Source organism: Halichoerus grypus, chromosome 11 (assembly GCF_964656455.1).
Source record: "Halichoerus grypus chromosome 11, mHalGry1.hap1.1, whole genome shotgun sequence".
Lineage (NCBI taxonomy): Eukaryota > Metazoa > Chordata > Mammalia > Carnivora > Phocidae > Halichoerus > Halichoerus grypus.
In genome coordinates this window covers 86,345,982-86,418,070 of record NC_135722.1, presented here as the reverse complement: position 1 = coordinate 86,418,070, position 72,089 = coordinate 86,345,982, and the positions used below count along the sequence as shown (strand labels likewise).

The following is a 72,089-nucleotide window of genomic DNA, read 5'->3' as shown; positions in this document are numbered from 1 at the left end:
GTGAAGGAAATAATCAACAAAACTAAAAGGCAACCTATAGAATGGGGGAAGATATTTGCAAATGACATATCTGATAAAGAGTTCGTATCAAAATATATAAAGAACTGATAAAACTCTACACCCCCAAAATGAATAACCCAATTGAAAATGGTCAGATGACATGAACAGACATTTTTCCAAAGAAGATCTACAGATGGGCAATAGACACATGAAAAGATGCTCAACATCACTCATCATCAAGGAAATATAAATCAAAACTACAATGAGGTATCACCTCACACCTGTCAGAATGGCTAAAATCAGCAACACAAGAAACAACAGGTGTTGATGAGGATGTGGAGAAAAGCCAACACTTTTGTGCTGTTGGTGGGAATGCAAACTGGTGTAGCCACTCTGGAAGACAGTATGAAGTCTCCTCAAAAAATAAAAAAATAGAACCGCCCTATGATCCAGCAATTGCACTCCTAGGTATTTACCTAAAGAATACAAAAATACTAATTCAAAAGGACACATGCACCCTGATGTTTATAGCAGCATTATCTGCCAAATTATGGAAGCAGCCCAAGTATTCATTGACTGATGAATGGATAAGAAAGATGTGATATATATAGTGGAATATTACTCAGCCATCAAAAGAATGAAATCTTGCCATTTTCAATGACATGGATGGAGCTGGAGAGTATTATGCTCAGTGAAATAAGTTGGTCAGAGAAAGACAAATACCATGTGATTTCACTCATATGTGGAATTTAAGAAACAAAACAAATGAGCAAAGGGAAAAGAAGAGAGAGAGGCAAACCAAAAAACAGACTTTTAACTATAGAGAACAAACTGATGGTTCCCAGAAGAGAGGTAGGTGGAGGGATGGGTTAAATAGGTGATGGGGATTAAGTGTGATGAACACTGGGCGATGTGTGGAATTGTTGAATCACTATGTTGTACACCTGAAATTAATATTACACTAACTGGAATTTAAATAAAAAAAAAAGAAAAAAATATTTGATTTCAGTGGTTTACCCACAGGTGTTCAAACAGAATGATGATGATCAGTCAGGATTTAACCAGACCAACAATAACAATACAGTAACCAATAATAAAAATTGCTAGCATTTATTGGGCACAAAATAGAAAGTATATTTTCTGGATTATTCTATTTTGATCTCCCCCAACAGCCCATGAGGTAGGGACTCTTGTTATCCCCTTATCAGTGAGGAGCTGAGACCAAAGATGCTAAATGATTTGTTCTGTGTCTTCCAACCATTAAAGGTTAAACCCAGGATTGAAACTCAGGCAGTCTGTCTACAGAATTGGCTCTTTTACCAATTAAATTTTTAAATTTACAGCAGGGGAGGTTCTGGTTAGGGAGCCAAGAGAGGGCACTCATCTTTGCAAGGCCCGCCACTGAGGACACTGAAGGACAGTTTCCATTTTCCTTGGAGATCTTAATTAGACCAAAGGTTACTGGCTGTCTTGGAGGGATGCTTCAATCCTACAATACTGATGATCTAGAAACAGAGCCCTGGGTAGTGGTGGAGACACTCAGAGTTTCACTGCTCGGCTTTCAGTTTCCTGACTCCTGTGGAACATCCCCCCCCCCCCCCCCCGCTCTGTTATGACAACACAACATTACCTCAGATTCATTGCAATTCATCTGAGTAGGTTACCATAAACCACATTCTAACTTGTTTTCCTGGGGAGGCACCTTGGGGTCACTCTGATTGGACTTGGGGGAGACTCTGGTGTCCTTAATTAAATTTGTGAAGCATCCTGTTCTCCTTGACGGAAAATGGGGAGAAGCCCTACTCCCATCAACAGCACATTTACAACCATCTCCTGAGTGGTTTATTTCTGCAGATGGAGAATCTCAGTCATTTTATGTTCTTATTGTTTTCAATTTACTGACCAAATTCTGGGACTGGACCCAATTTGAGGTTTGTAACCTCTTGTGTGTTATTATAGAGAAAAGTAGGGCACAATTAATGAATTTCTCATTTTTGTCTCTGATTCAGACTCTGGTTTTAAGTAGGACAGTTAGGAGTTATATACTGATGCATGTAGGTGTATGTAGATATATGTATATGTGCACATAACACACTTATTCAGGAATATGCATATTTGGTCTCTAATATACTTTATCTCTAGAGGGAATCTCATTCTGATGTCCTCTTTTATATAGCTTATGTGCTGTGCTGTGATAGACTCATTTCCTACCCTTTCCCTTTTATTTTATTAAATTTTTTGCTTTTGACAGTTCTCCCACATCAAGTATTTTCATAACAGGAATTAGATATAATATAACTTATCTATCTAGTAATTAATGTAATTTAACACCACTTATACAGCATACGCTGTATGCTGGACACTCCTCCAAGCATGTTACAAATATTAACCAATACAACCCTATTTATAACTCTTTAAAGTGGATCCTATTAAATATCCTCATTTTACAGACCGGGAAACTGAGGCAAGTTTTCGTTTCTGCTGGGGAACCGGGTTTGTATGTGGGGAGGTGATGTGCTTTGTTTGAGCGGTTTGTGTTTTGTTTTCCATTCAAAAGAATGATAAAAAGCTATGATATGATCGAAAAAAGAACAGCTATTCTTCTTGAGCAGAAAAGCCAGAATCATCAAAGACTGGATTTACATAATGATGTACTGGTTTTATAGCTAAACACTTAAAGCTATTAAAAACACTTTTATTATTAAAATTCCTGCAGGAAACATAACTTTGTTATTGTGATACTTAAACTCTCTGGCTTCTCACTTCCCCTCCCTTTGAAACAATTATGTGCATAATGTGATTTTTAATAATCTGTGGTTTCTTTGGAATGCTAATATCATGTTCAAGCATCGAAGGATGTCCTTCTTAAGGCTCTTGGCCTCCTTGACTATGCATACAATGTGCTGGTTGCCCAGAAGACTTGGTCTCACTCCTGCAGCAGGCAGGGCTCCGAGGAAGGATGGCTAACCACAGCTGAACCTTCCTCTGGCTCATCAGGCTTCTGCTTGGGCGATGGAGTCAGTCAAACCTGAGTTCATGAGCCCTGGCTGGCTTCGACCAGGATGGTAGTGGAGAGGGGCTGAAACGAGTGGATTCAGGATATGTTCTGGAGCTAAAAAGGGTAGGAGTTGGTGACTGACTGGTCATGGGGGTGAGGAAGAGGAATCTGTTGAATTGGAATTATCTGGTTGTTTGCCTCTAACCTCCTTGAGTTCAGGGACATTTGTATTCTTGGTGCTTACTGTTGTATTGGTACCTGGTAAGCAACCAAAAAATATTTATTGAATATATGAATGAATGAGTGATGAGTGAAGACAATGTGATCCAGTGGAAGTTCTGCGATTTACCCAAGGTCACATAACTATTTAATGGCAGATCTAACCATGGAATCTAGGTAACCAGGTTGTGTATGACAGAACACTTTGACTTTATGTCCTATATGTGGTCTCTCTCTTTTCCCCTTCTGATTTTTAACTCTTTGAAGGCAGACCTTGTGTAAAAATCAATATAACTAACGTTTTTATTTGGCAGTGGAAAGCTGAATCAAGCATGGATGTCTCTGTGCGTGTATTTGTTAGCTAGGATGTGCTTTCCTTTTGAGGATAAGGGAGGAGGTAGTTGGGGGAAAGGCTGGAAGTTAACAGATACTGTAAGATTCTCAGGTTTTTCCACTGTCAAAAATGTCGACTTTAGTTTTTCATTATTTCCTTTCTTCTCCATTCCATTCTAGCAATGGCCCACCCCTTGCCTGGATTAATGCAATCGCCTCTTAACCTTCCACCTTTTCTCTTGTTATTTATGTGCTATTGACCTCATGAAATAGAGTCATTTTAGCTTTGCCACTTATTAGCAGGGTGATCTGGGCCAAGGCATTTATTTTTTCAGAGCCTAAGTTCACTCATTTGTTCAAAATAGATAAAGACAAAAAATGCCCTACTAATACTGTGAAAATTTGTTGAAAATAACTGTGAGAACCAGGCCAGACCACAAAGGTTGGGCCAGGCTAGAGGACTGGAGAGACTAACCAGCTAGTCTTGGCTAAAGGCAACTTCCTCTTTGGTTCACCATTGCCTCAACTAGCAAAGAGTGCAAGGGGTGGAGGGTGTATAGTGGTGCAAGTGGTAGCACTTCCCCAGGGCATGCTCAGAGTTCAGTGATTTGGGCAGCTTCTGGAGGTTTCAGTGAAGCAGTTGAGGACAAGGCCTCTTTCTGGGTAATGCTGCTGTATAGATTTTAAGGTGTTCTCTTACTATTAATGCTACTAAATTTCTAGTGCCAGAATGTGCACTATGCTAGATATTTTTGTGTACTTCATTGTATTTGATCAACATGACAAAGATGGAAAGTAGATATAATTATCTCTATTTTACAGGTGTGGTACCAATAGAAATGTTAAGTAACTTGCCCAAGACCACAAAATCAGGTTTATTTCATTCCCAAGCCTTTTAATTTGAAGTTACAGTTATTATCAAATTATACACTCCTTAAGGTAGGATCTGTGTCATATAACTATTTATCCCCAAGCTGCTTTGAGCATAAAAATTTCTTTGTACATATTTTTTGATGCATGAATGGGTAGATAACAACTTGTTTTATAGGTTATGGTTTAAAATTAAGGGACTCTGTAAGACTCTTAGAAAGTCATTAAGATGTCTGAGAAGACCTCTCTCTTGGAGGTCCAGGCCTAAATTAAACTTCAAAGTTGGGGTGCAGAAGTAAGGAGGATATTTGGGAACACTTAGTGATTTACACTTACATAAGAAGATTTGTAAGGAGAATGAGTACAGAATGATCTTTGTCTAAGGGCAGGAAAATGCAGTATGAATCAAAAATCAAAAAGAAATCAGGATAATACTGAACCAGTGTTTCCCAAAGTATGTTCCAGGGAACTGTATACCCAAGAAATACTATCTTGTACGATGTTTCTCCAAAAATAGGTCATGATTAAATACAGTCAACTCTTGAACAATGCAGGGTTAGGGATGCTGACCTGTGTGGTCTAAAATCCACCTATAACTTTTGATTCCCTAAAGACTTAACTTCTAATAGCCTACTGTTGACTGGAAGCCTTACTGATAACATAAAGAGTCGATTAACACACATCTTATATGTTATGTATATTATATACTGTATTCTTACAATGAAGTCAGCTAGAGAAAAGAAAATGTTATCAAGAAAATCACAGGGAAGAGAAAATACATTTGCAGTACTGTACTGTATTTATTGAAAAAATCTGCATATAAGTGGACCCATGCAGTTTAAACCATGTTGTTCAAAGGGTCAACCGTACATACAGAAACAGAACATAGTATATACTCTTGTAGCATATGTTAGTGTTTTAAAAGCTGAGAATTCCTATACTTAAAAAATCCTAACAACAATAAAGCCCTTTTTACTCTATTTAACTAGTATTCCCAAACACATTTACCATATATTCTCCCTCCACACTCCATCATTAATTGCATACCAAAGAACTAATGGTTATCAGAGCCCACTGAGAAATGCTAGAAAGGGAATTGAGTAGTAGTTGAAAAAAACTCCTTTTCTCTCTCTCTCTCTTTTTTTATGCTTTCTTACTTAATATTCAGATCGTTTTGTATTTGTTGATAGAGGTTGGTCAGTTTCATCCATTCACTCAATAAATACTTACAAAATACCTATAAAGCTTGACATGGTAGAACATACTTTGAGTTGGTAGATCCTTGATTTCTCTTGTCCTCATGAGGAAGGGAAAAGAAAGGGGTGCAGGAGTCCTGGGGATAATGGGTAATCAAGAGATTTCTGTCCTTCCACATTTAGAAGGTATTAATGCCCAAATAACAAGGGTCTAGGTCTCTATTCTGCCATCAAGAAGTTCAGAATTTTATTAGGGTTTCATCCTCAAGTAATTTTTTGGAACCTTAAGGAAGCTTCTTCCCAAACCCTTCCATTCTAGCCAGGCAATCTGATAGTCTCTGACTCTGGGACAGCACTCCACTTCTGCTGGTGCATCTTGTTGCTTTTCCAGGCTGTTGTCTTTTTGTTTCTTCCCAAGGGCAAATAAAAAAGTTTAGTTATAAGACAGCTTAAATCTAGATTTAGGAAAAAAAATCTCATGCTGCAGGTCAATAATTTTGCTAGTTATACTCAAGTTATATGCTCAAATAACAATATTTTACATCTCAGTCTGAAGCATTTGCGTATGTGTGTGTATATATATTCATCAAATGTTCATCAAAATGTTGCTTCCAGAATTAAGGGATAGTCTGCACCCTAAAATACAGAAGTTCATTGCAACCTTCCAGATGAGTTTTCCAACTTGAAAAAACTTAAGATCTTGTCTTCTATAGAGGAGGCAATGTAAACATTTTGGACGAAAGAGAATTTCTATAACAAGTGATGTGATTCTGGGGTTTTGCATACATATACAAAACAGTAATGGAGACTTTCTAACTTGAAAAAGCTATGAAGAAGAGAAGAGATCATGGAAATTTCATATATACACTATATATCTAATATGTATAATATTAAGAGGTAGAATCTGAAAGGAAAGACCACTGCATGGATAGCATGCCTGTTTTAGTAGCCTGAGTTCTTCCTGATATGAAGGCTATGTAATTATTTTGGGAAGTGATTCCAACGAACAGGAGTTGGGTTGGGACTACGACACTGAATAGGGAAAGAAGGAAAGACAGGATGTATGACTGAGCTGGTCGCTGTTGTGGGTGACTGAGACTCCGACCTTTGGGGGAAGCTTCTGAGAAACTGTAGAATGATCCTCAGACCCTTCTGCCTTAAAACCAGAGGTAGAGTAGCTTATCTATTGGCTCCCGTGTCCATTGATCCAAGTTGCCCCGTGGGGTACTACCTCCCTCACTTCCAGGTTTGCCCATATGTCAGATGACTAGTGAGTTCCAGTGGGTGAAGAAAAGCCCCAGAGAGGAAAGTGAGACATACCAGCTACTGTCAAGTTCAGCCTGCATTCCTCTCTAAACCATGCCATTTATTTATCATGTCATGTAAAGACCAGCTAAGGTCTTTATCTGGAGCAGCTTCTCAGTTCAAGGGTCAATTGCTCATAAAGCTATGGGCTGCCTGGAGGAAGCACAAATAATATGGAGAGTAAGCTAAAATTAGCGCAAATGAGATGGCCTTTGTCAAAGGTGACTCCCGCTCCCTCCCATTTTTTCTGGCTGTCCTTTATTTAGTATGCTTTGTGTACCAGACACTGCATCAAGCACTTCACAAGGATTACCTACTTCGTTCAATCCTTACAAAGTGGACATTGTTACCCTTCCCTATGAGGGTTGGTTGGCAGAAACAGATGTTGTGGATCACTATCTCAGTGCATCCGTGCCTGCTGCCAAAGGAGTGAGAGGCTTAGGCATTTGATAAATAATAGGACAGTGATTATTTTCACTAAGGCTTGGAAAAGGCCTAGCCAACCCCCATCATTCTGTCTCTTGACTCTGCTTTATTTTTCTTTTGACCATATTATTTATTGGTTTATCTATTTGCTTATTGTTGGTCTCCTGCTACTAGAATGTAAGCTCCTTTGGATTTGGGACTTTATCTGTTTTGTTAGAATAATGTCCGGAACAGGGGAGGTAGTCAGTAATTATTTACCACTGAATGTAAAAAGGAAAATGGACTTTCACTGGTATGGGTGCAGTGAAGTTTGTTATGTTAAGAACATTTTGATAATGGAATGCTTGGGTGGCTCAGTCTTCTGTCTTTGGCTCAGGTCGTGATCCCAGGGTCCTGGGATTGAGTCCCACATGGGGCTCTCTGCTCAGCAGGGAGCCTGCTTCTCCCTCTGCCTGCTGCTTCTCCTGCTTGTGCATAAATAAAATCTTTTTTTAAAAAGAAATTTTTGATAAAATTGGTGATAGACACTGGTATAGGTAAGGGTTGAGTTGCTCAGTTTCAGTGAGCAGGTATAGAGCTCAGTTGGAAGCCCATTGAATATGGAGTCAGTGATAAAGATATACAAAGAAAAGGAATGAAAAAGGAAAAGATGGGTAGAGATTCATTCAAATTACTCCATCTATCAGTATTTATTGGGCACTATCTGTCCCAGTACATACTAGAGGACACACTGGTTTGATCAATGTGATAAAATGTAGAGGAAAGAGCAAAGCGGGATCAGAAACTGAAAAAATTTAGAAGAAACAGGACTGAAGAAGGCTCTCTGTAGGATATGTGTAAGGGCCTGGCCTTCTCTCTGAAGCATCTGTGTGAGTGATTTGTGGTATGTGTTAGGGAAAAGGATTACAGGAAGTTTCACACTAGAGAGACCTGGAGAGAATTTGACTCTGTTGCCAAGTTTTCAGAGTCAAAAAGGGCAAAGCTAATGTTTTCTACTGATGCAGGTCATCAAATGTCATCCAGAAATGGAGAGCAGCTTTTATTTAAAAAGAAAGAAAAAGAGAAAGAAAGAAAGAAAGAAAGAAGAAAGAAAGAAAGAAAAAGAACAAACGAACAATTATGTAAAAATTAGCTCCCTGAGGGTGAATTTCTGGAACGTGGTAAGGTTTAGAAAAACTGATAGAAAATATAAACAAAACAAATTATCTTGGGCTTGGGGGATGTGGATGGTGGAGATGGGTGCTGTGTATTCAGCTAGTAGTTGAACCAGAACTCTTTGTCCAGTGAATTACTGTTTTCTCCATCAAGGATGAACTGTCAGCCAGACCTGCAAAGGGTTCAAGGAGCCCAACGGTCCCAAGAAGAAATTTGCCTACTATACCGTCTTTGTCTCAAAGTCTCTCTTCTACTGTTGTCTACAGGGTTGCATTTCTTTGTCTGTGGGGCAGGGTGTGGCTGGGGCCTGGACGCTGGAATCAGAAGAGACATTCCTGACTCCCACACAGCCATGTTCCTTCCCTTTCTTTTGGTGGCAGAACTCTAGGGGACCAAATCCCAGGCTGGCATTTCTGGCCTTGCCTAAAACTCTCTGTGCTGTTCTAAAAAATAATATCACTGTTATGTAAGTGATATAAGTCAAGCCAGGAACATGCAGCCCAGGGAAGAAGTACATTTTATGTTTTGATTTCTTCTTTTCTCTTGGCAAAAACTTGTTGTTCCCATCCATGCTAGGGCAGAACTGAAGTCCACTTGGTGTGGAATGGGGAGGGGACCATCCTGCTTGACCGCATTTTAGCCTGGTGCCTGTTCCAGATACCCTGCTGGTTACAGAGAAGCCACTGTGGGAAAACACAGTGTGGGTAAGCCTGGGCTTGCACAAAGGAGGTGCTCCAGCCCCCACACCAGCTCCCATGGATTTTTAGCCAGGGTCAGATCTCCTTAGTGACCTGGATTATAGATTTGATGAGACCTCACTGGATCACACGGTGCATAAAGGCCTGAGTTAGGGGTGAATCTAAATTGAGGGAATAGTTTTTGCCTAATAGAGGTTACATATATTATTGAACAGGTTATGAAACAGGTTATGGGACAAACCGTCTTCCAACCACCCAGGCTGGAAAAATTAGAGTCATTTAAAAATTTCTCCCCATCCTTTATGCCCTAGATAGAAGCAGTCTCCAAATCCCAGTCAAGGATCCCAGTGGTCCCAAGAAGAAATGTGCCCACTGTTCCTTCTTCGTCTCAAAGTCTCTCTTCTACTGTTGTCTACAGGGTTGCATTTCCTTGTCTGTGGGGCAGGGTGTGCTTGGGGTCTGGAGGCTGGAATCAGGTTACATGTATTTCTTTAAGACTAATCCCTCCCAGTGATTCCTACTTTTCCTTTCCATGCCCTGCCATCTCCATGGCATAGCTCATGGGCTGGGAGGCAGCTGGAGGAAGCTGAGTATGGACTCTGGAGAAAGACATTCGGGATGTGCATTTTGGTTCTGGAATGTGACTTGGACAAACTAAACTCTCTGTCCCACAAGTTATTCTTAGAAAATGGGATTGATAACACTCCTTACTTTGCAGGAATGTGAGGATTAAATGAAATGCATTTATAAAAATGCAGGTGACTAAACAGTATAGTCCCAATTGTTCTTTTAGATGCGGCGATTCGTAGACAAATGTTTATAAGGATATGCACCAAAATGTTAATGGTGTTTTTATATTGGGGTGGTGGGATTTATGGTTTTTTTTTTTAACTTGCATGTTTGTGATTTCCTATATTTTTAAAATCTCCACAACGAAAACGTATTACTTTTGTACTAAAAATCATACATATGAATTAAAATTCCACCAAACCTTTAAGAACCAGCTGAGATGATACTGGTTTTATTAAAACTTTCCAGATGTTCCTGTTGACAGAGATCCTTTTCTGAGCAAGTTACTGAATCACTTTGAGAGGGAGATGCTCATCTGCAAAATGAGATGTAATAAACTTCAAATGGAAATTATGTATACACCATTAAGTATTTATAATATGCATCTTATAAATATACTCACACATACACACTATTCTCTCTCCCTCCTTCTCTCTCTGGGATTTAGAGATGCCCGAGCAATAGAAAGTGCTTAATAAGTGCACTTTTCTTTTTCTGAATACCAGAAACACTTTGTACCCCTCTTATAGCATTTACTGTATTTTGCTTTGTATTATGGTTATTTGTGAACTTTCTATATCTGCTACTAGATTATAAGCCCAGTGAAGGCAACAGCTACTGTGTTCTATTCATCTTTGACCACACAGGGTTTAATGTCTCTTTCATTGTAGCTGCTAAATATCCTCATCGAATGACTGAATGCCTAGGTAAAGGAAGAGGCCCTAGAAGTATAAAGGCATACCCCTTTAGGGTTTCAGTTATGCACTGTCTGATGCTGGGCCTGCCAGTGTAGTTGCTCAACAAATGTTTGTTGATTGGGTGGGCACACGCAGCAGCAAGGACCCAGCGTTCTTGTGAGGGAAGCCAGAGCCCGGGTGAGTGTGCCTGGCCCACTGATGGTGCCGCAGGTGTCTGTGAGGAGGTTCGTTCTTTGAAGTGAATGGAGTTTGAAACTCAGACAGCTGTCCAGGGCCAATCCCTCCACTGCAGGACCTGCCTCTGATTGCTAAGGACAGGGGAGAGGGGACTGCAACTGAAAGAAACAATGAAGGACATGAAGTTGAAAGAGGGCTGGGATGAAAGTCTTAAGAGACTGAGGAGGAGCAGACAGTCCTGCTTTTGTAACAGGTTGTGGGGAGCAATTCCCCTCAGGTTAGACTGCAACATCACTGACATCCACCCCTTGTTGGTGACTTTGGCCCAGAAGGACTTCACCAGGTATTCACGAGCAGAGCCAAGACACCTTCATGGAGCTTTACAAACTTAGGGCAGAAGAGAAAGAAAATAAACGGGCCCCATAGTAGCTGAGAGGGCCAGGGAATACAGCAGTAAGCAAGCACTTTCTAAGGACTTCCATAACCAGTTATACAGGACTTTTCATTATAAATGGAGATTTTGACAGGTTAAATAGAAGTGGGCAGAGCCTGAGTAATGCTGGTTATCCTATTGCTATGGTGCTCTTTTCCCCTTGGCTAATGCAAGCCAAGAAACAAAAACAAATTATATATATATATATATATATATATATATATATATATATATAAAATATTATGTGCATTCATGGAGTGAGGAGATAGTCTGAAAGAGAAAAGAAGAAATGCAGAAAGGAAAATGACTCATTGACAGAACAGGTGTGCCAGCTGAGACACAAGACAAAATGGAGTGAAGCCCTAGATCTTACTGTAGTATACCTGGCCACTTATAGCTCAGGAAAACATGGTGGGACAAAACCTCACTATGCTAGGCCAATCAGTGGGCTCCCAGGAGTAGGTGAGACCCTATGTGATGTCAGTGGGGGCAGGACTATTAAGAGGTAGGACTTTGAATGTTCACTGGTATTTTCTCGAACATCCTTTGCCAAAAGTTGTGAATATCAATGCTTATCTATTCTCTGGGATCTTTGTCTTGGGAAGGAAATATCGTATGGGGCTGGTATCTGTATGTATATATACATGTGTGCATGTATATTTATGTACATAGGTAGACCAAGAGCAAATAAAAAATCTTTTAAAATACAAAAAAAAAAAAATCGTTTAAAATACCTGTTCTGTGTATGACAAAATATTGATGATATACTTGGTAAGACCAGAGAAGAACTAAAAAAAAGAATAACTAAAGCAATTAAATATTTGAATAGAACTTCAAGATAGCAATGAAGGAGGTGTTACAGAAGACATAGACAAAAAATATTTTTTGAGAACTTTCCAGATTTCATCACTGGTTCACATATATCATTTCTTCTGATTCTGCGAGAACACTGTGAGGTGGATAGAGTATCATAGTCCCATATTATAGATGAGCAAACACATTGGGAGGGTAAAGGGATTGTTGAGAGTAAGTGGCAGGTGGAGAACTGAACCTAGGTTTGTAGACTCAAAATCTCTTGCTCTTGTGCTGTTGCACTAATAAGCAGTGACATTTTCTACCTTATCTCTCATTTTATATTTTTTATATAGAACATTTTATATCTTATATACATTATATATTTTAGATATCACCATTCTATCAAAAAATCTGGGTGTTATTCTGATAGGGATAGAAAGTCCACTTTTCCTGAGAATGGCATTTATTGATGCATAGCCTGTTTCTCTGTGATTTCCAATAAAGCTTACGGACATAAAGTTTTTCAAGAATATTACTGGGAATAAATTTAAGGTGATATTTTAGTTGTTATTCTGAACACCCTGTGTCCACTTTGACTTTGTGTCCCACTGATGACACCTACCACTTCCCTTGGAAGTTTAGAAGACACCTGACTCCCTGGTGTAGAGGCGGGGGGCACTTCTGGAAGGTGGTGGAAGAAAACTTTTAAAAAAGCTTGGGTGGTGCTCGCTTTGACAGCATATTTACTAAAATTGGAATGATGCAGAGAAGATTAGTGTGGCCCCTGCACAAGGATGACACGTAAATTCGTGAAGCATTCCATATTAAAAAACAAAAAAAAAGAAAGCTTGGGTGGCTGTGCTGGGCATGGAGATGCAAGGGAGGATTTGTTGCCCTCGGTTCTGGGAATGATGTCAATAGACAGCCTCCAGCCCTTAGCCCCTTTGGGAGTTGCCTCACCCACAGGCACACATTCCAGGGGATTGCCCACTTCCAATGACCGATCAAGGCAGAGGGTAAAAGTGCAGCTATTTGGGCCCATTCAGGCCAACTCTAAGGGGTTATTTGCTCCAGCATTCCCTGTGGAGTTGACTGAAGCTGCTGGACCTGCATCACAGCTGGTCTTTTCCCTGTGCCCACTCCTGCTTCCTTTCTCTCCCTTCCAGAGATGTGGATCCCAGAGGCATTCCCTGTTTAACACCCTGAATCCTAAACTCTTTCTCAGAGCCTACATCTTGGAGAACTTGAACTGTAACAATTCAATTTATCTGTACTTTCTTTTGGAGCAGGGATAGGTAATTTTCTATAAAGGGCCAGATAGTAAATATTTCAGCCCTTGCAGTCCAACCCTGGCTTTGTAGTGTGAAAACGGCCATAGATAATATGTGGATAAATGAGCATGGCTGTGTTCCAATAAAACTTTATTTACAAAAAGAAGCGCTTGGCTGGATTTGGCCTGTGGATGTAGTTTGCCAGAGAATTACTGATTACTGAGAATTACTGATTCATTTCAGATGATTGGAGAATTCTGGCGAATTCCTGATTAATTTCTTCATGCCCAATATTGCCTAAGTTACAAAGCAGCTCATTATTGTGCATAGTGAGTGCTGAATGCAGGATAAAGCAGTAAGATACACTCTTAACAGAGCTAACAGCCCACAAATACAGTTTCAACATAAGACAGATTTATGATCTAATGCTAGAAGGTACTTTTAGAGGTTGTCTTCTGCTCTAGGCAGAGCTGTTCCCCTTTAGCCTGGTTCATTAGCAATTTGGCATCCCCTTCTCCGGATCCATGGAGATGGAGAAAGAAGACTCCCAAAGGGAAGAGTGAGGGAAGGAAAGGGCCAAGGCCTCTGCCAGCACTTTTTTTTTTTTTTTAAGATTTTATTTATTTATTTGACAGAGAGAGACAGCGAGAGCAGGAACACAAGCAGGGGGAGTGGGAGAGGGAGAAGCAGGTTTCCTGCCAAGCAGGGAGCCCGATGTGGGACTCGATCCTAGGACCCTGGGATCATGACCTGAGCCTAAGGCAGACGCTTAACGACTGAGCCACCCAGGCGCCCGCTCTGCCAGCACTTTTGCATATGTTATTTCTCTTCTTTCATACAAACTGTGTGTATTTGTGTCCCCGTTTTGCATAGAAAGTGATTGCCTCAGAGAAGGTAAGGAGGCTGCTCTGCAGAGCTTGTAAACATTGGAACTGATTTTAAACCCAGGTATGTGGGACTCGAGAGACCATGCCCTTTCCGGTCCTCCAGGCTGACCTGTCAGCTTGGCCTTGGATTGGAGATAGTTCTTCTTTAAACCTGATCATTTCTGCCTGAGAGGGCTTGGCACAAAGAACTGGATCCTAGACCAGCTTTCATGGCTCTGTTCCTGGGTTTCATTGGAGGCTGAGTTTCCACATTTTTGCCATTAGCCAGCTCTGGGCCATGGCATCTGATGAGTTGAAGCTGTTGGATGCCTGGGCCCAGCTGGTTGGTGCTGGCTTTGAAGTTCACTTTCAATCCTTGCAGGTATGAGCATGGTGGGGGCCCTGCACCAAGTCCTATCACCTTCCTTCTGTCAGGCAACTGTCATCACCCCACAGAGCTTTTATTCACAGCCTGTTGTCAGGAAGCTGGCCAATTCCTTGGGAAGGTGAGAGAGGAAATTAGGAGGCTGGGGGCTGGGAGGAATCATGCTATCGTTATGCTCTTACCTTAGGGCTGATGGAAATAACACTGCTCTGGCACCTGGAGAGCTGGCTGGAGCCCAGGCTCTGCTGCACGTAAGCAGCGTGGTCCTGGGTGAGTCCTGTAATGTCTTTGAACTGCTCTTCTCACCCGTGTAAGAAGGATAAATATTCTAGCTTGCCTACCTACTGCATGGCGCAGTTGTAAGGATCAACTTGAGTGACACATGAGAGAAAGCAGCTGGAGAAGAAGCCAAGGGCATAGTCCAGTGGTTCTCACATGTCAGTGTACGTTAGAACCACCTGAAGGGCTTGTTAAAACAAGAGTCCTGGGGCTACTCTCAGAGTTTCTAACTCAGTAGACCTGTGGTGGGGCCTGGGACTTTGCATTTCTAACAAGTTCCTTACTCATCCTCCAAGACCTTTTTCAAGTTTTTTTTCCCATGAAACCTTTCTTTGGTAACGCAGGTCTGGCTGGTCTCACCTCTGAACTTTGAAACTGGGCTGTCCCATGGTTTGTACTCCTGTGTAATGGCACCCATGATGAGCACAGTGGTGGCTGCCTGGAGTGCTCTCTTGGGCAGGTTGCTGGAGCCACATCCTAGCTCAGGGCAGAGTGCTGGCACTTATTCACATAGGTGTGGACAGGGAGGTGGCGGTGTGCATAATAGATATTTGTCATCCCTGGCTTAAGAGACTCTACTGTATTTTCTGTGTGCTAGGCTTGCCTTTACAATTAAATTATACACTTCTTGATGACAGATACAATGTCTTTTACTGCTGTCTCTTCTGTGGTACTTGGCTTAGAACAAATCACCCTGAGCTCTGAGTTCCCTGAGCACAGGGCCATCTGTGTCCTGTTCGTTTTGACTTCTGAAGACTAGCACAGTGCTGCTAGGCATGGCAGTGGCTGCAAATATTCTTTGCTCAGTCAAATAATACTTTTCGAATACTGGAGGAATATTTCTCACGTTTTTGTTCTGGTCACAAATCTAACAACTACAGACATGAAGCACTTTCAACTTAATCTACGTTATTGACACGCTCTGCACTATTTCCTTAAGCCTAGGCAATCAAGAAACCAGTAAGTCAAGCCTTGATTTGCAGTGTTTGTCCATTTTTGTGGTGAAGGTACTTCCGCCCTGTTAATTTCAAGCTCCCAGGTTGATACCACTGAATACAGAGCTGGGAAGAGGTGCACAGCAGCATCCTTCTCTACAGTTTTTCCACCATGCACATACAGTAGATGGAAATAAACTCAAAGCAAAAGTGACTGTAAACTTATTAGGAAGTGATGGGTTTTTAGTATTTATTACCTTTTACAAATATTATTGACTTGTTCATAAGTTTGCATGATTTAATTATTAATAATGGCCGTGTTTAACACCTGGTTTGTACAATTCCTGAAGCTTTAACAACTGGTTCGCATGAAGTTTTCTTTAGCACACCACTGGATGAATTGGTATAGATCTGCAGAAGTTAGAATTTTTTTAGTTGCAAGTCATAAAATCTTAACCTAAATTGCCAAGAGAGATAATTTTGCCTTACAAAATTTAAAGCATATAGAAGGGTAAGGTCAGTCTGGTGTCAGGCCAGGTGTCATTAGGACCTATTCTCTCTTTCTGTCCTCTATGTGGTGTCAAGATGCTTGCCTACAGCTCAGGCCTCATTGTCCAAGGTTTCAGTCATCCAGAGGAGCAAAGACTTGGCCCATTGGCTCTGATTATGTTCTATGTTTGGCTCTGAACCAGGCACCGGAGTGGGGGAAGTGTGAGGCTCTCTGCCACAGTCTGATTTATCTCCCTTCACCATCAGTTCATATGTTGAAACTTTAACCTCTAGTATGATGGTATTTGGAGATAGGGGCCTTTGGGAGGTAGTTAAATTTAGATGTGGCCACGAGGATAGGGTCCTCATGATGAGATTAGTGCCTTTATAAGAAGAGACCAGAGAGCTTCCTCTTTCTGCCATCTAAAGATGTAATGAGAAGGCAGCCATCTGCAAGCCAAGAGGAGAGGCCTCATGGGGAACCAAACTGATTGGCATCTTGATCTTGGGCTTCCCAGCCTCCAGACTGTAAGAAATAAGTTCTCATTGCTTAAGCCACTCAATCTATGGTATTTTGTTATGGAACCCCAGACCGACTAAGACTCTCCTTCTCCAGGCTCCCCCTGGCAGTTTCACCCAAGCATGTGGACTGAGAGTGGAGAGGGGTTTCCTCATAGGAAATTCCAGGTATCATTACTGGAAGGGTGGTTGGAAGCAGACAGCAAAGCAAACATCCATTGTAAGCTCTCTCTGTCTCTGGACAGAAGGAATAGTTTCTTGGCTCAGAGGGTGCAGGTATCAGGGTAGCCTTTCTGGAAAAATGATTGGATCACTCCTTTTGTGTACAAGTGGGAAAAATGGGAAAGGAAAGAATGGAAACCTGAGGGGGAGCCACAGTCCAAGCAGCTCCATGATTTGTGGGCTTGCTTTTGATGGAGTTTAGGGCAGGCCACTGGAGAATGTGTCACTTCGGCATGTGGATTATTTCAAGCTGGACAGTCAAGGCCTAAAAGACTCAGGAAGAGCTTTTTACCTCTCCCTTAACCGCCTAAAAGAATTTAGTTGGGGGTTCTGGTCCCAGAGAGGGTTATCACCAGAGATAACCACGAGGAGTCCGGGCTAGGTGTGGTAGGCTAGGAGGAGTTTGGAGAGGCCTGTTTGTTAAGATTCCTCTCTCTGTTCCATTGTCTGTGCATGGCAAAATAAACTTTTAAAATTTTTTTAACCAAACATTTGCTCTTCCCATCTTCCTGTGGATCGTCTTCATTCCCTTTGAAGCCCAAGATCCCTTCCTCCTTCTTAGCTCAGGATGACATATAAACCTCAATTTTTGACTGTCTTTTAGCCTCATAGCTTCAGGGTTCCTGTATGTAGAAAATTAAATTTATTTGTTTTTCTCCTGTTTATCTGTCTTATCACAATTTAATTATTAGACCAGCCAAAGAACCTAGAAGGGAAAAAAAGGGAAAGTGTTCCTCTCCCACACCTCCCACCAGGGGAGCATGGCAAGATGTTTGTGGCAAAAAGGACTACTGAGAATTTTGTTCCATGAGTCCCAGGGTTCAAACTTTAGCTACTTGGGTGAGAAGACTGTGCCCAGGAATGGAAGCTCTGAAAAGAAGTATCTTCACTGGGGAAGTATCTTGCTGATACTAGGAGCATCTTGCTGGGGGTTTGGTGTGAATTCTGAACTGACCAGCCATCACAACACTCCTAAAGACCTATCACTATTAGATCAAGAGAAGGCCCTTAAATTTGGTGTGTGAAGTTATGTAGGTGCCCAGAAAAATGAGTGCAATGTGAAGGTCAGAGCTGATATCTCCACTAGGAAATTTTGGAAGAAAAAGAGCTGGGGTTAGCAGTGGGCAGGTATGGATGCAGTCTTTTATATGAACTTCTAAGGAGGCGAAATGGAGAGAAACTGAATGGAACCAGATGTTGATGTATCTGTTCCAACCTAACAACTTGGTTCTTCAGGGTCAGTCAGGGCCATGGGTACAGGAGAGAATGCCAGGCTTTCTGGCCAGGAGCAATTCCAAAATTCTCTCTATCCCTGGAGGTCAACAAGACATTGACCTGGGTTAGCCCTGTACTTTGGAGTTTTTGTGCAGTACAGTGGGGCCAGGAGAAACCTGCCATATGCATATAGGATATTACAATACAGCGAGAATCTCCTATATATGCTGAGCACTGTGCCAGATGTTATTACACACACACCAGCTTGTTTGATTCCCTCAACTACTCTGTATTACAATCAGTTGTCCTCATTTGCAGAAGAGGAAACAGGCTCAGAGGCCACAGTTACATAGCTAGTAAGTGGCATTGCTAAGCTCTAACCCAGTTCTTTCTGACTTCAATGGCAATGTTGATTTCCTCCATTTGATGATGAGCTATAGATGTAGCAGCCTTTGGTTGAGCACTAATCATAAATGCAATCATCACTTTAGCTGTTCTTGAGGGCAGGGTTGTGTCTCATTCACAATCATACCCCCAGTGGCTAGTGGTGAAAGTTAAGAAAATACAAGATTACATATACTTTTCTTAATGACCCTTGGCATAGGTGTTTAAAAAATTCCACTTTAGAAAAGAGGAAACTGAACTTCAGAGAATTTAGATACTTTTTCTAAGTTCTCAGAGACTGTTATTCAAACTCAGGTCTGTGTGAATTCAAAACTGATGATCTTTACATTCCTTGGTATGTCTCCCCCATTGACCTGCCTTGTGCTACTCAGCTTCTCTCCGCACTGGGTAGATGCAAGTCAATTGTGGATGGAGAGAGAGTGGCAGTGGTGGTGGGATGTGCATCAGTTTGGCATTGAGAGAAGGCAAGAGGTGGACCAGTAAGCTGGATTCAGGCTCAGGCCCTACTCCTCTTTCAGTTGGAGTCCTGCTTAATTTATTCTGATTTCTTTCTTAAGATTTCATTTTTTCCCCCTAAATAGGAGATTTTTTTTTCTACCCTCAGGAACAACAAATATTTCATGTACAGAAAATATTATTCAGAGGCATCTTTGGTTTTTATTTTTATTTTTTTATTTGTTTTTGAAGATTTTATTTATTTATTTGACACAGAGAGAGAGTACAAGCAAGGGGAGCAGCAGAGACAGAGGGAGAAGCAGGCTCCCCACTGAGTAGGGAGCCCGAGGCGGGGCTCGATCCCAGGACCCTGGGATCATGACCTGAGCCAAAGGCAGATGCTTAACTGACTGAGCCACCCAGGCACCCCCATCTTTGGTTTTTAAAAGTTAACATTTAATTTATTAAATTTCTGAATTCAGAAACCTAGTTTTTCCTTAAAGATCAGTTTACAAATCTTATTATTCTATTTACAAGTTTAATAAATATCAATTACTTTTTTTTTTCTTGGTTAAGAGAACATTTATTTACCATTACAGGCAGACCCACTTGCTATGATACCACCACTCCCCACATTCGTTACAGATCACATAGGTCATCATCTCTTCATCTGGATTTGAATTCCGCACCCAACTTGGCAGGAAAAGCGTTCCTCTGGCGATTACAGTGACCTTGCAATGGAACTTCTCACAGCGTCTGCATTTTATTTTCTTTGTCTGCGTGCCCTCAGTGGCGTGGGGAAGGTGATGTTCCTGTATGCAAGATTCCGTGTAGGAGGCTCTCAACTGCTTCATTTCCTTGCTTGCCATCTCCATCACCGTCATTTCGGCGAATTCTCTCAGAGACGTGGTCCTAGAGAGCAAGTTCTGTTGTAAATGAGAATTTTTGGGGTTCCTCAGATTGGCAACTTTGCTTCTAACACAAGTTTTGTACTTTTTGAGGTTCTTCAAATGAAGGGTAAAAATGTGCCCTTCAATTTCTCTTGCAGTTTTGCCACAAATCAGCTTTGGACTGCTCTGTGCAAGAACTCATTAAAGCTTCATAAAGAAGTTCTGTGCATTTAGCTCTCACAGGTACTGTGGGATCCAGCGACTCACTGGATCTCTGGTCAGTGGATTTTGGGTCACCACTCCTGAAATGCTCCTCCCTGGGCTCCATGTGACTTGTGCCATTTTCAGGCACAAGTGTTTCAATGGCTCTTGCAACATCGTGGGGTGATGAATTAGAACTGGAGCCGCCTGATATCTCATCCTGACTTGGGTCATGAGAAAGTCCGCAGTTTTCTTCGTTTCTGCCCGTAGGGAATGATTTAGGGCTGTCCCTTGGTTTGAAGTGGAGATCCTTATAAAGAGCTTTCCATTCTGACAGCAAACACTTGCCTTTCTTTTTCAAAGCCACCGTAGGATAGTTTTTGAGGACTCTGTACACCGCCCTGACCATGACGGTCTCCTGGAGATGCTCTTTAGTCACATGAAGAGTCTCCAGCTCAGTAAGGTGGTTGCCAAGATCCTCAAAATTCCTTTTAGACATCAGTTGCTCAATAAGGGATGTTTTGGCAGCTACCTGCTTCTGGTCAGACATCTTTACAGCTCTTAACAGCAGAAGGCAATGTACATTTATTGAAGTCCATGTGCCATACACATTCATGTCATCTCCATCCTCACAATGAGCCCGAGTCAAGTATATGACTTATCTCCATCTTACAGATGAGGAAACTGAGAAGCGCAGGAGCTCGGGAATCTCGGGAGACCTCCACGTCGAGAAACGTCAATTATTTTTAAGGAAGCCTTTGATTAATAATTAGGCCCATTTATAGGCTTATATACCTCTAAGCTTTTAAACCCCATTTATGAATTGAATATCTTAATCTCATTTGAAATCCTTCAATATCTTGATAAAATAATCTTTCTCAACTTCTAAGTAACTCTTATAAATTTAATAAAATAAACTTACATAGATGGTGATTCTTAAGTATTCTTAGTGGTTCCAATACTGTACATAACCTTAGAAAGATTACACTTAAATATACCAATCAAGATTACTCATACATTTCAAACTGGGTTTTTTAGTGCAGGTAAATTTTATAATAGGCCAAACAACTTTTGAGTATTACAAATACTTATACTACCAAATAGGCACAGATTTATCCTTAATACATAAATATTAATGTTCTAAGTGTGAGTCTCTTAAACATTTTATTCTTAATTCTAAATTTTCCCAGAGTTGAAAGATGCTTATCCACTGAGGAAATAATAATGCCATCCCAAGCAATTTGGGGAGAATTCAGAGATTTTAGGTAGGATTGTACCTGGATTTCTGCCTGCCCTATTTGTAGCCCAAACCTGGACTTCATCCTGTTACAGGTGGTCGGGCTTGCATACAAGGCTGCACAAACTGGTATGGCCACACAGGTACTTACCAGGGTATCACTCTTGCTTACTCTCATTTTATTCCACTAAGCCCTGTCCCACCCAGACTACTCACGGAAGCCTGAAACTGACTCAGGCTGTCACATGACTCGATTTTGCTTTTCTTTGTCTAGGATATATTAATTTCTTTTCCATCTAGCTCCAATGACTTTTGACATTGATGGAATTCTATCTTCTTTCCATATTCTTCCTGACCAGTAGGGCCACACAATTCTAACAGTTATTAAAATGATATCCAATTACATCCTGCAAATCTCACAGCTTCTAAGGTAGAATGCCTGACAATTTTACAAAGGCTTCTATTGTTTAAAAGGTTGTTTTAGAACATAACACTGGTGGAATCCTCAAGGTTTAGAAGAAAGAACAAATATTTTGGGAGCACTTGCTATGAGCCAAGTACTCTATGTACATTATTTTATTTGTCTTCCAACACCCCTTCAAAGTGTTTATTTTTATCCCCATATTCAAATGAGGAAGCTGAGGTCATGGTGTTTCTCAAGCCAAATGACTAATAAATGGTAGAGCTAGGACTAGATTTTAAGACTGGTTGCAAAGTTCAGGATCCTTCCACTATGCTACTTTCCAAGTTTTGAAGGTTTTATTACATGGCTCTCCGAACAGTGGAGTAGTCTCCTCACTTCTGCACCTTGACGACCAAAACCTTCTAGTGTAAACCTGATCTTTCCAGACAACCTCAAGGCTCAAAAGCAGTATCTGTCGCCCTTCTCCTCATACTCCTTAAACCACCAAGATTTAGATTAAGATTTAAGATTTCCAAGGATTTTCATGACAGCAGCAAATTAAGGGCAAGCTCTAAGACACATTACAGTCACAGTCTTGGGCCAATGTTCCAGGGTCCTGAGGGGTTTGCATAATTCAAACCCTGACCTCAACTGATGGTGATGGGGTTCAGGGTTGGTGGCCCCAGAATGTTTCACTTTGGCATATGGATTATTTTGAACTGAAGACAATCAAGGCCCAGCAGACTCAAGAGCTTTTACCTCTACCTTAACTGTTTAAAAGAATTTAAATAGGAAGTCTGTGATGGGAAGAGAGCTATTACCAAAGACAACTTTTTTTTTTTACTTACATGAGAATGACTTCTCCATATGGTATGGCAAACATATGTTTACCAAACATTTGCTCTTCCCATTTTCCTGTGAATTGTCTTCCTCCCCTTTGCAGTCCCAGACCCTTATTTCCCTTCTCCTACTTGGGATGGCATATAAGCCTCTGTTACCTGTCAAGGGAGAGCCTCTCATCTTTGTGGAGCTCCCATTGGTACATAGTTAAAGTTGTTTTTCTCCTGTTAATGTTTTATGTCAAGTTAATTATTAGATCAACCAAAAAATTTGGAAAGGAAGAAAGAAAAGTATTTCTTCCCTGCAGTTTTGGTGCCCAACATAGGGCTGTCCAGGATCTGGCCAGTGCTCACTTCAGGGCTGCTGCAGGGGAGAGATCCTGGGACCTCTGACGGAAGCTGGCAGAAGGTAAGAGTTCTTACCATGTCAGTCTCCTGGATCTCTGTCTGCCCGGTCTGTTGGAAGTGAAAAAGGTGAGAATACTTTTCTTTTTCTAAATTTAGATTAGCAGAAAATATTTGGGTGAGCTAGTTACTTGGGTATAGCAATTCTGGTAAAGATTTGTGATGAGTACTTTTGATTTCTATTGATCGCGTTCCTCCCAGAAATGATCATTGTTTTCTTTTGTCTTTGTCTTTTGTGTCATTTGTCAAGAAGAAAAACCACAGGGTAGAATGGAGGCATAGGTCCTATAAGTTTGTTGTTTGAGCCGGCCTCACAGACTGGTGAGTTCATGGTTCTCACCAGAAGGGCATCTGTTTAGATGAACTTTGCTGTGGATCCCCTATGTAAAAACCAGCTGCGTTTTTCCTTTTGTCTTGTTGTATGTCCTAAGAGCTTGGCTTTGTGACGGGTGAGAATATTCTCTCTGGTCTCTGCCATCTGGGAGTGTACATACTGGTGTGCATCTGGTGGCCAGTCAAGTGGACTGGGGTTCTGAGACGTGAAGTCACAAACGGCATTTTTTGTTGTTCAGCTGTGCGAGCTCTCAGGAGAGTTTGTCTTGAGGGGTCCCAGTCCATAAGGGCCTTTGTTGTCTCAACCTTTGTTGTCTTGTTAGTGGTGGAAAAGTCCCATTTCTGTATTGCCTGCCTGGTGTCACAGATTAGGTGGTCTATGACTGAAGGTGTCGCAAACCAAACTCTGTGCTTCCGGGCCAAAACTCGAAGATGGAGTTTGGGATAAAGAGGAACGATAGCATTATTGCTTAGCTGGGCAAAGGAAGCTACAACAGGCTTTGGCCTTGAAAACCTGCAGGCTCTCCCAGAGGAAGGGACTGGGGGGCTTTATAGGGAAATATAGGCTTTAGCTGGTTTTAACAGGAATTGTGTATGTGCTACTAGCCTCCTTCATCATGTCTTTAGTGTGGTACCGGGTTCCTGAAACAAAAGGCTAAGAAGGGAGGAGGGGAGGTTTGCGGAAGAGAGGAAAAAGGTTACTTTAAAATCCAGCTTCACTGAAGCATTAGTGGGGCCATTTTGATTTTTGTTCAACTTTGTTTTTAAGCGGTTTCAAAGGCATCTCACATTCCCGAGACACTGTTTTCTCTACGCAGTTCTTACCACCAGTGACAACAAAGGCCTTTACTTTCTTAGGCTGACTTTGGGAGTGAACTTTCTGGATCTTGTGAGGACTGCATCTCTTGCACTCTCTTGTGGGACACCTCTTGTGCCCTTGGTTGAGCCATAAAAAGGCTATTGGTTTGAGTTGCTATTGAGATTAATAAACTCGTCAATGGCTAGGGGATGGATCTTTTTTTTTTTAAGATTATTTATTTATTTATTTGAGAGTGTGTGTGTGAGAGAGAGAGAGAGAGAGAGAGAGAGAGAGAAAGGCAGAGGGAGAAGCAGACTCCCCACTGAGCAGGGAGACTGACTTGGGGCTCAATCCCAGGACCCTGAGATCATGACCTGAACCTAAGGCAGATGCTTAACCGACTGAACCACCCAGGCGCCCTGGAATGGATCTTTTGAATTGAGGAATCTTCTATATTTGAAAAAAAAATTTTTTTAAAGAGAGCTCTCATGTTAAACAATCATTTTATTGGTATCTATGGAAAGACTAAATTAAAAAGTGGATACAAAGAAGTATAATGGCTAGCCTTGGGGGCTCCCTTAACAAGGTGAAAGAGCAGAAATTAAACTTAGAACAAAATTAAAGTCCACATCCAATGTAAATTCCCCTTTTTAAAGTCTGGCCCCATCTCCTCAGCAAATTCCCTTAACTTCCAAAATTCCTCTACTTTGCCCAGAAAATTCCTTACACACTCTGCTGCCTGTTTTAGCTTCTCTTTTGCTACAAGATTTACACAGAGCACTCCAAACTAATCTCTAGGCCCAAGGTATGCATTCTTTCTCTGTTCCTTAAAGATGTAAATCTTACCATGTCTTTGAAATGTAAACACCATATGAGGTAATTAAAACTCTGCCCAGACTGGAAAAAAAAGGGGGTGGGGGTGGGGAGGAAGAGGCCTTTTAAAAACACAAACTGCTAAAAAGTCTCTCTAGCCCAGATTCTAGACCATAGCCTCCTAAAGATCACCTGTCAAGAACAATACAAATACAAACAATACGATACAAATCTTAAAGTCTTCACATGTAGTAAAAAGTTTTAGCCATCTGAGCTCATAAACTTAATTTTACTCCAACTAGTACTTATGAACTAGTGAGTTTTATATTGTTATATCTGATTCATGGCTGAAATTTGAAAATGAAAGCCATAAGATCTCTGTTTATCAATATGTTTATGTATGTCTTTTGTATGTACATTATAGATATGGTATTTTTCTACCTCCAGATGGTGTTGCAAAATTAATTTGTGAAGAGCCTCATTTAATTGACTTAAAAATAAATGCTTATAAATTAAGTATTTCTTTTTTTTAAAAAGATTTTATTTATTTATTCATAAGAGACAGAGAGAGAGGCAGAGGGAGAAGCAGGCTCCCCGCTGAGCAGGGAGCCCACGCTGGACTCTCCTGGGATCATGACCACAGCTGAAGGCAGATGCTTAACCCTCTGAGCCACCCAGGTACCCATAAATTAAGTATTTCTAAATCTCAGAACTGTACCAGAAACGAAACCAAATATTTTTCAAGTCACATGATCTAGGATAATTTTTTGATAAATAAAAACTATTTAAGTTTGTTGGTTTAATTAATACATGTTTTTAGGGCTATCAGCATTAAGTATACAATACTTGTACTTTACCTAGGTTTACTAAGAGTAAAATAAGTACATGTTATCTCTGTTACAAAATGTCTCAGCAAAAAAAAAATAAGATGAGAGCCAACTGCTTTAATGTTTCCTGAAATTTTCATGAATGATCTAAGTATGATTGTTAAAAACAAGTAAATTAAATAGATGTAAATGAAATAAGAAATTTTAGGTGAACTTTTCAGTAATGGTTGTTTTATGGTATGTGTATTCAAAAATAGTTACCTAAATCTCTTTGGTGACTTCCACTGATAAGACTTTTCCTAAGGTAAATTAAATGGTAGAATTTTATTGATTATCTAGATCATTTCCAAATAAGATAAAATACTAAAACATTGATTACTAACAGTGAGCTTTCTTTTACAGAGGCACTGAAGATATTTGGGTCCATTACATGGTCTGTGCCATATTGAAAAATTTATATGGGAAACATATAAACATATATGGGAAAACATATATTTTCAGAAATTATATAAAGTATTTATAAATTTATCAAGCCACAGAATGCTAATGTAAAAGACAGTTCATTATTGTTCGTTTTTAAATTTTCACTAAATTAAGGTTCTTAAGGGTTAAATTCTAATATATGAAATTAAAGCTGCTAGAAATAAGGGACACTTCTCCAAACACAAGGAAAGCAGGATGTGTGTTTGCAGTGACAGAAGGTATATTTTTATACCATAAAAAATTACAATTTTTTATGACTTTTTTGTTTGAAACATTGCTGATTTTTAAAAATGATTTGTTTTTCCAGATTTAAAGAAACCTGTAGAGGCTTCTTGTAGGCAACAGGCTTGAGCAATGGAAACCTGAGTAAGGTAAAAGAGCCTACAGTGACCACAGGGCTGAATGCAAATGGATTCATTAGGCGACCCACCTCCAAATATCCATATGCCCTAGCTGAGCAGTGGGCTTCTTACAACCAGGTACAGGTACCAAAAAAGGAAAATTTCATACATTCCCATGCCTCCTCACTCCCCACCCTTAACTCTAGCTCCCCATCACTGCCTTGTGTCAGATGGTCTCTCTTTTTCTGTCCTGCTTACTGCTCCCTTGCAGTGTATTCAGTAAGCCGCTATGTCCTTTGTTCTGCCTCAGGTGAATTCTTTCACTGCCTGAGCCACCAGCTTCCACCTGACGGGGTCCCCTACAAAATATTTTTCTTTTTTCTCTTAGGCTACTTATGATTTAGAGCAATATGATAAAATATAGCTTTGTGAAGAAAGATGAAACATTTATCTTTTTTTCTTTGCTTGATCCCTCCAGAATTCAGAAACTCTCAGTGAATATTCTTATTTTCATGGCAATATAGTCATTTGCATGTGTTCAACTTGTGATCCTTGTAGCAAGACACACTTAGAAACATTGGTTATATCACCAAGGATTTGACTGGGATGTCATATTTGAGAAAGAAACACACAGACTCAGGACCAGACAGCTTTAAGGAACTAAGGTTGACTTTATTGAACCAATAAAGCCCCTTGAAAAATCAGTCTGGTACCTTGCTTACAGAGTTCCCAGCAGCCTTACCAGGTGAATAAGGAAGGATACTTCCTGGCAGGCCCAGGAACCTTAGGATATTTTGAGGACCTCAAGAAGAGAGAAATTCACCCAAATCTTCGGGTATTACAGGTGAAGTCTGATAGCAAATCCTTGGTTTCGCTGCTTAGCCCCAAGAAGCTGTTAAAAGTCCAATCTGAGATTCCTTATAAAAAGCAGATAAAAAAGATTCTATATAGTTAGCCGTTACTCTTGCTGCACTTATGTAAATAATCAAGCCAAGTTTATTGAAATGGACAATTTGCAAGCAAAATACTTTACTATGGTTCTTTTTAATAAAAATAGGAGTGAATTGTAGAGAGGAAAAATTATGTTTCTATAGAAACTGTAATAGACACTCACAGAGATTAGATTCTAGTCCGTTAATTGTCTTTGAGGTTTCATTTTCTACCAGTAAACTGTCCTGATCCTGAATTCTTCTACTTTCCTCCAATATTTGGCTATAATTCTCCAAACAATTCCTAATTGTTCTCCCACTCTTCTGACTTAGAATGGGTAAGAGCTAAAACTGCCCTTTTCCCAAAGCTGTGCAAGCTATAGCTGGACAACCTAATATAAACCACAGAGAAATCACCACAACAGCTCATATATAGACAGTCTTCACACTTATGGCTATGCGGCCACTGAATGCCCTCACTCCATCTGGAGATGCTTTGAACTTGACATCTAGAAATCTTCTTGACTGGCTACCCTCAGAACTCAGAAACGGGTTTATAATTTGTTCCAATCATTGAACATTGTTTTTCTTTTGTTTCCATGGAAATACCTGGTTAAGTACCTGATTTCTTGCACAATATAGGCCTAACTTTTGGGATCCCAGCTGCATCACCACCTCCTAAAATGAGACCTCACTGTTTAAGTGAACTGACCTAATTTTAAGACTAAAAGATTAATTCGGTGAAATCATGGAGCAATCTACCAGCTCAGCTTTTAATATATGAAATGTCCAGGGAAGTTTCAGAGGAGGGAACTGATGGAGTTCAGGGCAGGCCTTCCCAGAATGTGCTGCCTTGGCATGTGGACTATTTTGAGTTGAAGACAGTCAAACTCGACAGACTCAAGAAGGGCTTTTTACCTCCCCCCTTAACTACCTAAAATAATTTAGATAAGAAGGCTGTACCAGGAAGAAAGCTTATTTCCAAAGATAACTTGTTTGTGGGTTTTTGTTTTTTTGTTTTTTGATTTTTATTCTTTCATAAGAAAGATTTCTCCACAGGGCATGGCAAACATTTGTTTTCTAAACATTTTCTCTTTTTCATCTTCCTGTGAATTGTCTTCCTCCCATTTGAAGTCCCAGACCCCTACCCTCTTCTCAGCTCAGGACACATAAACCTCAACTACCTGACTGTTAGAGAAAGCCTCTCATGTCATTGTGGGGCTCCCATGAGAATGCAATTAAATTTGTTTTTCTTGTTAATCTGTCTTATGTCAATTTAATTATTAGACCAGCCAAAGAACCTAGAAGGGAAGAAAGGAAGTCCTGGCACTCCTTCCACTGTGTCCTAGAAATCTTTGGGCTCTCATCCATCTCCAGGAGGCATTCAAACAGTTATAGAAATTAGCACTTTCTGCCTCCTACCTTTCTTTGACCTTCTTTTCTGTTTGCCCAGGTGAAAACTGCTTCCCTGACAAGTCCCAGTGTGGCTTAGGACTCACAGCTTCTTAGGGAAGAAGGTGGGAACTGAGGCCCATGGGCTCTAATGGTTGAGCCAGTTCTTGTGCAGTGCACAGGCCAGCTGAATGACATCTTTCAGTCACCCTGAATGATTGCCTGAGAGGGAAGAAGGAGACTTCTTGACTCTGGAAGTAGGACGCGTTTGTAGAAATTCATTGTTCCCCTTTGCTGAGGGTTGGACCCAGCAGGGTGGATAGGCTTCCAGCACAGCTTCAAGCAGATGGCTGCATTTGAGTGACACCTGATGTGGAGACCCAGTGTCAGCCCACAGTAGACTGAATCAACAACAAAAAGGTATTGGGATTGAGGAAGGGGGTCTTTGATTCCGATCTTGGCTTTCTCATTGACTAGCTATGTGATTTAGGATTGAACTGTGAATTATGCTCCCTCTCTCCCCCATTACTTAGAATTTTTATTTTATTCCATTAAAAAAATTCTTTTAGACTTATTTAGATGTAGGTTTTAAAAAGTCATAAATTACTTTCGACATGAATTAAGAAAAGGAAAATATGAGTGAAATAAGCTGATTAAGGTATTCCTAAAACTTCTTTACTTTTCTGAAAATATTTTTGGCTTAGGCATCTAAAAACTACATTTTTCTGCACGATTGTTTTGAATACCGGGTAAGGTTGTAACAGCATGTTGACAGAATGGTGGCAAGGAAGGTACCTGCCCAGAATGCCTAAATCCTGCCTGACTAATCACACTCCCAGCAAGTCTTCTGAGACTCCTAAGGCCCTGCACACCCAAGGAACAATAGTTGAATAAGAATAAAATTGTCACTTGTCTGTCAGCACTGATAACTTGCATCTAACTTAGAACTCTGATCAAAAATCCTTGGAGCCCCTGTCATGGGGGGCCTAAATGAAGACTTCTGCTTTGGTCTTAAATCTCAATTTGGGACCACCTTAGTCAGGTGGGGATTAATGTGGGAACTTGGGCTATCTAAACGGTAAGACTGTCCATTTTGCACCAAGAGATTTTTCCTGAAGTGGCTATGTATATAGCCACAGGCAGTGGGACCAGATCCATTCTCTCAACTGGCATGGGTACCAGTCACTGGGCCAGGGACAACAGCTTGAATCTCAACTATGGGGTTGGGTAGACAGTCAAAAGGAAATGCCTGAAAGGGAGTCAGTGATTCAGTGGCGCTCCATTGTTTTCTGGAAAAGGAAAACTGTTCAACATTAACAGCTACATTCATCCTGCAGACAAAAGAACATTTGGTGAGATAATTCACCTTCCCTCTCCCAGCCACACCTTCCCTTATCACTTCACAGGATGCCGAAGAGACAGAAGGTATTTAAACCTGTTGGTTGGGCCCAGTTTTTCATCCTACTCTAGAAAACCAGCACTGTTTTCTTTTCATTATGGAGACTAGGCAGGGAAGTGGGAATAGGTATGTATTAGTGATGGAAAATGATTCTTTCCCCCAAATCAATAAAAAAATCAAACTTCATGTTCCTAAGTGGACTTGAGAAACCTTGGCTAAAGTTTCCTGTTAAGTTCCCAGGAATAGTTAAGAAACTACTTAAGGCAAACTTAGGGTGATCCTAGCCATCTGTACTTATCCAAGCAAGTGAAATGGATTGGGACACCCTGTGAGGCCAAAAAGATATGAGTACGGCTGTGTTTCAAAGTGGTTACAACCATGGGTTTGGAGCCACAGAGAGCTGGATTTGACTCTTGGCCCTGTTACTTATTCTATGAGACTGGGCTCTCGGCTCTCTCTGAACCTCAGTTCCCATCTCCAGAAATAAATGGTAACAATCCCCACCTCGAGAGTGCTGGCTCTTCTTAAGCAGTCAATAAATGATAGCTCTTATTATTGCCTAGGGAGAGAGGACTAGGGGCAGATGACTCAGCACAGAACTGGGCATTTAGCATAGAAATTCCTCTTACATTCCACTGCCTTTCTCCCCACTGCACATTTTACTAATGTCTGTGAAATCTTGACAAGGTAGTGTCTTGCCTAAAATGATATAATGAAGAAGACATTACTGGGTATGGTGAGGTGTGGTGTGTGTATGAATATGTGGTATCAAGCAGGGAATGAGAAAAGTTTATAATTCCTTGATTGTTAGATTACTGTGACAGTACCACTAGCAGGTGAAATTGATCATTGTGATGGTTGGCTTTTCTTCCATTTTCTGGATAAAGATACAAATCTGTGGTTTTTAAAGCTCTCCAGCATTTTTCTAGCTTTAATTAAAACCAATAACTATAGAAATATTTGTGTTTCTATAAATACCAGCAGGAACTGAATACTGGTTACTGTGTAAGAGCCCATCTATAAAGGGGAATATTCTGAGGCTTTATTTAACCCTCGTCATTAGGATACTGGTATTAAAGTTGTGGGTGGCTGCAAGCAGCTTTAAGAGTGAGGAATATAGTGAAAAACCTTTCAATGCCAAATAGCCAGTCTTTCCTGGGGAAACAGAGTCTGCTTCTGAGGAATAATCTAGCCAGCTGAGAGACTCTGGAAATTCATAGTGTGGCCATTCACTATAGTTGAACTCTAACTTATTCCAGAGATGGTTAGGTGAGAGGCTGAAGAACTTTGTTTGAAAGCTCCTACTTCTATTGCTAAGCCTAAGTAAGAGCTAGACAAAAGGCTTTGGAAAGATCTAAGGAAAAGTGAGACTCCAAGAAGGGTTGGACATTATAAAAAAATATCACAGAATGTCAGCTCTGGGAGGAATCTCAGAGATGAATTAGTACCCTAATCCAAAGCACTCATTTTATAGACAAGAAAACTAAGATCCACATAGATGGAGTAACTAAGATCATTGGAAACTAGAGCCCAACTTTTCAGATTACTGGTCCAGTGCTCTTCCCACCAGAGATTGTCACCTATTTATGGGGTGCCTTCTGGGTACAAGGCTATGGAAAGTATAAGACATCCTACCTTACTATATGGTACTTACTGTGTAGTCAGACAAACAAGATAAGTATGCATGGAGTGATAATAATATTATCAGGCATGTGTGATGGGCACCATCTGTGTGATGGGAGTTGAAACAGAAGGAGAGATCTCATTATTGATGGGCCAGGGAAGCTTCCAGAGATCATGGGACTATAGGTGGGCCATGAAGGATGTATGTGGTTTGGATGGGAGGAGAGGAAGGCCATTCTAAGAAGGAGAAAGACATGTTCAGAAGAGCCAAGTTAGGACAGTAAGTTGTTGTGAGTCAGCAACAATTTGGCAGAAGTGGTAAGTTTCCCAGGGTCACAGAATGGTAGAACTGGTAGATACTTCAAAGATCAGGCTCAATCACCTCATTTTACAGTTGAGAATATTAGGTCCAGAAGGTTAAAGTGGCTTGCCCAAGTTTATATACCTATGAAAGTCAGACTGGGGATTAAGACCCTCTCATCCAGTACAATTTTTACTATACCCTGCTGACTCTAAGAAAGTGATAATAGACAGAATGATCATAGAGGACCTTGCATGAGACACGAGATGTTTGTATGGGAAACCTTTGAACTGGGAGATGACACAGAGTGGTACTTCATACAGATTGAGGTGGTAGGAGAGCAAATGAAGAGGAAAGGATGAATGTGAGAGAGATAGGCTATGGGAGAGTCAGGCAATGAGAGAGGATGGAGACAAAGACTACTCTGGAAGTCCAGATTTGACCAGTTGTCCATGGAAGAAACCACTTTATACTTTCCTCTGGCTTTTGCTGTCACTTCCCCTTAGCACTTCACTCACATATTCATTCTTCAACAAACATTTTTGAGCTTGTGGAAGGTGTTCCATATTAACCCCAGCCAGTGACCAACTGAATGTGATGCTTCTGTTGTTTTCTTGGGATCTGCCCCCTTGAACTCTTCTTGGTCAGAGTTGTTAGAGGAGAAATAAGGAGAACAGTTTGGTTATTGAAAAGTAAAAAACCCTGATTGTCTGGGAGGGTGTTGAAAAGCCAGCAAGATTTCAAATGGGAGAAGGATCAAAGTGTCTTGAGAAGGGAGGAGGCGGGCCCTGTGCACACAGAAGCTCCTGGGTCTTAGGGAGAATAAAAGATCTCAGTGTGATGGCAACAAAGGGACTCTTGTGCATTCACAGCCATGGGCTTGCAGGGGTGATGAACAGCATTGGCCCTGAGGCCAGGCTGGGGTGGCTCTAGGCTCAGACTGCTGCCCCTACCCGGGAGAGTGGAAGGGTCAACTATTAGAATGAGGGCAGGCGCTGAGAGCTCCCTATATCTGAGGGAGACCCAGAAACCACAGCTTTAGAAGGCTGAGGGCTGCCAAAGGGTAGAGTCTATGCTTTCCTTCCCCTTCATTCATTCTTTCATTGATTCCTACCCCACCCTGATCTTTGGATACCCTTAATAATTATGGTTTGTCCTTCTCCTCTTCTTGGCTTTTGTGACTGCTTTTCTTCCAAAGGTTTAGTTTTACCAACTGGACTTGAACAAATAACAGCAAATTGGTCAGAACACACAGACCAACTAGCAGGTTGGTTCTAGCCATACAGAGAAGTATTCTGTCATGCATCTAGGCCAAGCATAATGGTTCTAGGCACAAAGGAGACTTTAAAATGGTTTAACTTATTTTTGTTTCTGTCTTCTAATAACATCGAGAGAAAATGGGGTAAAAGGAGGTTCAGAAATCAGGTTAGGGAAATATGGTCAAAAACTCCAAGTCAAAGAACTTCCTATTTACCTTACAAAATGTGTAACTTTTGTAAATGTCCTTTGAGGTCAGGGATTGTAGAGAAGTGCTCTGGAACCATTGCTCTGCTATTTCTTAGTGCATGATTTTGGGTAAATTACTGAATTTCTCTGGACTTTGTTCTTTATCTGTAACATAGGTATGATATCTACTTTGCATAGTTCTAGCAGGACTATTTAGCAAGTCTCTGGCAAAGAGTAGGTGTGGATTCGGATTAGTTCTGGGTGAGACCAGTTCAGATTTTGGACTTGGTATGTAATTCATTCTGTTCTCTCAGAGTTGTTTCCTTCTGGCATTGAGGAAAATTAATCTCAAAGAAATGTGATTATCAAGAAAGAGATGACCATGTGGTGGGAATTGCCATGTTTGAGTTCATCCTGGAGGTCACCTCCCTCATCATGTTGCCTTATGTTGACAGAACACCTTGGATGGATGCCCATTTAGACTTTATTATAGGAAGCCTGAGGGCTGGGCAGTGTATGGTTAGGAAGGTCATGTCCCAGCAGGAAAGAGTCAGTGACTTGTGCAAACTGCAAGCTGAGCCAGCAATGCAACCCAGGCATCCTGACTCCCCACCCTATGCCTAATGATAAGGCCCATTCCTGTGTCCTATATCTGGGATTGGACATCTCTGGAGCCAAGAGGGTGACATCAGGGCATCTGGAAACTCAATCTCCTTCTCTGATTTGTATATAGAGAAATGGTGTCAGAGCTCCAAGAGAAGGGCTTTGCAGCCTGGGTTTCTCAGAGGCCAGTGGTGGGAATAGGTTCTTCCCTGGAGACTAGAGGGAGGCAGCAAGCTTTCAGAATTCTCCACGGGCATGGGCGGGAAGAACCACTGAAGCATTGAAGGGGAAGGGGGAGAATGATTTATGGGTAAAACCTAAATGAGCAGAACTTGCCGGCTTGACCTCAGCACCAACTGAGGGGCGTGGGAGAGCATTCTGCAAATATTTGAGAAGCATTGGTGCCAGAGAACTCAATGACTGAACCTGGATGGAAGGGAAGAGAAGGAGCGCAGAGCTAAGTCTGTCAAGGAAATCTTTCTCAGAGACTCCTCCCTCAGGAACCCTTGTCTGTTTGGGCATCTCCCCATGGCAAAGGGTTTAAGGGCTGGCAAATTCCAGGATACAGACCACATGGGCCAGAGAAATAGGCCCAGATCACTTCTCCTGTAGAGAATTTGGGCAGAATGCATGAAGAAAGACAGGCAGTGAGAACAAGATGAATGGGATAGTCCTGCCCTTTCTTTTTATGTTCTAATCAGTTTTCTGAAGATCCCCATTAATTTGTGTTAGTCCTGGCTTGTTCCACCTTCCCCCCGGTCCCTTCCCTATAATATCTTTGTGTGTGTGTGTTTGTGTAGGTGTGTGTGTGTGTGTGTGTTTAACAATTTCACAGTAGGCAGTTCATCTTCCTTCAGGAAGTGCATCCCAACCTCAAGTGGCACATACTTGTGGTCATTATGGTGTTCCCCCCACTCCCCCACACCTGCCTCTGCCTGCCTGAAAAGCCAATACACTTCAGCATACCAAAGGTTCTGAGCTGTACTTGGTAAAGAAATATTTTGAACTTTGTTTATCCTAATATTTCCTAAATATGTTTGATTATGAAATTCTACTTTTAGATAAATAGGTTACATGTTGGCTGAGAGGCTTCCTCTCTTGGTGATTCATGTATGTACGACTGGCACCCCCAATAACATCCTAATGCTTCAGTGGGAAAGACTGCATATTCTGTTTCCTTTGCACCTTCCATAGCACATACCAAACCCTAGGTGCTCACAGCATTTGGGCTTAATTAAAAGACAAGAGGAACACAAGAAATAAAATGAAAAAGCAAATGACAAAACTGAGAAAAAAAATTTTTTAAGTGGAAAATTTTGCAATATGCATACAAAGGAATGATACCTTGCACATGGAGAAACTTGTAAATCAGTAAGAAAAACAATGACCACTGCAACAGAGTCAGCGCCAACTCAACTCATGAGTCATGAATACTCAACTCACAAAAGAAGAAATATACAAAGCTTATATAAATTTTGATGTCTTAACCTCACAGTTATAAAAAACATAAAGTAAAAAATGAAATATCATTTTATCAATTAAACTGGGAAAGAAGAAATTGCATTAGTGAAGTGATAGGGAAATAAGGACTCCTTTATATTGTTGACTTTTTAAAAAGTTTGTATTAGCTATTTCCTCCAAGATGTGCTAAAAATAGGAATTTCCCCATCATGAACCATTTATCAAAAATGTTATTATTGACTATATAATATTCCACAATATGGAGTATCAGAATTCATATGGCTGCCATTTTGACTGGGCATTTAGGTTATTTCCAAGGTTTTGTCTGATCTTAGATTATGTCCTTATTTAATAATGTGTTAGTTACATTGTGCTATGTAACAAATAGCTAACTAAATATTAAATGGCTCAAAACAACAATTGTAGTTAAATCTGGTTTCTCTGGGTCAAAAATTTGGATAGGGCACAGCAGAGCAAGTTGTCTCTATTCCATGATTTCTGGAACCCCATCTGGAAGCTAGAAGCCTGGGGCTGGAATCACCTGACATGTAACTTTCTTACATGTCTGCCATTGATGCTTAACGGGGCTGTCTGCTGGAACCCCTATGTGTAGCCTCCCTGTGTGGCCTGGGCTTCCTCACAACATGGCCATTGGAATCCAAGGGCAACTGAGAAGTGTATTGCACTAGCTCCTCTTGATGTTGTAACAAATTATCACAAATTTAGTGGCTTAAACCAACATGAATTGATTCTCTTATTGTTCTGGCAGTCAGAAGTCTGAGATGAGCCTTACCAGGTTAAAATCAAGGTCCTGGCAGTGATGTGTTTCTTTTGGAGGCTCCAGGGGAGAATTTGTTTCCTGGCCTTTTCCAACTTTTAAAACTGCATTCCTTGCATTCCTTGGCCTTTGGCCCCTACCTCCATCTTTAAAGCCAGCAGCAGAGCATCTTGGTTGAGTAGTCACATTTGCTTTCTTCATATGCCTCCCTTTAATAAGGACAGTTGTGATTGAATTTAGGGCCCACCTGATAACCCAAGATACTCCTCTTATCTCAGGATCCTTAACTTCTTCATATCTGCAATGTGTCTTTTGCCATTTAAGATAACATTCACAGAATGGTGATTGCCAGAGGGTGGGAGGTGAGGGAAATGGGGAGAAGTTGGTCAAAGGGCATAGACTTTCAGTTATGTGTCAGTTCTGGGGATCTAATGTATAGAATGATGACTATAGTTAATAATACTATATTACAGAGGTGCTTAGGTGGCTCAATCAGTTGAGTGTCTGACTCTTGATTTTGGCTCAGGTCATGATTTCAGGGTCCTGGGATTGAGCCCCAAGTCAGGCACCATGCTCAGCGGGGAGTCTGCTTGAGGATTCTCTCTCCCCTTCTCCCTCTGCCCTTCCCCCTGCTTGCGTTCTCTCTCTCAAATAAATAAATCTTTTAAAAATATTGTATTATATACACTTGAAATTTGCTAAGAGAATAGATTTTAAGTGTTTTCACCGAAAAAAAAAAATCATGTGGGGTGATAGATGTGTTCATTAACTTGATTGTGGGAATCATTTTACAATTTATACATGTACCAAATCATCACATGTACACATTAAATATATTACAGTTTTATTTGTCAATTATGCCTCAATAAAGCTGGGGACAAAAAGGTAGAAGTCACAGGTTCCAGGGAGTAGGATCTACATGTATTTGAGGATCCATTTTCAGCCTGTCATAATGACCAAAGGTTTTTCTCTCTTTTAGTTGGATTTATGGAAGCCATATAGTTATACAGTGACTGCTGCAGGTAGATGTGGAGTACTGGTACTATTGGGCGACATGGATCACTTGCTCATGCAGTGTACTCATGCCCTCTGGTCCTGCTCAAGTTCAGTCCCAGAAATACCCTTTCCATTTTGGGTGGATTGTTGCTAGGCACATCAGGTTTATGACTTGGTGGGTCTGATGGAGCACAGCCTATAATGAGCAGTGACAAGTGTGTGGTCACTTGGTGTCCAATGGTGAAGCATTCTATCTCTACCAGGACCCAGTAATATGCTAAGAATTGGGCTCAAATAATTTATAAATTCCTGCTGCAGATGGTATAACCTTGCTTCAGAAGCCCAAAGGCCTGCATTGTAATTTTTCCACTGGGGCTCCCCATAGTATCTATTATGCTGCATCTCTTCCCAACACTGACAGTACCAACACCACAGGGTGTGCCAGATCATATGGCTCGAGTGTCAAGGCTTTTAGCACCATGGCTTCAATCTACAGCAGAGGCCTTTCTTGCTCTTGACCTCATCAAAACTGGCAGCCCCAATGTCACCCTGTATAAGGAAAAGGGCAATATTTCTAGGTGTGGAATGTATTATATCCAGAACCCAAAAAAGCCTACTAGGTACTCTGGGTGCTAGGAATGTAAGATGCAGCAATTTGTCTTTTACTTTAGAAAGATATCCTGGTATGCCTCTTACTATTGGACCCTAAAAACTTAATTCAAGTGGCTGATTCTTGAATCTTCACATTCAAGATTCAAATCTTCACATTTTATAACCCACCTTTGGAGCACATGATATTGTGACAGAGGGTGGTAGAGTTAACATAACCTCATGGCAAATCTGTGAAGGAATGTTGTCTTCTGCCCCATACAAATGCAAACTGTTTCTGATTTTCTTTTTTGGTTGGAATATAAAAGAATGCATTTGTAAAATCAATGATTACATACCCTGAGGTTTTATTAATCTACTCTAGCAATAGGTTACTTTGGACACAGCAGCTACAATTGGGGCTCTTAAGCACTTAAGCTTATGGTGGTATATAGTCAGTCATTCTCCAGGGTCTGTTGGTTTCTGCAGGGGTCAGACTAGTGAATTAAATGGAGACATTTTAGGTACTATAGACCCAGCATCTTGTGGGTCATTAATGGTGACACTCATCCTGCCATTCTCCCAAGGATATGATATTTAGGCTGAGGGCTAAGGGGTAAAAGTTCTGAGGTTTCCAGGGTGCCTAGGTGGCTCAGTCAGTTAAGTGTCTGACTTTGGCTCAGGTCATGATCTCAGGGTCCTGGATTGAGCCCTGCATTGTCAGGCTCCACACTCAGTGGGGAGTCTATTTCCCCCTCTCCCTCTCCCCTTCCCCTCCCCCTGCTTGTGCTCTCTCTCTCTCATATATATAAATAAAATCTTTAAAAAAATAAATAAAACTGACCCATAGATCAGTATGACTGGTTTTTTATTAAAAAAATTTCTAAGGTTTCCAATTACTCTTTCCTACTACGATAGCTCTTTTTAAGATTTTTTTATTTATTCATTTGAGAGAGAGAGAGAAAGAGAGAACAAGCAGGGGGAGAGACAGGGGGAGAGGCAGAGGGAGAGGGAGAAACAGACTCCCCACTGAGCTGGGAGCCCGACATGGGGCTCGATCCCAGGACCTGGAGATCATGACCCGAGCTGAAGGCAGACAGCTCTTATGCCATAAGCCAGGGATCTAGTGTGGGGGTTACTCCAACTGCCATATGTATCAGTTCTAATTATATCCTTGGGGATTGTGTGAGTTGAGTCTGTGCACCTGGTGGGCACTTTGTGAGCTGAACTTTAGCTGGGACTGCATTTATTACCTGACTGCAGAGACCTTAGTTCTAACAGGAAAGCCATAATGATGCTTTGGGTCTCTGGGTATTGATATCAGCTTAGACCCTATGTTCAATTGTCCTCGAACATTCTGGTTATTTCCCTTTCCCTGATACACAGTCACCTGAAAAAATGGCTGTTAGGACCCTCTGGAGAATCATGTGTTATGTATTTGCCATGGTGTTGCAGGGTCTTTCCTCCTAGGAATCCAGTCTTTTGTCCTGTCAATGGTTCCAGTGAGGTCTGGAAACTGAACAAGGGACCATGTTTTTTATTTGAGCTGATGGTCTGCTTTTAGCCTCCTGCTCCTTTAATATGCCTTTTTTGGATTCTAGATATTAAGCAGCACCCTTATTGACTCTGTTTCTTTGGAGCTCTCTTATTCCTATGAATATTAATAAACCCAGCTTTGTGACTGCCTTTTCTACCATCTAATTGAACTGGGAATCCTGTAGTTCATTTGCTAAATCTGGCAACCCTGGCTCCTGCCAATCTTCTCAGTGCTTGATGGAAGAGGGGTCCTCTTATGGAAGGTCTTCTGGCCTCACCTACTCTGTCTACTGCAGTTCACTCACTTTCCTCAGGCTTCTCACACCTCTCTCTATTGTCTTCCAGGGTAACTCAAGCATTTCCAATTCTCTATGTGGCTACTGCCTTTCCAGGGTCTTAAGAGCCATCCCAGCAGCTGTTTGGCCCATCGCCTGGGTCCTTTCTAGGGTGTTAAGTCCATTAATGAGAGAAAGTGCCCTGAAATCAATTAATGTTTGCTCACCCAGTCTTACATTCTGACTACTTTGATCAAGTGTCTTCAAATTCAATCCCAAGAGTGCTTCTCTGGCTTCTGCTGGTATGTGCTCGCTAATTTTTGCAATTCTTTCAGTGTATAGTCTCTTTACTCCCCTATCAGGCACAGCATGTCCCCAGTTGGGTTGTTCTGGTATTTAACTGTAGTTATTGGCCTAGAAACCAGGGAGAGGCAGGGGTCAGCTTCTAAGGGGAAACCTATTGCCTCTGGGGAGAGGGCCTTGCAGCATCATCCATCACTGAAGTGCTAGTTTTTTTTTTTACTTGTCTTTTTTTTTTTATAAATTTTTTATTGTTATGTTAATCACCATACATTACATCATTGGTTTTAGATGTAGTGTTCCATGATTCATTGTTTGTGCACAACACCCAGTGCTCCATGCAGAGCGTGCCCTCTTTATTTTTTTTTTTATTTTTATTTTTTAATTTTTTTTATTGTTATGTTAATCCCCATACATTACATCATTAGTTTTAGATATAGTGTTCCATGATTCATTGTTTGTGCATAACACCCAGTGCTCCATGCAGAACGTGCCCTCCTCAATACCCATCACCAGGCTAACCCATCCTCCCACCCCCCTCCCCTCTAGAACCCTCAGTTTGTTTTTCAGAGTCCATCGTCTCTCATGGTTCTTCTCCCCCTCCGATTTCCCCCCTTTCATTCTTCCCCTCCTGCTACATTCTTCTTCTTTTTTTCTTTCTTAACATATATTGCATTATTTGTTTCAGAGGTACAGATCTGAGATTCAACAGTCTTGCACAATTCACAGCGCTTACCAGAACACATACCCTCCCCAGTGTCCATCACCCAGTCACCCCATCCCTCCCACCCCACCCCCCACTCCAGCAACCCTCAGTTTGTTTCCTGAGATTAAGAATTCTTCATATCAGTGAGGTCATATGATACATGTCTTTCTCTGTTTGACTTATTTCGCTCAGCATAATACCCTCCAGTTCCATCCACGTCGTTGCAAATGGCAAGATCTCATTCCTTTTGATGGCTGCATAATATTCCATTGTGTATATATACCACATCTTCTTTATCCATTCATCTGTTGATGGACATCTTGGCTCTTTCCACAGTTTGGCTATTGTGGACATTGCTGCTATAAACATCGGGGTGCACGTAGCCTTTCGGGCCGCTACTTTTGTATCTTTGGGGTAAATACCCAGGAGTGCAATTGCTGGATCATATGGTAGCTCTATTTTCAACTTTTTGAGGAACCTCCATACTGTTTTCCAGAGTGGCTGCACCAGCTTGCATTCCCACCAACAGTGTAGGAGGGTTCCCCTTTCTCCGCATCCCCGCCAACATCTGTCATTTCCTGACTTGTTAATTTTAGCCATTCTGACTGGTGTGAGGTGGTATCTCATTGAGGTTTTGATTTGGATTTCCCTGATGCCGAGTGATATTGAACACTTTTTCATGTGTCTGTTGGCCATTTGGATGTCTTCTTTGGAAAAATGTCTGTTCATGTCTTCTGCCCATTTCTTGATTGGATTGTTGAGCGTGCCCTCTTTAATACCGATCACCAAGCTAACCCATCCTCCCACCCCCCTCCCCTCTAGAACCCTCAGTTTGTTTTTCAGAGTCCATCGTCTCTCATGGTTCGTCTCCCCCTCTGATTTCCCCCCGCTTCATTCTTCCCCTCCTGCTATCTTCTTCTTCTTTTTTTCTTTCTTAACATATATTGCATTATTTGTTTCAGAGGTACAGATCTGAGATTCAACAGTCTTGCACAATTCACAGTGCTCACCAGAGCACATACCCTCCCCAGTGTCTATCACCCAGTCACCCCATCCCTCCCACCCCACCCCCCACTCCAGCAACCCTCAGTTTGTTTCCTGAGATTAAGAATTCCTCATATCAGTGAGGTCATATGATACATGTCTTTCTCTGTTTGACTTATTTCGCTCAGCATAATACCCTCCAGTTCCATCCACGTCATTGCAAATGGCAAGATCTCATTCCTTTTGATGGCTGCATAATATTCCATTGTATATATATACCACATCTTCTTTATCCATTCATCTGTCAATGGACATCTTGGCTCTTTCCACAGTTTGGGTATTGTGGACATTGCTGCTATAAACATCAGGGTTGAAGTGCTAGTTTTTAATAGGGAAGGGTGGGCCACCTCAGCAAGCTTAGAGGCTCTGGGGAGGAGGAGGGGAAGACTGAAGGGTCAACATTTTCATTAAGAAGTTCCTTAACATATTTTGAGGTCCCAGATTTACCCACCAGGGTGATTTCTTATGCATAAGAGATTGGCTGAGTATTCGAATGTTTCTGGAGCTCTGTGACTGTAACAGTTAGACATTGAGATTGCCACTTAGTTGTGTTTGTTGTTCCACTGAAGGAGATGAGGGCCTCACTGGGACTGCCCAAGAGGGCCTTTAGCTCTCACACTTAGCCATTGTTAGTGGCCCTCAATCTCTGTCCCTCTGCAGGGCATCTCTATGACTTAGCAGTAATAGCCAACTCTGAGTCTTTGTAGACATTGTTCTTCCCATATTTTTATTTTTATTTTTTAATTTTTTAGAGGCGGGGGGGGGGGCAGAGAAAGACTCTTCAGCAGGCTCCATGCTCAGCACGGAGCTCAACACAGGGTTCGATCTCACAACCCTGTGATTATGACCTGAGCCAAAATTAAGAGTCAGATGCTTAACTGACTGAGCCACCCAGGTGCCCTTTTCCATATTTTAAAAAATACCACAACATTCCTCTCCACTGGGACATTCCCAAGGGTACTACTGATGAAGCCTTAGCAATTTGAACTACTATCTTATGCCAGAGACTATCTGTGCTTCATCTACCAACAAGAATGGTGGAGGTAGGGGTCTTTATCCTTTGCTTCTTGGACCACTCCTGTGGCCTCTTGTGTTAGGAGTGTCCTCTGAGAAGCAGATGCCAAGATAAGATGAAAGAAAATGGTGAGGGAGCTGGGGGAAGCTGGGAGAGTAGCCAGCTTGTACTACAGTTCTGTCCCCAACAGAAGGTAAGAGGAAAAGAAGGAAGGTTGGGTGGAGGCCTCTCAGTCTGTAGTAAAGTTCTAAGAGAGTTCAGCATGGTTGTTAAGTTCAACTAAAGTAGCTTGTTAGAGGTGTTATGTGTTCTAGGTGCAAGCCTGTTTAGAATCCCCACTGTGCTCCATCATTGCGTTGGACCAGCCCATCAGAAGTGTGGCCTCAGAGTGGAAGTAAGGATGGCATTCAGAGCACAGGAGCTGGGCTTTTCAATTATGCTCCTGCACTGGGACACACTGGGGATGTATTTCCATGGTTTCCATGGGACCATGTCTTTAAGACCCCTGGGTCTCCCTCGAATCTCTTTCATTCAGGTCAGGGGCTCTACTAGCGCTATCTTAATTCTTCTAGAGGTCCTAACAGAGGGTGTTACACCCTTGAAGTGGTCTTTATCTTGAGGTCACCATGCTATTTTGGCAGCTTCCTATATTTGGTCTATGCTTTAATTTAGTCTCAGCTATGTTTTAATTTGAAAATTTTCAATGGATAGAGAGACTTGAGATAAGAAATTGTGTTATCTATATTACTTCTAAATTCTGAGTGCAAATTGATCAGTTCTTTTCTAAGTTTGTCTCTTTTTTATAGGATCTTATCATATATAGCACAAGAAATCAACTCATGTTTTCAACATTCTGCCCAAGTTCACAAGTTCATTAGGTACACTTGCTATCTTCCAAGCTATGGCTGGATGTACATTTCACCACTGTATAATACAAGTTGTCATTTTTCTAGTTCTCCACCTACTGTCCAGTTTCAATGCCATGTATTTTAGCTTTTTTTTTTTATAACAGAACCCCATTTTCATGCCAGTCATGTCAATTTCTATGTCATTGAATTATTTCTTCAGTAATAATGCATAAGAAAAATCACAGAAATCTCATACAACAATAAACATTTGTTTAGCTCATGCCTCTCTAGGTTAGCTGGTATAGGCTGGACCCAGTTGGGGCAGCTCTGCTCCATGGGTCTCTCATCCCTCTCATGGAATCAGCAGGCTAGCTTGGCGTGTTCTATTCAAGATGATGGCAGAAGCACAGGAGAACAAGTTCAACTGCATAAGTTTTCTTAACCTTTTGGGTTATTGAACTTGCTAACATTCCATTGGTCAAAACAAGTCACACAGCCATGCCCAAAGCCCAGGGGCAATGATGCATACTCTGCTTGTGGAGATGGAGAGAGGAGAGAATAAATATTTCCAAACAATAATCTCTTTGAACCACAGGTATTAACTTTTACCATCTTTGTTGCAAAACATGTTTCCATTTTATTGTTTGAAGGTCAATTTGCTTTCAAAGATTTTTGAAGTAAAAAAAAATTTAAAATGTCCTGGGACTAGAAGGCTAATTTTTGTAAACACTTGTGAGGCTACTTTTGACAACTTTTTAAGTCTTTATGAATAGTCTAAGATTGTAGGTAAAGAGATGGTCTGTGTCTTACATGCCCTGAGAAGAATGGATTCCTTGTTGAAATTCTACCCGTTTCTTTTGTATCTTAGGACTCCAAGGGGAAGCTCTCAAAAGCTCTAGAAGTCCACCCAGCCACTGACCCCAGTAACAAAACAGACAACGGCTCTCTTTCTGCTACGGTACTACTTTATTGTTTTTCAAGTTCTCATTTGTTGACCACCGACTCTGTCAAGTGTTGTGTTAAGTGCTTCAAATGTAGTATCTCATGGAATCATCATCACCATGCTATAGGCTGTTGTTACTATTGCCCTTATCATAATCCCTTCTGGATGTAAAAGAAATATGCCCCCGATCTCATAGCAAAGTAAAAGAGACTTGAACTTGGGCCTCTCTGACTCCAAAGCCAGTGCTTCTATCCTTATCAATACTGCCTTTTGTTTGAATCCTGCCTCTGTCGCCTTTTCCATCAAAACAGAGACATCTTTACTGTCCCAGAGGTCCTTAAGATCCCGATGAAATCAACAGAAACTGCTAATGCAAAGGAATTTGACTATAGACCACTACAAGAAGAGTAAATGGTGTTGGGATGTTTTGCTTCAGCCTAACATTGTGTCACCACAAGGAAGTACAGCTTGCAGAGGATTGGTTATTGAACTTGCCAAGAGTAAACACCCCCATGACTCTGGTCCGTGTTGAGGAAGCACTGGTGGCAATGGAAAGGAAGGGCGTCACTCCCTGTGAGATGCTCCCTTCCTCTTCCTGACAATAAATGCAGCTTCAGGAGGCTCTGCTTTGCAGGGCAGGGGGTCACAAGAGGAGGGGTGGTGAGAGATTTATTTTCCACTTAACAAAAGGCAAGGGATCCCTTTGGAAGTTTTTGTTTGGGATCTCAGGCCATCTATACACAGCGACCCAAGCAGAACCTCCCCGACTACCCTGCTCCTGCAATTTGCTCTAAACTGTCTTCTTTATTCCATAATCCCTGCCTCACTTGCACTGTGCCAACTGCCCAGCACAGCATCTCTGGCTGATCTCTTTGTCTTGGCAGTAAACTTTCTAGCTCCATCTCTGAGGGATTTGTCCTCATTTCAGGGTTGGAAACTTCTCACCTTCAAATTACACAGTCAGTTTCTTGAGAAGAATGAGATAATAGATCTGAAAGTGCTGTAACAGAAGAAAGGCAAAGAATGAAGAAAAAGACCCAAAGCATTGTCCTCTCTCACACCCCATGGGTATTTCATAGAAATAAAGAGAACCTGATTAGCCAGAAAAAGTAGTGGTGTTTGGGAGAAAGGGGACAGGGAGGAAAATTTTTAGATGTGGCTGTTTCTCTAGGGACCATGGGGATCTGAACTTCAGCTCTCTCAAAGTTGGTAGCAACACCAAGCTGAGGGCCTTGCAACTTTTTAATGTATAAACTCAGAAGGGTCTTAAAGGTTAAAAGTTCACCTAGGCCAACTCTCCCCTGCTCCCTACTTCTCTTTCCATCTGATGCTTGGTTCTCTTTGATGACTTGTTTTCTGCCATCTGGTTGAACACATCCTATTAGGGTAAGTCACTCCAGTCTGGCACAGAGCTTTCTCTCCTTGGGCAGGTCTCCCTGAGTTACTAAGCCCCAGAATAGGAGTTAAAGAATTGTGAGTAGGGTTCGGAGGTAAAGGATGTGATGAGTATTGCAAAATAAGAAAGAAAAGATTTATAGCATTTCTCTGTGCAGAAGAAAGAGTAGGAGGCAGAGCAGGTAGAAAGCTACTGAGCAGGGGATGCTCAGAAGCCTGCAGTCAGCTGGACATGTGCTCTGAGTCCCCTGGACTGATGAATGAGACACATTCACCCCAACTGCCCTTTTAATAAATGGCAACCCCCCAGCAGGAAGTTGAATTTCCCCATATGAGGGTTTATGAGGCCCTGCCTTAGCTCTAGCATGCAGTTATTCCCAATGCTCAGAAAATCTGAAATGATGTAGGGGGGGGGATGGGGAATAAGGGAGGTGGGGGAGTGAGGAAGGTGGGGGGTAGGAGAGGTTGCACAATGGGGAGAAAGAGAGGGAGTGAAGGTGGGAGGAGAGGGAGAGAAAGAGAGAAAGAGGTGGGGCAGAGGGAGGTGGGGAGAGGGCAGGGAGAAAGAGAGAAAAACACAAAGACATGAAGAGACACTGAGATACTGAGTGTATCAAAGGGAGCGGCAGTGAGTTTGGACAGGGAGAAAATTGTGAAGAGTTAAAGGAAAGTAGAGGACAAAGGAAATGAAGGGACATGGCCTGGAAGCCTATCTATTATAGCAGCATCTGTAATGGCACCATCATGGCTCCAGATTTCTGGACTGCATTGCTTCTTCTCTTGGGCAACTTGACTCCTCCCAGAAGAGTGGCTCCCAGGCTGGGGAACTTGGGTGGGGTACAGAGGGAAGTGGGGACTGCACCAGGAGGGTTGTGGAAGTTACCTATCTGTACTGACATGAGACACAGGCCCTCATGCCCTCATGCCCTGACCACTCCAGGAAAACAGGCACAGGCAGGGTGGGTTGGGCAGAACTGCCAAGCATTCTTGTTTTGGCACTCACTCTGGCCTTAGTACCTGTCACCACCCTGGTCTCCCCTTGCTGTTGGAGAGGCTGATGGAGCTGAAAGGTGGGTCCTCCCCTCCCCAGCTAGCTGGTAGCTGCCATCCTTCTGACTCCAAAGTTGGGCAGTGTGTTGACCTCACTGGGGACCTGAGATGGTATCAGGGGAGCACAGGGTATTCATGTGCAATTGGCCCCAACACTCACCACCTCTGGGTCCATTTATGAAATAAGAGGAGAGAAATTCCATGCTGGCTTCCCCTTCCCAGGCTTAGGAAGATACACAAGCAGTGGGGTGTATGGGTCAAGTTGGCTGGGGAAGTGGGCACAGTGTTTTTATTTTAATTTTCATCAGTGAATCCTGTTTGTGAAAACCTTTTCAAAGCTCTGAAAAGCTATTTATTATTACCTCTATCCTCACCACAAGCCAATGAGGAATGTGGTCCCTACTTTAAAGAAGAGGAGACAAGCACAGGAATGGCTCAAAGAGTTGTGTGGTGAGACTCCACGTCTAGTGCTCCTGCTGTGGTATACTAGAAGCTACTCTCTTGAAGGCTTAGGACAGGTTAGTCCTGGGCCTTGGTAGCTGGCTGGAGTGGGCAGGAGTTGGCTTTTCAGTTTCTTTAGAGGTCTGCCCACATTGCCTGTGGAGCAGCATGGAGTAAAGGAAAAAAAGCATTCACTCTCTTTGTTTCTCCCTCCCCCAAATAAAGCCACCCGCTTCTAAGCAAATGACCATGATAAAGTGTCTTACTCCTGCTGGGGCTCACATATCCAGTAAAGCACATTCTGAGCCCAGTTAAAAGTCAGAATGGTCTTCCTCTCATGAAAAATTGTGGGGCAAGAGGAGGAACAATTAGACACCAGTAGCATTCTGCAGGACGCTATGGCGGGGATCTTCATGTCACCCAATAACCCGAGACCCTCCTCTGCCCACAATGGCCAGGCTGTCAGAACCCAAGAAACTTGGGTTGGTAGGATCCAAATTTAACTTTGCAAGTCTTTATTTTGTGTAAGGGCTATAAATTTTGAGGAGATAGTAACTGAGCAAACTAGTTGAGTCTCACAGTCTGATAGATAGAAGACCAATATGTATAGAACTGCAGTATACAGAAGTACACATGAGCTGCAAGAAAGGAGAGAATGAGGTGCTGTATGGGATCAGAGGAGGCAAGCAGTCACATTGGGCTGGAGAGTGAAAAATCAGGAAAAGTTTCATGGAAGAGGGTGGCAATCAGGGTGCCATTCTGGATATAATATGTGGAGCTTCGCAGTGTATAAGACTTTTGTATACATTATTTTGGTATCCACTACTATGGTAGCAAATGTTGGTGAGGTGGAGAAATAAGCACCAGCCTGCTTCTGAGAGTGTAAATGGTTATGGCTTATTAGAAAAGCAATTTGACTCTCTCAGAATTCAAAATTCTAGGATTGGATGCTACAAACGCCCTGACACATATGGGCAGATATCCACGAACAAGAGACCCACTATAACAATGTTAGTAGTAGCAAAAGACTGAAAACAACCCAAGTGTTCATCACTAGAGATCAGGTTATGAATTCCGGGACATCCAAGCAATGGAACCCCATGCAGCCATTAAAAACAATAAGGTAGCTCTGTATGTGTTGCTATTAAAACAATCTCCAAAATAGAATATTAAGCAAAACAAAAAGGCAAAGAATGGTATGTACAGAATACTCTCATTTGTTTAACAATTGAGTTTGAGTGTTTATATATGAACAGAAAGTTTCCAGAAGGATACGCAAAAGTCTTTTAACAGTGGTCACTTCTGGGGAACTAGATTGAGGGTCTGGAGTAGGGGACTGTTAAAACATTTTCAATAACTATGAAATGTACCGTATATCTAGAAGAGTATGTAAAACATATGTACTATCTGAAAAGTAATTACAAAGCACAGCAGACTTATTGCATATTGTGTAATAAATTCTTGTACTCTGAATTTTATATCATTTGCGTATGGTAATATGTTACTTTTCCAATGTAAAATAATCTCTGTGAGGCAGACAAGAGGATTTATTCCCATCCCTTTTTCTAAGGGACCAATAGGAGCAGGGAGCTTAGGCAGAAGGCCTGGATGTGCCCAGGGATGGCAAGGATATTGGTCGCACTGAGGGCAGAGTGAGGGCTGGGAGGAGGAGCATCAGAGGGGAAGCCACGCTCCACACTGAGCTGGGGATTGCCAGGCCAGTCTGGAATGTCTTAGTTTCCGAGGATTTGTAAAATGTTTGAGGGAGAGATGCCATTAAAGTTTTACAAAGAGAACCTAAAATCAAATGCTTTGATGGTCAGCAAGTCCACCAACCAAGCAGGGTAGCATGGGCCAGGGGTAGGAAGGAGCTTGTTTTCCTTCTGCTCAGCTGTGAGAAATCACTTGCTGACGGTCTGAGTGTGCTAGGCACTGCACTGACCATGTTGATTGCATTGTTAACCTCATAACATGACCAGGTAGCTTGTCAGTTCCCATTCTCCAGGTAAGGGGACTGACTCTCAGAGAGAGCAGGTAACATGCTGAGGACCTCACAGCTGGCAAATGGCAGAGGTGGGATTTGACTCTACCAGAGCACGGGTGATTCTGTGTTCCCCCCACCCCACTTACTCTTGCTTTGTTTGACAACTGCTCATTGTCAGGTGGACTTTCCTGCACCTTACTCTGGGGGGGTGGTATTTCTCTCATCTTCTTGTGACATCAGCCATGCAACTAAGCTGAATGTGCAGTGGATGCCAAGGTAAATATGCATGATATGGGAGGTACCTAGGCTTCTCCTGGGGTCTTCACCTGCCTTCCATCAATCATGGAGTCCGTCTCCTTGCATGAGAAAAGTGCAGGATGGTAGAGCCTGAGAGCACAGGCTTTAGGGATGTATGGGCTTCGGAATCAGACTCCTGGGCCCTTGCTTTGCTTTTCTCCAGCACTGGGGTCCTCAGAATGGTGCCAGGCAGGCTTCTGTGCCCATGCCCAAACTTTGCTAGGTATCTATACACAGTACACAACTTCTGAGCAGAGGAAGGCATTAATGGCCTTCTTCCCATTCCTGCACCCATGAAACAAGGCAGTTTTATTTTGCAGTCTTGCATGTCCCACTGACAAGCACCATTTCCTGGTTTCTCACACAGATTCCATAGCAAGATTTAGCCAGGATCTTGCAAAAGGAAAGAAAGGGCAGATGCTGTGGGGTGGCCTGCACTCTGGACCATACCCTTGGGCCCTCCCTGTTTGTACAAAGGCATTAGAGATGCCAGTGATTCCCCAGAGTCTTTGCATAAGTGGTGAAGAGCATGGCCATTTTTACGGTCTGGATCTGGTCATGTGCTGCCTGGGATGATGGTTGGGTTTGGTCAAAGGGCCTTATTTGTTATGGTGAACCCACAGGCTACAATGGAGGCCTGCAGTATTGCCTCCCCTTTCTGGGAGTCTGGTGGAAGCACCAATGTAATAATCCTGATTTATATCTCTAGCCAACCCCCAAACATAGCTCCAGTCCCTGACAAAAGTAATTCTCCCTTGGACAGTAACGTGTGGAAATATGCCAGTTTGAGCCTGTACTGTACATTCTTCTCCCTGACCGGACAGAACTCAATGAATATTTCACCTTCATAATCTTGGCCACAGTCGGGGGTTTGTGAAGCTGTCTAAATCCAGTTTATCAGCAGGAATAAATGCCCTCAGACTTAAAAAGTGGGAAGCAGAACTTGGCTCCATCAGGCTGCTGATTTACGAAGGAACACCGGGCTGGGAATGGATGAGGCGAGAGGGGGAGGGAAGGAAGACAAGAGTCTGTGGGATTCCACTCACAACCTATAAAAGCAACAACATGTACTCTAACGAGAGATCATATTCCAAGATACATTTCCTCCTGTGAAGGATATCGCGTCTGGCATCCATCACTTGTAGGGACAGAAGAACTCTGTAGGGACTGAGCTGCCTTTGGGGTGCTTGGGAAGTGCAGGATGGGGCTGGATCTGCAATAGCCATGGCCTTGAGGTTGCACGTTCTTTCCGTTGGCTGCCCACAGGACCCTCCATGCCTGTATTCTCACAGCCCATTGGGCCCTATTTTTCCACTGTCCAGCAATTCCTGAACTATTCCCTCCAAACATCATCTCAGGCTGAAGCCTACTTGGAGTGTCCTTTCCCTCCACAATGACCACTTTGGGACCTTTGGCAGCCCAGTCAAATCAATAGCTTTCCTACTTGTAAAGTCTTTTTTTTTTTGTTTTGTCTTTGTGACATCTGCAAGATACAGATACAAGGTCACTCTCCTTCAAAGAATAAGCAATGTGTTGGAGACCATGGGGTGGGAGCCAGACTGCTTGGGCTGGCATCTAACCAATAGTTGTGTGATCTGGGTGGGTTTTCTTCTGTGCCTGGGTTTTCTCACCTGTAATATGGGGACAGTAATAGTATGATTAAACTCTCTGGGTTGTTAGAAGACTTAAATGGAATTATAACTTAGCCTAGACCCTAGCACATGGTTATTGTTCATTACACGGAGTCTCATCAGAATGATGGTGATGGTGATGTGATGGTGGTAAGAGTAGCAGGGCTTTATGGACACTAAAAATACTGTGAACAAACAACAGTTTTTTCTTTAAAAGATTTTATTTATTTATTTGAGAGAGAGAGAGAGGCAATGAAGGGTGGTGGCAGAGGGAGAAGGAGAAGCAGACTCCCCGCTGAGCAGGGAGCCCGACATGGGGCTCCATCCCAGGATCATGACCTGATCTGAAGTCAGACACTTAAACGACTGAGCCACCCAGGTGCCCCAATGAATAAACAACAGTTCTAAAGAGCAAAATTTTTGCAGATTCTGCAACTTAGCTGTTTTTTGCTTTTTTGGATGGTTTTGCAATAACCAGCACCAGAGCCTCCTCTCAGTTCCTCCCAAGGCACAGTGCAGTGAAAAAAGCATGAGCTTTGGAGTCACACAGGCCTGGAGCTGAACTGTGATCATGGTTAGATAGATCACTTAATTTCTGTGAGCCTCAGTTTCCTCATCTATGGAATGGGAATAGAATAGCTACTTTGTACAGCTGTGGGTGGATTGAATGAGATAGCTCAGCTAGCTTGCTGAATGCAGGAGAAACATAATGAGCACCCAGACACTAGCTTCCTTGCCCCACCCCTGCTCCACAGGGCTCCATCTGTCTAAATCCTCTTTCTTAAGATCTGTTTGAGACCTGCCTCCTCCATAAATTCTTCCCCCTACGGGTGGACATATTCCCTGTCCTTAATCAATTTATAGCCTTGGGTCACTGAGTTGACGTTTCCAGGTCTGATTGACCTGCCAGGCTGGAATGCCATCACTTTGGGTTTCATAACTCTGAAGTCAGTTCCCTTAGACTCTGGAGTTTGCCAGGAAGATGTAGATGTGATTTGCTTCTCAGCTAGAATGAAGACTCTTTGAGGTGGTTTTTCTGCCTTATCCACATGTATGAATCTTGCTTCTAGTATAAGGGCTGAAAATTAGTGGGCTCAATGTGTGATCATTGAATAAAGGAAGGAAGGAATAAGGCTCCCAAGAGGTAGAAGAGACCCTTTACCATTTAGAGAGAACTCCCTGGTCGTAGGTGGCCTCTCACAGCTCTGGGAGGAAGCTCTTCCCCGGCATCAGCCCTGGAGTTATGTCAGATGGGCTCAGGCCTCCAAAGTGTGGCTCTGTAAACAATGGAGAAAAAACAAAAGCTTTCTGATCAGCCTGTTCTGTTTGGATTGGCAAGAGGTTTCCAATTGGAATTAGTGCCTCAGACGTGAATATTGGAGTCATTCCATATAAGAGGAAGGCTTGCTGGCTCAGCCTCCAACTTTGATGTGGAGCACAAGGGCCCAGGGGGTACAACTTCAAGAGGGGAGGGGAGAAGGACACAGAGGGTCTGGCTGAGTTTGGAACTTGCCAGTTCCTTCCCAGGTCATTCCCATTGGCCAAGCATGCTAACTGCCCCAGTGTCGTTAGGTGGCAGGAATAGCAGGTTCTAACCTGGGTTCTGCTACTAGCTAGCTGTGTGACCCTAGGCAAGTTACCTCACCTCTCTGGGCTTCAGTTTCCCCATTTGTAAAATAACAAGGTAGATTAGATGATCCCTATTGTCCCTTCTCCCTGTTCTATGACATTTTTGTTAGTCTGTCGCTGCATATCCTGACCAGGAAGCACTGACATTTTTCAAGTATTTTAAGGAGTTGGGGGAAGAGGGAGGGGATATTGAGAAACAGGGATATTAAATGCACGCTGCAATGAGACCCAAGACTCCTTTCTCTTGGTCCTTTGCACTTGTCACAACCCTCGCCTCTGATTTTGCCTGCCCTCTACCCACCCCCAAAGATGATCGTTGTGGGAGATGAGCACATGCTCTGGTGCAAGCCTAGGACATCCCTTAATCTGCATGCCTTGGTTTTCTCATCTGCACGGGGAGGCTGATGCCACTTTCCTTACTCAGAGGCTGTGAGGATTGAGTGAAGTAAAAAATGTGCTGTGCCTTGGAAACTGTCAAACACCACATAAACGTAAGGAATTGCTATTACGGCATAAAGCTGGCCCCGATGGGAAAAATATAGCAAACAGTACTCTATCAGGTGGCCCCTTTCTTTCTGGAAGATGTTTCAGTGCAAGGGATGCTTCCACTGCTGTCTGTCAGTGGCCTGCCCTGTTTGGTTTTCTCGGCTCCTTTGAAACAGAAACATTGCTGTCTGAGTCTTCATTTCCTTGCATACTTTTCCACTAGAGCAGAAAAAGCATTTTCCATATGATTTGGCTTATCCTGCTTAGCCTGTGCGGCAGCATCTCTGGGTCTTTGAACGAGAAGACTTTTCTCGCAGTCCCTGGAGCAGAGAAGTCCAGGAGGCTGTGTTGGGAGCAGATGCCAGGAAGTGGTGACCAGATTGATGTTCTTTTTCATGACTGGGTCAGAGTTGGTGGTACAGAGAAAAGAGGCACTGGTTCCTGGTTTTGGGTTTCACTGCATATTAGCTGAGAGTGTGATGGGACCTCAAATAACATGCAGTCTAGCTTCCCTCTTCAACCGGAGAGTTAGGGGCTTGTCTGAAGTCAGCCATCTAATTCAGAAAGGAGCAGGGACTGGAACCCCTCTCCAGACTCAGTCCCAGCGCTCTTTCCAGCCTACCACACGGCTCCTTTTTCTTTCTTCTTCTTCAACTCACCCCCCACCCCTCACTCCCCATGCCTCCCTTCACCTGTGTCCTTTCACTTCCCTTTCCTGAGCCCATTTGATGCAACTTTTGGAATGGCAGTTTTCAGAGTTTCCGGGGCAAGCAGGTTGTTTGTTCTGGTTGGGTGATGTCCTCAAAGCACCGTGGGTATGTTCCCAGGATGTTAGATCACCGGGAAGCATCCAGGGCACCAGCTCACTGCATTGGCCTTTTCTCAGAGAGCCCACCCCCAGCCCCATGGCTAAGGGCTCAAGGATGCCACCTGTGAACTGGGGTTCTATGGTGGTAGGTGCTCACTCTCCCACTCCCCCTCTGTCATTGATATGGAAGGAGGGCTGGTGTGTGCTGAACACCAACAACACAAGCGTGGCCCAGGATCTCCCTCCCTGCACCCAACCTTCCACACCCCTGCCATCTTACTCCCCTGAGGGACATTCCAAAGCCACATGGATGAGCCATGCAGCATCTTGCTTGGCAGCCATCTCCAGAATCACCCAGATAGCCTTGGCCCCAGTTCAAGTGCCCATGCAGCCAACACTGCGGTGGCTTGTCTAGGGGAACTTACCATGGGGAGATTTCACCCTCTGGCAACAGCTGACTCTATTTATTCAGATGAGAACAATTTTCTCTCCCTTGCACTTTCAACAAGTTCGACCTCAAGGCCCCCCCTGCTCTGCTGCCAAAAACAATAAAAGGCAGAAGCAGGAGGTAGAGGGTGGGGGAGACTCTCCACTCTAATTGAGCTGTCAGCTGAGCCCTGGGTTTCCTGGATCTGGGGTGTCTCATGGCCCAAATGGGCCAGTTTGCTGCTAATGGGGAAGGGAGCTGTTTTACTTCCTAATCACTCTTGGAGATAACTGTGCTCAGTGCATGTAGGAGAGGCCCCTGTGGAAGAAGCTTCTGACCAGCCACCCCATGGCTGTTCTTCCTCAAGGGCTGGGCTGGGCTGGAGCTGCCTCAGTTGGAAACTGATCTGTAACTTGGGGTTGGGGGTGGGAGCATCAGGAAGGCCTCAGTGCTGTGTTTGTGATGTGCCAAAATGAACAAGTAAGGAGCCAGGGTCCAGTGCACCCTGAATCTGAGGCCCAGAGAGGGGCTCAACCCTCACCTGAGCACTAGTCCCCATGGGTTTTGTTAACTTTTCACTCTTATACAGTAACTACCCTTGAGTGGGATTATCGGACTCATAGTCCCCGTGGAAGAAATTTCTGGAGTGTCATTTTCTTTGGCTTTCTGTGGTCTTGGAGTTTCATGTTAAAAGAGAAGTGTGTGTTGGATGATGCTTTGATTGGACCTGGCCACTTTTTGGTGTTGAGGCCACATTGAGTGCAGGGCTGGGAAGCTGGGCTCATTCCATCCTGGGGTATGGATGGCTTGGGATCCTATCAGGTTGGGGAGGCAGAAGGGAAGGGCAGTGAGCAGGTTCCTTCAAGTGTGGAGGTAGCACAGAAGCCAACATCACGATCATTTGAAATAACTTATTCTCCCCAGCTTGGTATTCAAGACCCTCCATTCTCTGCCCTGCTTGCCTTCCCAACCTCATGTCATTCTCCTTGTCTTACTCCCAATCTTCATCCAGATTCATGGTTTCATGAATATTCCTGGCACTTGAGGGTGACTTTGCTCTCACTGCCCCTTCTGTCCCCACTGTCCTTTCCTCATATCCAAACCATACCCATAAACTGAGGCCATAATTATATCCTACTTCTTCCCTAATTCATTTACCTGTCATGCTGAGGCCTTTCCTGTTTCCTCTGGACCCTCTTGATCCCTCCCTTATAGCACAGAGAATAGTTTGTTTTATGTGAGCTGCTCATGAATGGTCCTGTCTTTTCCCAGGATTGAACTCTCTGAAAGAGAGATTTCCTGTTTTCTCATTGCCGTGTCTCCATATGGCCTAGCCCTGGGCCCTGTGCGGGTAAGTGTGAGATAATAGCCTATAAGGATGAAACATCTTGAAGTATGTATTAACATATATTTGCATATAGCACATATCCCATTTACATGGAACACTGTAAAGGTAGAGTTCCTGCTCTTGGTAGCTCTTAGTCTTGAACTCTGATGGGGACAAATAAATGAAAAGTCTCCAGTGTTCTAAGTTAGGGTTAGAAACAGCAAATTTCAGGGCTGGAAGAGGTGATAAAGATAATCTAGTCCAAAATCTTCTTTTACAGATGGAGAAACTAGGTTTCCAAGAGGAGCCTTGTTGACAGTCTTAGAAGCAGGTGATGGCTCTGGCCTGATGATTCTTATACCTGTTCTGTGGTTGTTGGAGAAGGCTTTCTACCAATGCTCCCAGGGTTTTCAGCAATGGTGCTGGATTCCCCTGTATTGCCCTGTCAGTCTCACTTGCCATGTTCTAGTTTCAGAATCCTGGGAAGCTTGCTCAAGACCTGTCTGTGCTAAATCCTGGAGGGGAATAAACTTAAATTCAAACACCACTTGCTCTGGAACCTCAAGTTGTTAGGCACCTTTCCATCAGCATTGCTGGATTCCTAGCTCAGCCTCCTGGGGGATGACCTTGCAATGAATTTCAGATTGTAGTCGATGGAAAAAAAAGAAAATTGAGATGAAATTAAAAATAAATGACAATAGCATACAGAAGCATGGGGAGGGCAGATCTGGAAGCCGGGGCCCTGGGTTCCAAAAGAAGAAAGATGTTCTTCCAGTGAGAAAATTGTCTGCAGGCTTCAACTGAACCTCTGTGAGGGACAGGGACTCCTATGTCCCCAGATTCCCTCTCCTTAGAAGAGGAGAAGGTTCTGGACTAGAGTTTTCTCCAGATGTTGGGCTAATAGAATTGGGCTCAGGCTCTGGGCTGGTGAATGTGGCGTCTCAGAACAATTGGGATGTCCTCTCAGAATACCTCTTGTAACTAGATTTAGAGACCAATTGAGGTGAAGGGGAGAGGCACAAATGTCTCCTCTCCTCTTCCTCACTCCCCTAAATTTATCAGCTCCCAAGCTCGGAAAAGAAGTGATTTCTAACTATCTCTTCCTTGTCCGGGCTCTTTGGAGAAAATAAGACAAACAGGGTCAGAAGGAGGGCAGCCCAGCCAGGCAGGTGTCCCAGCTGGGGATGTTCCAGCACAGCCTGGGCACGAGCTTGACAGGCGCCCTCCATCCAAGTTGGCCTGGGCTAGCCCAACTTTTCCACTCATTGGCCTCAAGGTGACAGGGGAAGCAGGAGGCCTGGTGGTATCCTTTCATGCTGTTCCCATCTCAGTGTTCCCCCTTTCCTTGAAAAAGAGTTTGTTTTATTATTTGACTTGAGAGAACATCATTTCAAGACACTACAAAACCCAAAGAATGTCCTTTATCTGCAAACCAAGGACCTTCTTTAAGCACCTCCTAGCAACAGAGAACAGAGCTGGCCAGAGGGAGGATGGCCAGAGATCCAATGGCAATCTTCCTTGAGTTCCAGATGTGAGTTGTGGCTTCCAGGTAGGGGCTGAGAGGTTTGGGTTTGCCATGTCCCCACATGGCTTTTGGCTGCAGAGCTCAGGGACTGTGCAGCCTGCAAACTTACTGCCAGAGGGAACTTGCCCCCACAGTCCGGCTGGCTCAGAGCCTGATGGCCTGGTCCAAGAAACCACGGCCTGCGGACCACAGGAATGGTCGGATGCTGTGGTGTGGGCACCGTTTAATCAGAAGCATTGCCGGCATGAAGAGTTTTCAAAACTTCACCACACACATCCACCTTGAATTTTCTCCTGACTCTGACCACATTTGCTCAGAGTCACGAGCATTTATTTCCCATCTCTCTGTGCTCAGAAAAAATACTCTCTTAGGCTTACCAGGTGTTTGAAGTGGGACAGGATTTCCAGCAAACCTGAAATTCAGAGGTCAGTAGAAGGAGTGGAAAAGGAGGTCCTAAGCCTTTTGTTACTTCATGCAGTCAGATAGACATTGAAGAAGCTGTTTTTTTTTTTTTTTTAAAGATTTTATTTATTTATTTGACAGAGAGAGACAGTGAGAGAGGGAACACAAACAGGGGGAGTGGGAGAGGGAGAAGCAGGCTTCCCGTCGAGCAGGGAGCCCGATGCGGGGCTCGATCCCAGGACCCTGGGATCATGACCTGAGCCGAAGGCAGACGCTTAACAACTGAGCCACCCAGGCGCCCTGAAGAAGCTGTTTTATGTCCCAGTTTTTTCAATTGCTGTGACACACAAACTCTCCTCTTTTTTTTTCAAATTTTTAAAAAAATTTTTTTATTGTTATGTTAATCCCCATACATTACATCATTAGTTTTAGATATAGTGTTCCATGATTCATTGTTTGTGCATAACACCCAGTGCTCCATGCAGAACGTGCCCTCCTCAATACCCATCACCAGGCTAACCCATCCTCCCACCCCCCTCCCCTCTAGAACCCTCAGTTTGTTTTTCAGAGTCCATCATCTCTCATGGTTCTTCTCCCCCTCCGATTTCCCCCCCTTCATTCTTCCCCTCCTGCTACATTCTTCTTCTTCTTTTTTTCTTTCTTAACATATATTGCATAATTTGTTTCAGAGGTACAGATCTGAGATTCAACAGTCTTGCACAATTCACAGTGCTTACCAGAACACATACCCTCCCCAGTGTCCATCACCCAGTCACCCCATCCCTCCCACCCCACCCCCCACTCCAGCAACCCTCAGTTTGTTTCCTGAGATTAAGAATTCTTCATATCAGTGAGGTCATATGATACATGTCTTTCTCTGTTTGACTTATTTCACTCAGCATAATACCCTCCAGTTCCATCCACGTCGTTGCAAATGGCAAGATCTCATTCCTTTTGATGGCTGCATAATATTCCATTGTATATATATACACCACCTCTTCTTTTTTTTTTTTTTCCTAATTTTCTCATTTTTTATTGAGGTAAAATTTGCAAATAGCATTATATCCATTTTACATGTGGACATAATAATTCGATGTTTGTATACACTACGAAGTGATCACCACAATAAATCTAGTTACATTCCATCACTATATGATTGACTATTTTTTACCCTTCCCCCCCACCCCCAAACCCCTTCCCCTCTCATGACCACCAATCTGTTCTCTGTGAGTTTTGTTTTGTTTTATTTGCTTGTTTTGTTTTTTTAGATCCCACATATAAGTGAAATCATACAGCATTTGCCTTTCTATGACTGATTTTACTTGACATAAGATAGACATCTTGGCTATTATAAATAATGATGTAAAGAATGTAGGGGTGCATATATCTTTTCAAATTAGTGTTTTTGTTTTCTTCAGACAAATATGCAGAAGGGAAATAGCTACATTACATGGTCAACCTATTTTTAATTTTTTGAGGAAACTCCATGTTTCTTATAGTGACTAAACCAATTTGCATGGGGCTCCTGGGTGGTTCAGTCGTTAAGCGTCTGCCTTCGGCTCAGGTCATGGTCCCAGGGTTCTGGGATCAAGCCCCACATCGGCCTCCCTGCTCAGCAGGGAGTCCGCCCCTCCCCCTCCCACTCTCCTCTCTTGTGTTTCTGCTCTCGCTAACTCTCTCTCTCTCTGTAAAATAAATAAACAAAATCTTAAAAAAAAAATAAATGAGTAAACCAAATTTGCATTCCGACCAAGAGTGTACAAGGTTTCCCTTTGCTGCACATCCTCTCTAACATATTTCTTGTTTTTCTGATAATAGCCATCCTAACGGGTATGAGGTTGTGTCTCATTATGGTGTTGATTTGCATTTCCCTGATAATTAGTGAAATTGAACATCTTTTCATGTTCCTGTTGGCCATCTGTATGTCTTTGGGGAAAAATGTCTATTTAGATTCCCTTTTTATTTATTTATTTATTTTTAAAATTTTTTATTGTTATGTTAATCCCCATACATTACATCATTAGTTTTAGATATAGTGTTCCATGATTCATTGTTTGTGCATAACACCCAGTGCTCCATGCAGAACGTGCCCTCCTCAATACCCATCACCAGGCTAACCCATCCTCCCACCCCCCTCCCCTCTAGAACCCTCAGTTTGTTTTTCAGAGTCCATCGTCTCTCATGGTTCTTCTCCCCCTCCGATTTCCCCCCCTTCATTCTTCCCCTCCTGCTACATTCTTCTTCTTCTTTTTTTCTTTCTTAACATATATTGCATTATTTGTTTCAGAGGTACAGATCTGTGATTCAACAGTCTTGCACAATTCACAGCGCTTACCAGAACACATACCCTCCCCAGTGTCCATCACCCAGTCACCCCATCCCTCCCACCCCACGCCCCACTCCAGCAACCCTCAGTTTGTTTCCTGAGATTAAGAATTCCTCATATCAGTGAGGTCATATGATACATGTCTTTCTCTGTTTGACTTATTTCGCTCAGCATAATACCCTCCAGTTCCATCCACGTCGTTGCAAATGGCAAGATCTCATTCCTTTTGATGGCTGCATAATATTCCATTGTATATATATACCACCTCTTCTTTATCCATTCATCTGTTGATGGACATCTTGGCTCTTTCCACAGTTTGGCTATTGTGGACATTGCTGCTATAAACATCGGGGTGCACGTAGCCTTTCGGGTCCCTACTTTTGTATCTTTGGGGTAAATACCCAGGAGTGCAATTGCTGGATCATATGGTAGCTCTATTTTCAACTTTTTGAGGAACCTCCATACTGTTTTCCAGAGTGGCTGCACCAGCTTGCATTCCCACCAACAGTGTAGGAGAGTTCCCCTTTCTCCGCATCCCCGCCAACATCTGTCACTTCCTGACTTGTTAATTTTAGCCATTCTGACTGGTGTGAGGTGGTATCTCATTGAGGTTTTGATTTGGATTTCCCTGATGCCGAGCGATATTGAACACTTTTTCATGTGTCTGTTGGCCGACAAACTCTCCTCTTAATAATTTTTTTTTATTGTGTGTTTACTTCAGGCCCTGGATCTTTTGCCTGATTTCTTTAGATTGGCTGTGGAACCCAAAGCACAGGGAAATTAGTGCTGTTATTTTCCAAAGCTTACAAAGGATAAGGGCATGTTTTCTGATCTCAGAGAAAGTTGAGAGATCCTCCCTCACTTCTTGAATCCTCTTCTCTTACCCGAGGGGAACGAGATTGGATGCCTTCTCCAAGATCTCTACACATCCAGGAAGAGAAGCAAGTGGGAGGATTGGCCAAACTGGGAATAAGAACCCTTAGCTGGGATCTAGAGCTGGCTAGACTGATGGACTGTTATCCATCTTTGGAACCTAGACTAGTTGGAGTTCCTTGAGATTTTCCTGAGGGCATTGTTCCCCAAATTCCACCTTTGCCTCATCTCAGAGGACCCAGCTTAGCAATCAAGAACAATTTTCTAGGAGTGAAATTTTTGCCCTTCTCCCCTCGACTTCAAATCTTGTCTCTATGCTACTGACTTCTTTAGGTTCTGTTTTAAAAACAAGAACCTATTAAAAATAAGAAAATAAGACCTCTGCTGGTTGTCTTGTGTCCTTCCAGAAATAGTGCTCAACTACTATTTAAGAACTTGAAGTCAGAATTTCCAAGAAAGCATCTGGGATGGGCTCCAGAGGGTGGGGTAACTTGCAGTGGCCCAGGTAACTTGCAGTCTGCCCCACATATGGGACTGCATGTTCCTTGGGTAGTTGGACTGTCTCTTTCTCTGGGTCCCATCTGGCTTGTTTGCAGCAGAGCAGCCCCCAGAGGATGCAGAGAAAGATTTGGCCCTCAGCTGACCCAGAGATTAGCCACTACTACTGACTTCCAAGAGATTTAGAGATCTGGTGTAGACCAGAGTTTAAGAGCAAGTGCCATGCTGCCAGACCCACTTCTATGTTTCTTACCCATGTGACCTCAGGGAACTTTTTAATGTCTCCAAGCCTCTAAGTCCTCATACATAAGTGAGGGATAATAATATCTGCCTTATAAATTTGCTGTAATGATTAAATAACATTGAGGAAATGTTCAGCAAAGGCAGGGCCATAGCGAGCACTCAATACATGGTAGTTGTTAGCAAATATAAATTCACCTATAAGTGATGCTTCTTTTTTGGTGTGCACATATCTCTGTAAATGCTACAGGCAGTTGCTGACTTGCTGGGCTGTGCCACCTTCTAGATTGTGAATTTCTTGTTTTGTTCAGTTCATTTCCAATGTTTATCCCAATGCCTGGAAACTAGGAGATTCTCTCTAAATGGTTGTTGAATGAATTAATAATGACCTGACTCAATTAGGCGGGGAGGGAGGCAACTTACATGGTGAATGTCTAACTGCCTCTTCGGAAAACAGAGTAAAATTATGACCTGCTGATGCCATCAGGCAGGTACCATGTTCAGTCATTTTGCTTAGGGAATGTTTCAAGTTCTCAGGTGCTGGAGAAGTTGCTGAGGCTGAGAATCAAGTTCTCAGGTGCTGGAGAAGTTGCTGAGGCTGGGAATGGGGATATTAGGAAGCCTTAACGTTTCTGTTCTGCCCCTAATCCAGGAGGGCCTTATGACTTCAGCAAAGACACTTCTAGGCTGCTAATTTTGCACACATCACCAGGCCACCATTTACATTAAAGTCATTGTGAGTGGTACCTGGCAGAGCTGTGCCCCACGTGGTCTGAAAGGCCACATGTGGCAGCCCTGAACACTCCCACCATTGAGAACAATCTACATTCCTTGACAGTAGGACTCACCTTCCAAAGGAGGATTCATTTTCAAATGGCCTGAAAGAAATGAAGGTGGTAGGAAGATTAAGGGCAATTAAAATGTCTCCTCTGGAGCCAGGCCTACAGGGGTAGAGGGAGATTTTGAGGGTTCCATTGTGCTGGAGCTGGCTCACACTAGGCCACAAGACCCAGTTGGGTAGATTCTTCCCAACTCCATGGTGAGAGTATTCACACCATGGAAAATGGCATATGCTACAAACCCAGACTCCCTCCCTGCTCTCTAGAGAGCTGCTTGTTAAGTATTCACAGTACACCACTGATTTTTGACTGAAGGCCAAAGATGTCCACAAGAAACAACATGGGATGGTGAGGAAGAGGGTAAAAAGAAGTCCTGCGGATGTGTCAGGGGCCTGTGCAAACACCACTGGGGAAATGGAATTTTGCTTGCTGAATGCATTTTGAAAAGTGTTCACAGGCCCAAGCTGCTGAGAATTGTTCTATTTTCAGTTTTGAGTGCTATAGCACAGGAATTTGGCAACAACTCCCTCTGGGGCCAACTCTGCTTTGACAGATAGGGCTTGCCTTGGGACTGAGCCATTTGGAGTTTCCAAGGAAGCAAAGTAGGTAAGGAAAGGGGTGGGAGCAGCCTGTGCTAAGGCAGCCCCAGGCCCTAGATAGTTTGCAGTATTGTGCCTGGCCCTCCTATATTTGTCCCATTTGTGCCACAGCCTTTCGCCCTTTCTCTTTTATGTGCCCAGAGCAAATTTTAATAGGTAAGACCCATATAGTAATTTGAATTGCACTCAGCTGTGTGTGGCACATAGTGAACACATTAAAAAGATTTTTACTGTAGTATAAATTGAGGGTTTAGGTATGCTCTACATATATTATCTCACGTAAGGCTAAGAACCCTATGAATCAAGTACTGTTTTTCTATCCCCATTGTGCCCTGTGACACAGAGACACAGCCCCTGGAAATGACAGACCCATGATGCCAACACAGGACTTTCTGAGTCCACAGTCCCCACTTTTAACTGCTATGCTAACCACTTGGTTGGTATATCAAGGAGAGAAAGGAGGAAGATATAATGTGACTTGTCTAAGCTGTGCTGTCTCTGAGTGGGCCTGGTTGTGAGGCTTGGTTTTATTCTGGGGGCTTTGGCACCGTCTGGCATGGTTGGCTCACACTGTAACACCGCATTCTACTCTTTTGGGTTTTAAGGAGCATCCACTGATTCCATGCTCCAAACTCAGCTCTCAGCTTCCATTTGTTCATCCAGCCACTCATGAAAGCCAGTTTACTCCTGGGAAAGTTGTACTCTGTATCCCTCCGTGTATGTGTGTGTGTGTGTGTGTGTGTAATAATAACAATAAGAAACCCTACTCCTAAACCACATGTTTCACTTTGCTGCTTGTTAATTTTAACAAGGCAGCTGGTGGTTTGGGTTGAGAGCTTGCTTTTCTATTAACCACAGCTTTTCCTCTCTGTGGATTTCCTGTTTGTAGTTTTGGAGGTAGAGCCTTGGTAGAGGCAACTCTGAATCATTCCAACCTAACAGGATCAGCTCTCAAGAACCTAGGCAAAGGAAGCCTTGCACCAGGCCAATCTTGGTCTTTCAAAATAACATTTTATAGCATGTTGATTGTGGGTCAGGCCCTCTGCTCAGCATGGGAGACACAGGCGAGATGAAGATGACCAGGACCTCCAAGGAGCACATGGTCTAATAGTGGGATTAGACATGCCTGAAGAGTTACTATAAAAACTGTGCTAGGTACTCTAAGAGAGCCACAGGGCAGTGGCTGGGACACAGAGGAAATAGCAGATTCTGGGTCTACAGTCTTCATGGAGGAAGTTAGATTTGAATTGGCCTTTGAGGGGCAGCAGGTCTTTTTATTTGTTGTTTTATTTTTGTTTTTTATAGGCAGGGATGAGGGGAAGGGCATGCCAAGCAAGGAATAACTCCATGAGCAAAAGCTCAGAGGTGAGCAGTTGTGGACATAGTGACTCCCTTAGTTAATCAGATCAGAACAAATGTGAGGGCAAAGGTAAGACAACAAAGGAACCTGGGAGCCAGGTTGTGGTGGTCATGTAAGGTCATGTGAGCAGTTTGAATTATTTTTAGGCAAATGATGGTCACTATGGAGTATCACGTGCTAGAGGGAACAGTGTTCTACAAAGAGAACTGGTAAGTGGTCCTTAGGATCTAGATATGGGTGTCATGTAGGAGGCTGTCAGGGAGTTACATGAGAAGGATTGGGTGCAGGAGACAATTCAGGGAGGGACCGAGAGCAGCTGAAGATGACTCTGAGGTTTATAACCTGGGTGATTTTGATGACATTCACACAACAAGAAAGATGAGGAACCGAGGAGGAAAGGAGAGGAGACTTTTTGACAAGTTGAGTTTGAGGTGCTGGTGAGTCATTGAAGGTGAAAGGTCCAACTGCCAGCTAGAAATGTAGGTGGGGTTAGAAAGAGAGCTCAGGGCCAGGGTATGTGTTTTTGATTTGTATGGATGCAGATGAAGCAGAAATTCTTTTCTTTCTTTTTTTTTTTTTTTCAGAAATTTTAACCTGGAAATGGTAGGTTTTATTTATTATAAATTTATTTATTATAAATAAATAAAATTTATTTATTTATTTTTAATTTTATTGTTATGTTAATCACCATACATTACATCATTAATTTTAGATGTAGTGTTCCATGATTCATTGTTTGTGCATAACACCCAGTGCTCCATGCAGAACATGCCCTCTTTAATACCCATCACCAGGCTAACCCATCCTCCCACCCCTACCCCTCTAGAACCCTCAGTTTGTTTTTCAGAGTCCATCGTCTCTCATGGATCGTCTCCCCCTCCAATTTCCCCCCCTTCATTCTTCCCCTCCTGCTATCTTCTTCTTCTTTTTTTTTTTTCTTAACATATATTGCATTTTTTGCTTCAGAGGTACAGATCTGAGATTCAACAGTCTTGCACAATTCACAGTGCTCACCATAGCACATACCCTCCCCAATGTCTATCACCCAGTCACCCCATCCCTCCTACCCCACCCCCGACTCCAGCAACCCTCAGTTTGTTTCCTGAGATTAAGAATTCCTCATATCAGTGAGGTCATATGATACATGTCTTGCTCTGATTGACTTATTTCGCTCAGCATAACACCCTCCAGTTCCATCCACGTCATTGCAAATGGCAAGATCTCATTCCTTTTGATGGCTGCATAATATCCCATTGTATATATATACCACTTCTTCTTTATCCATTCATTTGTCGCTGGACATCTTGGCTCTTTCCACAGTTTGGCTATTGTGGACATTGCTGCTATAAAACATCAGGGTGCACATACCCCTTCGGATCCCTACATTTGTATCTTTGGGGTAAATACCCAGTAGTGCAATTGCTGGATCGTATGGTAGCTCTATTTTCAACTTTTTGAGGAACCTCCATACTGTCTTCCAGAGTGGCTGCACCAGCTTGCATTCCCACCAACAGTGTAGGAGGGTTCCCCTTTCTCCGCATCCCCGCCAACATCTGTCATTTCCTGACTTGTTAATTTTAGCCATTCTGACTGGTGTGAGGTGGTATCTCATTGAAGTTGTGATTTGGATTTCCCTGATGCCGAGCGATGTTGAGCACTTTTTCATGTGTCTGTTGGCCATTTGGATGTCTTCTTTGGAAAAATGTCTGTTCGTGTCTTCTGCCCATTTCTTGATTGGATTCTTTGTTCTTTGGGTGTTGAGTTTGATAAGTTCTTTATAGATTTTGGATATCAGCCCTTTATCTGATATGTCATTGAAGCAGAAATTCTAAGAGGAAAACAATCACAGAAAGCAACACAAAAGGTGTAATTGAATAGCTAGGGAAGGAACTAGGAGAGTTCAGGGCTCCAAAGCCAAGGGGAGGAGAGCCACAAGGGGTCAGTGTGCTAGGAGCTGCAGACCTGTAGAGGAGGGTGGAGGTGGGGACAGACAATTGAACTTTACCATTAGTAAGATACTGATGACATCCTGGAGAGAGAAGATCCAGTGGGGTGGTAGCCTCAGTGAGTCATGGGTGGAAGGTTCTGGCATGTTGCCTACAATTTATTCATTCACCATATATGCACTGAGTGCCTACTGTGCTGCAGGCACTGAACTAAGTAAGCACTAGGGACACAGCAGGGATCACATAACACAAAGACATTTTCTTCTTCCTTTCATAGAGCTTGCAACTCAATAGAGGAAATAAATATTAAACCCATAAATACTAAGAGGTTATTTTATTACATAATTGATATCCTAGTTTGGGGATCAGGGAGTGCCACTGAAACTAAGACTAAACAGGAGTTAATCACGTGAAAGAGGGATGGGAGAGGTTGGGCAGCAGGGAGAAGGGGCAGAGGAGAAGGCCCTGAGATGAGAGGAACTTGCCAAGATGGAGGAACTAAAGGGAGATCCTTGGGACTTCTTGAATGGGAGGGAATGGCTGCCTTTGGAAATTCATCAGTGATGCTGAGACAGAGATATGAGAAGCTTGAGGTAATAATGATCTAAGTGAAGTTGTGGTTATGGTAAGGGAGACTCAATATGGGAGGCCAACTAGAGTGAGTGATTCTGCTGCAGGTCTGAAAGAAGCCAACACAGATTGCCTCTGAGTGGGGGGTGCATGTGGCAGGGAACTGCTGGTGGCTCCTAAGGCCTGGAGGGAGCCTCTGGATGACAGCTGGTGAGAAGTGGAGGTCCTGTATTGTGTTTTTGAGGAAGCAACCTCTGCCAATGGCCTAAATGATCTTGCGGTTAGATTCTTCCCTAGTTAAGCCTCCAGATGATGATGCAGCCCAGATGATGCCTTGATTGCAGCCTGGTGAGACCTAAGTTGTGCCCTGACACATGCAGACTGTGAGATAATGTAAGTGTGTTATGTTAAATGGCTAGGTTTGTGATAATTTTGTTACACACCAAGAGAAAACGAATATGCTCAGTATATTTTTAGGCTAACATGTTGGAGGCTGTAGAGATGGAGTAGTGGAGGCTGTGAGAACATAATGTTGAAAATGCTGGGAAGGGCTGCCAGCCATGTGGTCTGGGTAATTGACAGGACATGGTCATGGAGAAGACAGGAGAGGGGAGGAGACGATCAAGGTGAGAAAATTTGGGGAGGAAGAGGACAAGAGTCATTTACTCTCAGGGATGTTCTTATATATTTCTGGATTTCCCTTCCATGAAAATTGTCCTCTGCTGTATGTTTCTTCTTTCCTCCATCCCATTAGGTCCTGCCCCAGAGCTCACTGACTTTATCTGAAATGCTGATCCAATGAGGGCCTGGTTGGGACAACACTGATAATCATTTAAAAATGTTTTTCCTTATTTTCATTTCCTTTGATAATATTTTTATACTTACACTAGAGGAAAATACTTCCTGCCAATTTTTTATAATTTTTAAACTGAATTTTTAAACTGAATAATATTATTCATCCAGAATTCTATCATCTTCACATATATACTGTTGTCCTTTTGGTGATTCTTTCCAGGCTCTTGACATGCAAATATACCTCTACATGATTGTAATTGCAGTTTTGCATAAAACTGTAATTACTATTTATATTTTGTGATTATAAAATTTATACATGCTCCTTATACATGTGTGTATAATGTTGAATTTTCCTTTACTATAAATATGTTTCCATATTGTGTCATAATTTTTATTGTTATTTTAAGGCTATCTAATAATCTATCATATTGAAATAATTTAATATTTGTAGATTGCCACAATTGTTAAATTTTATAGACCAAGCTTCAAAACCATCAGTATGTAAATAAATTCTTTTTCTTCTTTTGAGAATAAAATTTTAGGATAAATTCTTACAAGTGGAGTTACTGAGTAACAAGTAATAAATACTTTTATGGCACTAGATGTATATATCTATACCCATTAAAATAAACAACTAAAGGTAATTGAAGTACTACTCTTCCTTGTATCACAGAGTAAGCAGTTATTTGAAATAATTCCTTTAGCATTTATCCCTATGACCAATAGTCCAGGCAATGATTTAGGAAGGTGACCCATTTAGGACATAGAGGATAATTCCCAGAGTTCATCTATCCATCACTTACCCATTCTTCATATTCATCCATCCACTTACCCATCCATCTATTCAGCCATCCATCCATCCAACCACCTATCTACCCATTCATCCATCCATCCATCCAGACAGCCTCCTATCCACCCATCCACCTGTCCATCCATCCATCCACCCATCCAACAGATACACAATAAGCATCCATTCTTAGTCAGACACAGTGTTTCCACCATTACTGAAACAAAGTGATTAGGGGTGCTCCCTTTATTCTTCCATATATAACTGAACTTTTTCTGACTTCCTTCCCCGTCTCTGCCTTTGATGTTCACTTTAATCAATCTTCCTGAGTTTAAAAGTTTTGGCAGAAAGAAAGCCTTAGCCTCTCTTATTTGCTTCCCTTCTCATCTTTATAAGGACACCTCTGCTCATGCCCCAGACAGTAGTAAAGATAGAGTAGTATTGTTTTCCATCTAAAGAAAAACATCTCAAGTGTTTCACAGGAAGAGAGCATTAATCCATGCTGGTGATATGGTGCTTTTCCTAATGCCAGGCCTGTCAAGACATATGACAAGGTAATCTCATTGAGACAAAGCATATTGTTTTCTACAGTGTGAAGAAAATTAAAGGAAGGCCATTAACTCAATGGTTCTTAAGATCCTGAGATTCTTCCTTTAGGTTTTATACTCTACATAATTATGTTTTTCATAAATTTCCATGTGGCAAGTTGGGTAGTATCTTTGCTGAGTGTCTACTAAGAGCAGAGCTTTAGAAAGGAAGGGAGGAGAAACAGAAGATATGACCACCACTGGATCTTGCAGTCAGACTGGAAGGTAGACCTTCTTTCTCTCTTTCCTCTTTTCCTTCTTTTTCCCCCTTGTTTCTTCCCTCCCTCCTTTTCAACATCTCTGAACCAAGGAATAGGAACTAAATTACTTGTTTCAGTTAGTCTCATTCTCAAACATCTCTGGCTTTACACACACACACACACACACACACACACACACACACACACACAGCTTTTACATCATTAAAAGAAGGAAATGATTATGTTCCTTTCCTCTGAAGTCTTCTCTCTCTTCTAGTGACCAAATGAATATTTTCTGACAAAACTTGCTTTGGTTCCCATTACAGTCTTCCACACATAGAAAAACAGACTTTGTCTGAAACAAAATGCATTATGTGTCTAGTACTATGTGACCTGACACCATCGACACTAATTGTTTCCATTCTTAACTAGGCCCCAGCGTTTATTTGAAACTATTATTCATCCTCCCCCCACTTCCCTTTCCCATTTGTTTTTTGGAGCCATATTCTTTTATTTGCCTTTTTCCTTTCAGTTTCTTTCTTTCATTCTTTTCTTTGTATCCTCACATTTGAGTCTTAACCAAGCTCCAAGCCATGCTAGTTCATGTGAGGCTTCTTCTAAGAATCATTTTTCTCCATTCACTTTTTCTGCAATTTTTCTCTTTTAAGTAATCCTGACTTTATACACAAAGTCAACTGATAAATATGTACTTTGGGTTTATGTGCAAGACATCGTGGTGGGTATCTTGAAGGAAAGAAGAAAAAACTTGATTTCTGTCCACAAGGAGCTTGCAGAGTATTTGCAGAATGTTACATACGTGTTTAGGAAAGCTTCCCCCCAAAATCCCAATACAAAACAAAACTAAAAAACCAACAACACTGTGGTTTGGTATATTCCTGTGAATACATAACAGCTATTACTTCACTGATTTGATTTCTTCACTACACCCTGAATTCCCCTTGAGACAAGGAGTTTCATCTGTATAGTTTCCACTTAGCTCTTAATATACTCAGTCATTAATCCAGAAAAATTTTTACTGACTGTCTACTATTTGTCAGGCATTGTGTTGAGCTAGATAAGAGTAACAAGTCTGGTCAAGCCAGATAGTCAAACTGTTATAGGATGTTAGAAAAGGAGAAAAGAGATCACTCTGGGTTGAGTGGTTAAGGAGTGGATAATAGGGTGGGCACCAAGAATGTGTGGCATTTGGACATATGGGCAGAGAAGGGATACAGAAGCTTTCCAAGAAAGAGAAATAGAACAAACAAGAGCATGGGCGCTGGGTTCTGTGCGGGGGGGGGGGGGGCAGGGTGGCGGGTGGGTAAGTGAGTAGAGCAGTCTGGCTACCGTGGAAGGCTTATGTTTGTATCGGGATGTCCTGGAACATAAAGGTGGAGAAGGAAGACTTTTGTGTTGGAGAAACTCCATGGTTGCTTCCCCACACTGACGCCTATTGCCTGCCTTCCCACCTGCTTTTAGGCAGTTCTATTTCTTCCTGGCCCCTTCCATCCTTTTTCCTCTGAAGGATTGGAGCTGGATTTGTGCAGGAATATCAGATTGCAAGTTATAATATAATGTTTGGATACTGTACATTGCTGTGTTCTTAATTAAAACATCTGGCTTACCTCTGCATAAAACTGTCTGCTCTCGAGTGCCCCTGCGCCTCTGTGTTTACAGAAGTCTCTTGACTGCTTTATGTATTTACAATTCTCTACTTCAGTTCTCACACAGAAAAGTTCAGTCATCCAGTATCTCTTAACTAAAACTCATAAAATCATATAATGGCAGTTAGGAGGGATTTTTGCAGCTTATTCACTCAAACTCCTCATTGTACAGATGATGAAATTGAGACCCACAGAAGGTAGTCATTTACCCAAGTCTACATTACTGACTTGCTTATTCCTCATTAATTTGCCCTTCTGTTCATTTAGTAAAACATTTTTTAAATGCCTATAAAGGCCACATGCTGAAGCAAATATGAATTAAACATGAGGAATAGACTTGAGGAACTCACATTCTAGTGGGGAAGAATTAGAAATGGAGACTTACCATCCATGATAGAATAGTAACATGAGCAGAGTGGGGAGTAAGCGGTTAACTTTGTCTTGGTGATCCAGGGAAGACTTCTAGGTCTTGAAAGATGTGGAAGGGGTCACTGGGCAGAGATGAAGCATGGACATTCCAGGCGAGGAGAGAACAA

At 42.5% G+C, this 72,089-nt stretch overlaps 1 long non-coding RNA gene, 1 other non-coding gene and 1 pseudogene across 4 annotated transcripts; 2 read left to right on the top strand and 1 right to left on the bottom strand.

The window, feature by feature from the left end:
- The first annotated feature begins 12,814 nt into the window (after positions 1-12,814).
- Positions 12,815-12,921, top strand: LOC118531992 (U6 spliceosomal RNA). The gene has a single exon (XR_004915492.1). It is a non-coding gene; the product is annotated as a U6 spliceosomal RNA (small nuclear RNA).
- A 6,748-nt stretch (positions 12,922-19,669) lies between these two features.
- On the bottom strand, positions 19,670-20,899 carry LOC118531980 (transcription elongation factor A N-terminal and central domain-containing protein pseudogene; annotated as a pseudogene).
- A 2,099-nt stretch (positions 20,900-22,998) lies between these two features.
- LOC118531981 (uncharacterized) lies at positions 22,999-56,882 on the top strand. 3 transcript variants are annotated; one of them, XR_004915486.2, is made up of 7 exons: positions 22,999-23,157; positions 25,593-25,711; positions 26,651-26,822; positions 29,067-29,425; positions 44,793-44,882; positions 56,288-56,366; positions 56,623-56,882. It is a non-coding gene; the product is annotated as an uncharacterized LOC118531981 (long non-coding RNA). The 3 variants fall into 3 exon arrangements; XR_013442699.1 differs by lacking the exon at positions 29,067-29,425; XR_013442700.1 differs by lacking the exon at positions 29,067-29,425 and having other exon boundaries at positions 26,651-26,828.
- The last annotated feature ends 15,207 nt before the right edge of the window (positions 56,883-72,089 follow it).